The sequence below is a fragment of the Ictidomys tridecemlineatus genome, chromosome 13 (assembly GCF_052094955.1).
Source record: "Ictidomys tridecemlineatus isolate mIctTri1 chromosome 13, mIctTri1.hap1, whole genome shotgun sequence".
Taxonomy (NCBI): domain Eukaryota; kingdom Metazoa; phylum Chordata; class Mammalia; order Rodentia; family Sciuridae; genus Ictidomys; species Ictidomys tridecemlineatus.
In genome coordinates, this window is record NC_135489.1 from 29,049,396 (window position 1) to 29,111,426 (window position 62,031).

The 62,031-nt window shown below is 35.0% G+C and overlaps 1 protein-coding gene across 1 annotated transcript; it reads left to right on the plus strand.

Annotated features, from left to right (window-relative positions):
• Positions 1 to 33,265: 33,265 nt before the first annotated feature.
• Positions 33,266 to 43,584, plus strand: Syt4 (synaptotagmin 4). Its single transcript, XM_005325559.4, has 4 exons — positions 33,266 to 33,590; positions 36,539 to 37,353; positions 39,115 to 39,235; positions 40,776 to 43,584. Exons 1-4 carry the CDS (start codon positions 33,557 to 33,559, stop codon positions 41,081 to 41,083), a joined length of 1,278 nt encoding a protein of 425 aa, XP_005325616.2. The 5' UTR covers positions 33,266 to 33,556; the 3' UTR covers positions 41,084 to 43,584.
• The last annotated feature ends 18,447 nt before the right edge of the window (positions 43,585 to 62,031 follow it).

The window sequence follows — 62,031 nt, forward strand, 5'->3', positions numbered from 1 at the left end:
TGCATCAAAGCTGGTTATAGTAGCTCTCAGCTTCTCATCTCCCAGTATAGGATGGGATAGGCTGGGGGGTATTGATTGGTCTAAACTCATATTGGGGCTAGGGAAGAGTTCTAAATTGGAGTTTCCAGTAGCTAAAATTTAGTCTTGATTGACCCTTGGAATTTTTTTGGTGGGTACATGAGATTTGCTTGCACTCCCCATTGCTGAGGTGATGCTGATCTGTGTTGGACATCGGGGTCTCAGGGGCCTCTCAGAATTTCCACATTTCAGGTGAGGGGGCTAAGCCTTTGCACGCTCTGCATATTCCACCCCATGGTTGTGAATTACCCAGGATCAGACCTGGAATATAGAAGTGCCTGTCTGATGCATTCCCAAACGTTCATGTGGAATACCAGCAGCAAAGGGAGCTTTCTCAACTTGGTATCCCAGCCTGTATCACCCTGGGTAGAGTCTGGATTCCACAATCAGTGACTGCTGGGTCAGGCTGGCAACTTCCATCATGAATTCCCAGTCTTCAGACTCTGCTCACTACTATGTATCTGCTGAAAAATGGTTCCTGCCTTTGTTGTGCTGATTCTTATTGGACTCTCTGATCCTGGCAGATTGATTTCAATTACTCTTCAATCAACAACTTCCCCACCATCTATCTCTAGGCTATTAGTTAAGGTCAATTTCTCTCTTTTATTCCACAGCTTCCCCCAAGAAAATTTTATCTGCTGTATCTTCCTCTACTCTGCTGTGCTCCACCTTCCCTCCACAGTGACCTCAAGCTTCTCCAACATAGTGTCTCTTATATTAGGATCTAAGGTTATGACTTTTTATGTCTCTGATTATTTTGCTGTACAATGTTGAATTTCCATGAATTCCTTAGTCACTCACCTTGATGATTTTTAAATTTTGAGCTGAGGAACTACTGGGGAAGGGAATCTTTCCTCCAATCCACCCTTTTCCACTCACCTTAATTTTCCTGTGACATGCAATTTAATATATCTCCAGGTTCTGGGGATTAGAACAAGGTTATCTTTGGTTTCTGTTATCCTGCCTGCCACCGTACACAACCATCAAAACAAATAAACTAAAGGGGCAGAATCATATGAAGAAAACTTAGCAATGAAATATTACCTGGAAACAGCTATCCTCTAAAGATTATACACATCTTGATTTATTTTTTAAAGTTACAGGTAGTGTACAAATATACATTAAAACAATGCAGTATTATATTGAAATGGGAGTTTGTGTTACTATAGGTGTATTATTGAAGGTGATGGGGGGGCGAATGGGGACTGGGATGAGGTAGATGCAATTTCAGAACATGCAACTTGGCATATTAGGTACACACTATTTTGTAGGGAAATAATGCATCATATTCTGTAATGTATATTTTAACTGTGGGTTTTAAATCTGATAATTTTTGATATGGAAAATTTTACACATCTTACCAAAAAATCAAATCAACATTGCAGTTTTTTACACTAAAATATATATTTTAACTTTACATAGGAAATTCTACATATATAAACAATTATTAGAAGAAATGGAAAAGTGCGGAGTACTCACATCACATTTTGGTGTATTTTTTCATTTATATGTCTACCACATATAGTGAGATTAATGCAATTTCAGCCTGAGTGACGTTATAGATTAGATTATTATTGACCTTTATCTTTAATTTAGTGCTTTCACTTTGAGCAATCATGCACCAGGGAGTATCTCCGAACTGTGGTTGAGAGACAGGGTTGTATGGAACCATGTGCTAACTCTCTTTGGAACATCATGATGTTCCATCTATACTAATTAAAATTTCAGAAGCTGAGTAGGAAATTATTCATATGTAGGGGAAGAAGGACCTGTTTTTCACTGAGTGGATGTATAAATGCAATTTACTGGTCACTTGAGAGACTTGGGCATCCCAAATTATTTTATAGTGCCTTGCTCTTGTATCATGTGGCAGGCCTTGCTGTGTCTTCTCTGAGCCATTATATTATTAAGACTCTCTTGTGATCTTCTAGGATAGGTTGAAAGAGCATCATTAGCATCATTGTACATATGAGGATGCTGAGATACAGTAAAATTAAATACCTCATCTGAGTTCAAACCACATTATCATTTGATGTTAGAAGCCATACCAAATTCAAGTCCTCTGAATTTTAGCTGTATAAATTTTAAAAGTAAAGCTGCTTATTGAAACAATGGTTATATAATCACTAAAATACGACTGATGTTTATCATTCAGATGGAGTTTAAACTGGTTGATCCTCATTGGTGAGTAATTTCCTCAAGAATGATTCAGGTACATCAACTTGTCACAGATTGAAAATCATGTCCCTATGTGCATCAAGCCAGTTTAAAAGAGAAGACTGAGATAGAATTTTCTAGGCCAAGTCCAGAATTGGTATATATTTCTTTTACTGGCTTTTTATTGCTTCAACTCAGTCTCATGGCAAGAAAACCTGGGGATATCATCTAGTTGTGTTCCAGGAAGAAGAAACAGTTCATGGGTTTGGTGAACAGGTGATCAGATTCAACCACACTAAACAAGCTCTCTCCACTGTGCCCATTTACTACATAGAGTTATTTATATCTACTTCCTCCTCCAAAGTCAGGAAACCCTGAAGATCTAGAAATTTACTCTCCATAAGAGGTGAAATAGCCACGTTCAGTGTATATTAGTAATGTGCTTTCAACATAGATTTAAGTGGCAGTTTCTAATAAGGGAATAAAGTGCTTTTATGTCAGCCTTGCTGCATTAAACTGAATGCCTATGTTCTAAATGCAGAAACACTAAGTCCAAATCAGTGGTATCAGGAAGTCAGATCCCTGGGAGATGTCTGACTGGACCATAAGGGCAGAGGCCTATGAATGTAATTAGTGACCTTATAAAAAAGCCCAAAGTGTATTTCCCTCCCTTTCTACAATACGAGAATCCTTTGAGAATATAGGAATTTATGAGGAAGAGGACCCTCCCAAATACAAAATCTGCCTGTGCCTTAGACTTGGATTTCTAGCTTTATTGCAATACATAATCTTCTTTTTTTTCTTTTTCTCATTATGTTGTTTTTGAGCCATGCAGTAGAGTCCATATTTCTTATAGTGATCTGAATGGGTAAGAAACTGGCATCTCAAAGCCCTCTGGATAAAGACCTAGACAGCACATACCAACTTTCAAGTGCTGTAAATTTAAAAGTTGGTGAATGTGAAATGTCTTCAAGGGACTTTTTCATAATACTATGTGCATTTAACAACCATGTCCATTTTTATTAAACATTTTTATTGAATATATTTTTACATACCAGGTACTGAGTTTCAGTACTGAACTGCTTAAAATACCTTTTTTCCCTGAGTGAAGCAGATAGATTCAACTCTTGTTATTTATGGTAGTGATTGTCCTTTAAATTTGCCATTATTCAATCAACCATTGAAACACCAATCCTAGGGGAAATGCAGAGTTAGGCTCCTACACACCTCTCTGTTCACAAAATTTTTATCAATCACTCAATATATGGACTTGTTTTACACACACTTCTGTTGAAAGATACCATATTTACTAGGTATATAATAGGTACATTTAATATATAAGATTAATATATAATGAGTTTAATATGAACTCTTGACCAACAGCACAAAAGATAATGGTGAATGAAGTTTATCCAACACATATTTACTCCATAAGTCATATTACAGCCTAGGAATACTAGATAGTACTTCAATACTATGATTGGGTCAATTTTATATGATAAGAAAAAAATGCATAAAACATGGTATGCAATGTAAAGAACTACTATGTGTACAAGAGCTGAAATGAGAAAGCAGATTGCCACCTCCTTTGATCTCAGCAGGGGTGGGTGCAGGTTGGGGGTGGCAGAGGGGTGTACACACTGAGGATTCTTAAGTTTCTCCTTCTCTGTGTATGACCACAGATGCACACAAAATTACCACGTATTGATTTTTGAATTGCAAACAAATTTTAGGAAGTAAGAGAATTAAATCCTTGAATAATGAGGATCAAGTGTATTGTCATTATGCCCATATTCTAAGTGCAGAAACCAAAGCTTAGAGAGGTCAAGTCACTTTCCAGAGTTATACAATTGGTAAGGGACCTGCTTGGCTCCAGAAGCCAAGCTTTTAATCAGAATGCTATTTACCTCATGATTCCCCTGGGTGTGTTCAGAGACCAATGACCTCTATAGGTGATCCTATCATGGATTTGTAAACACAGTGTCACTAGGCTAAATGGCTTTTAAAATTCGTTTATATCTTGACATTCAATGATTTGAAGAGTATTTTGTTAATTTGCAAATTTTCTAAAGAATTTCGAAACAAAAATTTTAACAATGTTCTAATGGGATAGCATGCTTTTCTATAAGCTCTCAACATTTTAAAATAAATTTCATTATATGACCTATTCATTTTGGAATAGTTCTTTATTTTCCACTATAATGCAAACACATGAACTTTGAACAATTTAGTATTCCTCTTTTACAAAAATCCATGTTAAGAATCTCTCTTGCTGTTATCATTCACTGAGAGATACTTGGCAGACAATGGTTTGCTTTTCATTCATATCACATATCTCTAGCGACCCTCTGGAGCCATGCACAATGACATGATCAGGAATTACAAATACCGAGTTGACTATTTTCAAGAACTCAATTTAACCTAAGACCTCAAATACAGGTTTGGGAATTCTTTAATAGATATAACTTTTTAAAATATATTTTCTAAGTTTAATTGCACATATGAAATAATAATACTTCTAATTGAATAAACCACCCTGTTCTTTCCATTAACCTGTCTATGAACCCCTTTCCTGAGGCAATCATAACTTCAAAAGGACCTTTTTGAGTCAAGAGAGGAAAGGGATGAGAATCAGAGAGGAAATTTGATGCAATCCCTCAAACAGATATTCACTGTACCTTAAAACACAAATTCTTCAAACCTCCACTCCTACATGGTTATAGACAGTAGGAATTTGTGCCAATTATTTTAATAAAGGGGATTCTTTCATGTGATGTAAGATTACTCAAAAGGACTTGTATGATGATAAAATGTATCCTATTCTTTGACTTCTGTTTGGAACATCATAATTATAGTTTCTGTGTAGCAGCAAGGGCCTGACTACATTTATGATTTTTCTATGATAAAACGTATCATCTTTTCAGATTCTCTGCCAGAATCTTTTTTAGGGGGTAGTACATGGGTGACCTTTTGAGCAAGTTTGCCCCACTGCAATTATGTCATTGTTCTTGACTTTTCTTAAGCCATACTTGAATGAATGAATATTTCATGAACAGCTGTAGCTACAATTATCTATAGTTCAAGGATGATATACAAAGAAAATAGTAGAGAAATATGTGATGATTTCAACTTCTTCTTGGAAACTGAATTCAATTAACGGACTAAATGAAGAATCCATGCAATTTTCTGTGTAAAATCAGAGGTCTAAGCAAATGCTCTGTAACTGGCAGAGGTCACATAGAGGAATCTGTCTTTCAACTTCAGTCCCTGAGGGCACAGCAGACACTGGCCTTTGTACCTAACCCACTCATCACTCTAGTGCAGTGTTCTTTACATCTCAGCTGTTCCTGCTTCTTCCTGGTCCATCTCTTTTTTTTTCCATATAGATGCCTCTATAGGGTCTAGCTGAGTTCCTGAGCCTTTCAGAACAGCAGCAGAAGCTTAGTGCCATCATCCACCCTGGTAGGTAAACCATGATGCTCATCTGAGCAGGACTAAGATCTGGCTTCTGAGATCATATATTGCTATCATCTTTGTGGTATTTTTACCTCTGGTTATTGGTGATGAGTGCTGCTTTCTCACGTGTTGAAGTCTGAACATTAGAGAAGCTCGCCGAGGCAAGCATATAAAGCAGGGTTTATTTTTAAAAAAGGGTAATATAGACTTCTCCCAGGAGGAAGAATGGGGCCATAGCTGGTATCCTAGTATCCCCAGAAGCTAGGTGTTCTGCCCTTTTTATTTGTCCTATGCTTTCTTTGTTCTCCTACCTTCTTCCCCTTGGTGGGAGGGCCCAAAGGTGGGAAACAGGTGGGCTGAAGGGGGAAGGGCAGGATAGAGTAGGCAAGGACACACTAAAAACCTTATAGCTCCCTATAGGGAAGGGTAATTCCTAGGACAGGTTACCTTGGCAACAGATTGGAGCAGGGCAGGTTCTTGATAAGGGTGGGGGAAGGGCTCTGAAGGAATTAACATTTCATTCCTCAGGGGACAGTCTCCCACTTGTCAGACTCACTCAAAATTGTCCTGACTCAATCTGACTATCTGTACTGAATGCTTGTCTAATTCTGGCTTCAGTATCATATATATATACGATCAAACACTTTCTTTAAGTAAAAACTTTCATGGAAGTTTACAACTTGCTATACAAAATAGATAAAATGAATAAAAGCTGATTTGGAATGCACAGATTACCCTTGCTAAGCAACCTCCTTGCACATGATGTTGAGACATTTTTGTGGCTTTCTAGTATGGGGTTTAGATGCACTGGCTCAGCTCAGAGTCCCAAGCTTATACATTTATTTCCTTCCACTCTAGAAATGCTCAGCATTTCCCCTGATGTCTCAGGCTGCCAGCAGACTGGGTTATTATGCAGATCACTAACAACTTGGATGAAGTTTCTGGGTTTTCCACATGCCTCTCTTTCCATGAGGTTAGGGTCTCATCATGAAAGGACAAATCATGAAGAATTATAATACAACTTGAAGTTTCCTGTCCCCATCCCTCTTTTTCTCTTGAGATCTTGCAGTGGCCATCTGTGGTTTTGCTTTCACTGATATGACTCCTCTAGTTTGGATTCTACCAATGGACCTATCAACTTCACCTGGATAGAATTAACCAATAATGTGAATACAGTGATGCAAACTAGATATAGTCAGTGATTTGAGATTGCAGAGAGACTGCTCCTAATCTCTCGTGTTCCAACTTAGTTTCACTTTGATTTGAATACAGTGCTCTTTGTATCTGGCCCAGATATTCCAGCATTTTCTTAGGACCCTTGCTCATAAAGGCTATTAGCACTTTGTTACTGACTGTTGAATTGGGTTCCTGGGTAGCAGAACACTCCTGGGTTGCACTGTGTTCAGTGAGATGAGATAGCAAACATGGATTTCATCCAGTGTTTGTTTAAGTGGGGACCTTTGCTGAAGTATAAAATCCAGTCTAAAGAGCTCTGTATGAGGCTCCTTGATGGTGGAAAGAATGGCCCAGGAGATTCCAGCCCAGCCCCACAACACAAGGACTGAGGGGACTCAGACCTCTGTACACATAGAACTCAGCTCTGTCTGATGAGTGTCACAATGCACACCAGCCGACCCAGAGGGTCAGAGGAGGCAGAAAGAAGAGTCAGCTGTGGGGCATTGGTGATATATTTCCATACTGGACTAAAGCAGTCTGCTGAGGAATCAGTAAGTATACTTTAGGCCCTGGTGATGACAGTGGTAGATTTTTTTAAGAGTAGTCATGGTAGTTATTTCTGCTTTCACTTCAGAAACTTTCCTAAAGCTGGAAATGGTTGTGCAGAGCTGGTAATCCCAACTATTCAGGAGGTTGAGTCAGGAGGTTTACAAACTGAGAAGGACGATCTAGCAAATTTAATGAAGTCTCAAAATAAAAAAGTGTTAAGGATGTAGCTCAGTGATAAAGCACATACATGCCTGGCATATATGAGGCGCTGTGTTTAATTGTTCACTCTCCAGTACCATGAATAAATAAATAAACTCATAAATACAAAAACAATATAAAGAAAGAAAAAGAAAACAAAATCTGTCTTAATTAAATAGAAGAATGCAATCTATCTCACCTATACATCAATCCACCCCCCCATACACAAACACAGTGTACCTGTTGTTCTCTGAATAAAAAATTTACCTAATTATTGGCACTTGCTATGACTTTTTATTGAACTATCTTTTGTTTTAAATGTTGAATGTTCATGAGATACATTTAGGGTGAGGAGTTTTACTGAAAAATTTCCTGGGGTCTGATTATGATTCAGAAACCCACTTCACCATCATGTAGTTCTGATCACTGTGCCTTAGGTAAAAAAGTAGTGACTATTGATACCGTGAGGATTTAAGAGAGAAAAATGTCAGTATTGGGGGGGTACAAAGAAAATCAATTTTTCCATCTGGGGGACTCAATCAATGATGCATTGTTAGTACCAAGAGTGGAAAGACGATAGCTACAGAACCATTCTACCACCAGATGGTGTTTCTCTGTTTCTGTATACTAATTGCTATCAATAATTAAACACAGGTCTCTGATTCATATGCACAGAGGAAGTGATTCTTAAACATTTTAGAATCATTATAGTACATTTTATAGGTTCAGCTAAACACAGCACTCTGGCTGATTATGATTAAACATACTGATGCTAAATTACATATTGATCCCATAAATATCAATGCATACAGAGAAGCAATGAGAAGAATGCTTATAACTAGAAGGGATATTTTAATTTTAGAAAACAATAAGAATAGTTTTTAATATAACGTCATACAGAGGTTTGAGTTAGCCTTGTTGAATTTTATCACATAGGACATAAGTTTTATTTTTTTCTTTCATAATACTAAACATTAATTTTAGACTGTTTTATGTTTATGAAGTACATAGGCAGCAAGAGTACATTGAAATATCTTGAAAACAAACAAACAAACAAACAACAACATCAACAAAAAGATTTGGGTCTTGCTGAGTTGCCATGGCAGGCCTCAAACTTGTAATCCTCCTGCCTCAGCCTCTCAAGTCTCTGGGATTATAGATAGACATGCCCCATTGTGCTTGGCTATTTTCTCAGAACACTGGAGATAGTAATGTAAAGCTGTTTCTATCCTTGAATGTCTTTACATAAAAGAGACAGAAGAAGTCTGGTGTGGTGGCACAAGCCTATAATCAAGGCCCTGAGCAACTTAGCAACACCCTGCTAAATTGGGGACATGGCTCAATGGTTAAGGGTCCCTGGGCTCACTCCCTGGTATAAACGTGTGGCAGGAGATGAAGGCTGGAGATACAGTTCAGTTGTAGGCCACTTACCCAATGAGGTCTTGGATTTGATCCCCAACACTGCAAAATAAAGTGGGAGAGAAGGATGAACTGCACTGCATTCATCAGATACAAAATCTGTAAACGTTATTTTGAAATGGGTATAGCATCATTGTTTTTCTTGAAAGGATTATGGTTTGAGCTGGCCACTAGCATGCCAGGTGACCTTGTACTAAAATTCTTAACTGGATGAAGTATTCATGTCCTCACCTAGATTTAAAGAAAATGATTCAAAGTTGTCTGAGGTCTGTAACAGCTCAAAAATTTTTTGATTGCATGATTCTCTTACATTATTAAAATCCACAGCTATGTGGGAGGGAGGAAGCTGCGTTAATACAAGTGGGAAATGCGATTGCTCATAGAGTCCAGAAGCCACTCTTGATGATTCATTTATTTCCAGTCACTGCAGTCCATTGACTGATTTGGATACTTTACACATCCTTCCCATCATCCTCAATCACAGAAAATGGTGTGACCTGCATAAAGAACTGTCTCTCAATGATGAGTCATGTTTTTAATTGTTCCTGACAAATAATGAAAACATTTATATCAGAAGAAGGAGGACATTGCTTTTTTCATACAAATAGATAAATTAATGTTTCTTATTGCTAAATTGTTAACTCTTTTGCCTGGTATTACTAAATTGATTGGAAATCTTTGGGAAATTACAGTGTGTTAGCGACATAAAGAACACATAATCCTTTCCTAGAGCTTTTGCCTTTGTGGGGTTCCAGACATTCTGCAGATTTTAAATGTCACATTTGATTCATTCTCCTTTCTTTCCTATCACATCAGTTTGCTACTACAGTGCCTGTGCCAGATTAGAGATGAGTCCAAGAGCAGGCGAACACAGCACACGGTTTCAGTGAGGTCAGAGGATTAAGAAAATTAATGCAGTTGTAATCACAATGCGACTTACTCAGTTTTATCAGGTTTTTGCAGTGTGGCCTCAGGAGATTTATCAATTCCTTCATCCTTTGTGAAACTCATTTTTTAGGGATAAGGTAGGTCAGCAACAAAAGGGCAAACCTTTACTACTGTACATGCTGGGCTTTATTATTCTCATCTATGAAATGGAATTATTAATATTTTCATTCAAATATTAAACACCATGAAGAGTAAGTCTTGCCAATTAATGCCATTAGATCAATTTCCAGTTGAAGCCCACTAAGAACATTGTATTTTATCCCATTTCATCTTTAATTAGCTTCATTGTGTCCACTGTCCCAAGTGGACTTTCAAACTCTTCTTAATACTCTTGGCAATAAAAATGCTTCTATGTTTTGGAATTTTTTTTCCAACCTATATGAAATGGTGGTTATCATATTTAGGTCAACGAAAACATCACAGATAAGTATATTAGGTTTCAACATAAATAGGAGATTATTTTAGATTACTTGCTTAGTGAATTAAGAAAAACAATGGCTGTGTAAGATCTTTAATATGTTGATTTGCAATGCATTTTATGGGTTATAAAAAAGTACAATTCATCACAAAACTTTTTAAAAATTACAAAAGCAGGAGTAAGTGAGGACCATAATTGGTCTATATGTATAGGAGAGGTCAAGGATAGAATGCAAGTGCTATTCATACTAAGTTTAGTGATGCAAAAAAAATAAGCACATGTGGAATATACAGTATAGTGTTATTTTTATAACACCATGCAGGAAAGTGAAATTCCAATGAATGCTGACACAAAGTAAATAAGAAAAAAACATCACAACAACAGAAGAAGCTGTAAAAATGATACAAAGATTGGATGATTGTAGGTGAATCTACAGAGACTTGAGCAAAGAAAATGCAGTTCATGGCATGTGCAGAGATACAAAGAGATACATTACACATGTAAGTTCCTGCGAAGGAAGACAAGGAAACATATTCATAAGATCACAAAGGATACTGGAAATGTAGAAATAGCCAAAATGCAAGATGGCATAGGGCAAGCATGCTGTGAGACAAATAGGCATGTGCAGATGTGCTTTGGAAAGAAAGAATTCTCATCAACTATCTTTCCAAGTTCAGAATGCAGTTTTTAGTGGATGAGAATATCATTAGCTTTTGAATCTCCAAGTAAGAACACTCTCATATATATGAGGAATTAGCACCAAATGTGACAGATAAGGAACTTATGACTAGAAAATACTTGGATATCACTCCTGAAACATGCTCAGAAGGCACAGGCATTGTGAGTTTGAAAGGACATGGGTATTGCCTTGCTGAAATGTGTCCTGTAATCATTTAATAATCTGTTTCGGAAAGGTTTCAATGCCATGTCATCCCTGTAGTAAAGGGAGTCATTCCAAGAGATACTTCACTTTGTTGTACATCATACTTCAAACCCAGTGACATTTACTTAGTCAGGCCAAAGTATTTTTCTATTGCACATAGAAAAGCACATAGAAAATTACAGAATTACATTGCCCATTTCAAGCAGCACAAGAGTTTTTTTCTCATTCTGGATACAAATTCCTAATTTATGTCTGGGAATGTATCAGGTATCTGTTCTAAGGTTTTAATATTGATTTCAGTGTTACTGATGTTATTTCAAAAGCAACAAGGAAAAATTAACTTCATGCTTGAATTCTTAAAGAAATCCTTGTTTTCAAGGTTCATCTGATTTTTTCTAGCTGCTGCTTGACATTAAAAAAAGTGTCTATGATTATGGAAGTCATTGAAAGACAAATTCTATGAATTTTCTAGGCAGGGTCATTCTTTATCCAAACAATTGCAATATAAAAATTTAAAAGGTCAGAATACAGACTGTGGCAATAGCTTAGTGGAAGAACACTTTCTTAGTGTTCTTGGGTTCAATTCCTAATACTGTATAAATAAATCAGACCACAAAATCAGGAAAAGCAATTACAGAATTATTGTCCTCTATTCTCTATCTTCCTTCATTCTCTAAGTACCTGAAACAATTTTAATCCAGAATGCAGTAATCAAAACTATTTACTGGATGAAATATGAGTTTATTAAAAGACAAGCATCATCATTCACACTTTTTATATATTACCCCATATCTCCTAAAACATATTTATTTTGTTCTCTGTGTTACATTGGCACACATTGATTCCTTTTGTTAACCCCACAAAGAAGAAAAGAGTTCTTCCAATTTGACAATTCTAGAAATGACCTTAAGTTTTAGGTTCAAACAGGGTGAAAAATTTGGTGATGACTGAATCAAACTTAATATACCCTAAAGTGCTGCTAATAATAATCTGAAGACTAGTTGACATTATTGATGAAGAATTGGATTTGGAAGAATATTAGAAGCAGTACTAAAATAAAACTAATTTTTATGAAAGAAATAGTGGAATTTAGAACTACTTTAAACATATCCATATTTTATTATTATAATTATTAGTAAGTATTAATTATTTAGAATATAGGTTTCAGTGTGGCATTTTCACATATACATGTAATGTACCTTTATCATATCCACTACCTTATAACTATTTTTACCCCTGCTCCCAGTTCTTCTTGTTCCCTGACATTATTATTTTTATTTACATGTCATCTTATTTTTCCCCAGATTGCATAGAGAAAACATGTTATATTTTTCTTTCCAAATCGGATTATTTTGCTTAACAAAATGATTTTGCATTCTATTCATTTTCCTGTGAATGATATTTTGTTCTTATGTGTAATTGAATAATACTCTGTTTACATGTTACTTTTACCTTTTCAAACCATCAAAGATTTTCAGATCAATAGGTTAGAATGAATAATTCTATGTATGTCCATTTAGAGCCTTATCACATGTAATTGTGCTTTTTGTTATTTATAAGTTTTTCTTTTTCAATAGTATATAATCTCTTTCAACGCAGACTCAACTGCTTTAATTTATCCTGTTAGCTTCACTTATTTACAATAGTGGAGAGTAAAGAGATAATCATTAAATGCTTATTGAATTAGCAGCTCCAACAAGTACAAACCAATTAAGTTCTTGTTCAAGCTATACTATAAACTCTTCTCAAGTTATTTCCAATACTTCAGCCACTACTTTCTTGTACAATCTACTAAAATCTAACTTCCTTACTCACTACACTTGCTTAAATCTTTCTTTTTCAGGGAAACTTCTGTTTATTCAGAATCTTTATTTTTAATATGATGCAAAGTACTTGTAAGTTTAACTTTTATTCTTCTTATAAAATCAAAACACTGATGAAAATTTATAGATGTGATTAATGTATTAAAATGGATCTTTGCCCTACCTTACTACAAGAGAACTTAGAAATTGTTGCCTGACATTAGTGCATGTCTCTCTGGACAATAATTTTCAATTTATGTATAAATTAGACAACACATAAGACATTTTCAAACAATTCCAGAGAATAACAAAAAATAAACTTCACAGATCTAACAAGTGAGTTTAGAACGTTCATATGATATAAGATTAATATGGAAAACTTAAGTGTATGTTTCTATACACATGAATGAAGAAGATTTAGAAACCAAAATTTAAAAACACAATATCATTTATAAGAGCTCCACAATATAAAGTGCTTTGGCCCTAATTAAAAAAAAATGTATAGGAACTATATGCTAAATATTACCAAGTGAATAGAATAAACCAAAGAAGATTTAAGTAAATGGAGATACTTGCCAAGTTCAATATTTAGAAGACTTTTATATGGCCCAAAAATCCTCCATTGGATGAATGATTTTAAAAAAACAACATATATTACAATATTACTCAGAAATTAAAGGATAAAATTATAAATGCATTCAACATCTTGGGTAGTTCTCAAAAGATGCTAGGCTCAGTTAAGAAAGGTTATCATAAAAGATACAGAATGACAAATTTTATGACATTTTCACAAATGTCACAAAAAAAATCACAAAACTATAGTGATGAAGAACAAACATATCAATGGTTTACAGGGATTATGTATAGTTTATATGGGGAGGAGTTAACTTTAAAGGAGAGAAAAAGGGATGTTTATTAGGGTAATGAGCTGTATTATGGTTATAGTAGAGGCTACATGAACACATACATATGTTAGAATTCATATAACCAAACATGAATAGAAAAGATAAATCATTTTACCACATGATATTTAAAAATATTATTTATAAAAATATTCACAAAATGAATTTCAGGATAGAAAAGGCAATAAACAAAAGGAAGGGAGTAGAAAAATGAGGTAACCAACCAAAAAATAAAATACCAGTCAGATATTTGTTGGCACAATACTAAATTCTATGTTTTTATGGTTTAAATATGAAGTGTCTCCCCAAACCTCATGTGTATAAGAAAATGCATGAATGTTCAGAGGTTAAAAATTATACTACAAGTGCTGTTACCTGCTCAGTTCATCCTAATTTAAATTGACTGAGTAGTAACTTTCAGGAGGTGGAGCATGGCTGGAATAGGTGAGTCACTGGGGACATAGACTGAATGAATTCTTCCCTGTGGCTCCTTAACCACTTCTCTGCTTTCTGACTCTCATGAGTGCAGCAGTGCTCCTCCACCATGCCTTCCTGCCACGATGTTCTGCCTCACCTTGAGCCCACAATAATGGAGTTGGGGGCCTGAGGTTGTAGATCAGTGGTAGAGCGCTTGCCCAGCACATGTGAGGCACTGGGTTCGATCCTCAGCACCACATAAAAATAAGTAAATGAATAAATAAATAAAGGCATTGTGTACATCTACAACAAAAAAAAAAAAAGAAAGAAAGAAAGAAAGAAAAAGAAAAAGAAAGAAAAAACATGAAAAAAATATATGAAATCAGCCAGCAGCCAGCCAGAAACTGAACCACTGAAACTATGAGGACAAATAAACTTTTCCTCTTTTGAGTTACTTTGTCAGGTGTTTTGGTGATAGTGATGAAAGACTTACTAGCAAAGAAATTGCTACCAGGGGTCAGGATATTCCTGTGACTACTCTGATTATATGGTTCAGAAACCTTTTGAACTGGTTTGCAGAAAATCTTGAAAAGTTTGAACAGGCAGTCTGGCTATGCTTTAGAATTCTGTAAGCAGAGATTAATGGGCAGTTCTGGTATAAACTCAGAACATCAGAATGGTAGGAGGACAGTGAAGACTGTGCTCATGCAGTCTCAAAGGGGAGGACTCTACTAGAAATAGGACTAGAGGCCATTTGTGTTACAATCTGGCAAAGATCTTGTCTAAATTTTGCCCACGTCATGAGAACTTCCATGAAGCTGAATTTATTTATTTTTTGCTTTTGCTTTTAAATACTTTATTAAATATTTGAGTTTAAGAAATATCTTGATATAAAGATGTGATTTAATTAATTAATTAATTAATTTCAATTAGGCACATATGACAGCAAAATTCATTTTGTTCATTGTACACAATTGCAGCACAACTATTTATTTCTCTGGTTGTACAGGAAGTAGCATCACACCCTATGTGCATCCTTACATGTACCTAGTGTAATGATGTTCATCTCATTTTACCATCTTTCCTGCACCGTCCCCACCCTCCCTCTCCTTTGCCCAATCAAAGCTCCTCCATTTGTTCCCATAGCTTCCCATTCCCCTTTTTGGATCAGCATCCACTTATCAGAGAGAACATTTGGCCTTTGGTTTTGGGGGATTGGCTAATTTCACCTACCATGATATTCTCCAACTCCATCCATTTACCTACAAATACCATGATTTTATTCTCTTTTAATGCTGAGTAATAATACCACAGTTTATTTATCAATTCATCTATTGAAGGGTGTTTAGGTTGCTTCCATAGTTAAGCTATTGTGAAATGCTATGAACATTGATGTGGCTGCATTAGTATAGTAACACATAATACTGCTTTCCAGATTGGTTGCACCAATTTGCAGTCCCACCTGCAATGTATGAATGTGCCTATCACCACCACCCCCACATCCTTGCCAACATCTATTGTTGTCTGTATTCTTGATAACCGCCATTCTGACTGACATGAGATGAAATCTTAGAGTACTTTTGATTTGTATTTTTTCTAATTCTAGAGATATTGAACATTTTTTTCATATATTTGTTGATTGAATATATATCTTCTTCTGAGAATTGTCTGTTCAGCTCCTTAGCCCATTTATTGCTTGGGTTGTTTTGGTTTTTTGGTGTTAAGTTTTTTGAGTTTTTTATATATCCTGGGGATTTATATGTGATATATGTGTGGCAAAAATTTGCTCCCAATATGTAGGCTCTCTGTTCACGTCATTGATTGTTTCTTTTTCTGAGAAGAAACTTTAGTTTGAGTCCATCCCATTTAATAATTTTTTATTGTATTTCTTGTGCTTTAGGAGTCTTGTTAAGGAAGTTGGGGCCTAATACGAAATGATGAAGGTTTGGGCCTACTCTTTCCTTTATTAGGTGCTGGTTCTTTGGACTAATTTCTAGGAAATTAATCCACTTTGAGTTGAGTTTTATGCATGCTGACAGATAGGGGTTCATTTTTATTTTGCTGCATATGGATTTCCAGTTCTCTCAGCACAATTTGTTGAAGAGGCTATCTTTTCTCCACTGTATGTTTTTGGCACCTTTGTATAGTATGAAATAACTGTATTTAAGTGAGTTTGTCTCTGTGTCTTCCATTCTGTACCATTGGTCTACCTGCCTATTTTGGTGCCAATACCATGCCATTTTTGTTACTATAGCTTTATAATATAGTATAATGTCTGGTATTGTGATGTCTCCTGCTTCAGTTTTCTTGCTAAGGATTGCTTTGTCTATTCTGGGTCTCTTAATTTTTCAAATGAATTTCATGATCACCTTTTCTATTTCTATAAGGAATGAATTTGGGATTTTAATTGGAAATGCACTGAATCTCTATAGTGCTTTGGCTAGTATGGCCATTTTGAATATAGTAATTTTGCATATCCAAGAGCATGGGAGATCTTTCCATCTTCTAAGGTCTTCTTCAATTTCTTTCTTTAGTATCCTGTAATTTTCATTGTAGAGGTCTTTTACCTCTTTTTTTAATTCCCAAGTTTTTTGTTTTTGTTTTGAGCCTATTGTGAATGGGGTAGTTTTCCTAATTTCTCTTTCAGAGGATTAATCACTGATATATAGAAATGCATTTGATTGATGGGCATTGATTTCATATCCTGTTACTTTGCTTAATTCATTAATTAATTCTAGAAGTTTTCTTGTGGAATTTTTTGAATACTCTAAGTATAGAATCATGTCGTCAGCAGAGAGTGATAGTTTTTAGTTGAGTTCTTTTCCTATTTTTATCCTTTTAATTTCTTTCATCTGTCTAATTGTTCTGGCTAGAATTTCAAGGACTATGTTGAATAGAAGTGGTAAAAGAGGACATCCTTATCTTGTTCCAGTTTTTAGAGGGAATGCTTCCATTTTTCTTGCCATTTAGAATGATGTTGGCCTTGGGTTTAGCATAGATAGCTTTTATAATGTATGTATGTAATGTATAATGTATGTATTATAATGTATAATGTAATGTATAGTATATTCCTGCTATTCCTAGTTTTTCTAGTGTTTTGAACATGAAAGTGTGCTGCATTTTGTCATATGCTTTTTCTGCACCAATTATAATTATATAGTTCTTCTTTTTAAGTCTATTGATGTAATGAATTACATTTATTGAATTCTGTATGTTGAACCAATCTTGCTAGTTGAATAAATCCCACTTGACCATGGTGCACTATTTTTTAAATATATTTTTGTATGTAATTTGTCAGAATTTTATTAATAGTTTTTGCATAAATGTTCATCAGGGATATTTGTCTGAAATTTTCTTTCCTGGGTGGGTATCTGCCTAGTTTTGGTATCAGGATGATGCTAGCTTCCTAGAATGAGTTTGCAAGAGTTCCTTCCTTTTCTATTTCATGGAATATTTCGAGGAGTATTGGTATTAACTCTTCCTCATAGGTCTTGTAGAACTCAGCTGTGAATCCATCTGGTTCTGGGATTTTCTTGGTTGGTAGGCTTTTAAAAGACGGCATTTTCTATTTCCTTGTTTACAATTGATCTGTTTAAATTGTGTATGTCCTCTTGACTCAGTTTGGGTTGATCACATACCTCTAGAAATTTTTCAGTGTCTTTCCCAGGTTTTCTATTTTATTGGAGTATAAACTTTAAAAATAGTTTCTAATTGGCTTCTCTATTTCAATAGTGTCCGTTGTTATAGTTCCTTTTTTATTGCAATTTTTAGTAATTTGAGTTTTCTCCCTCCTTTTTATTAGAGTGGCTAAGTGTTTGTCAGTTTTATTTATTCTTTCAAAGAACTAGCTTTTTGTTTTGTCAATTTTTTGAACTGTTTCTTTAGTTTCAATTTCATTGGTTTTTACCCTGATTTTAATTATTTCCTGTCTTCTACTACTATTGGTGTTGGTTTGTTTTACTTTTTCTAGGGTTTTGAACTATAATGTCAGGTCATTTATTTGTTGACTTTTTTTTTTCTTTTAATGAATGAACTCCATGAGATGAATTTTCCTCTTAGCACTGTCTTTATAGTGTCCCAGAGATTTTGATAAGTTGTATAGGAGTTCTTACTTACCTCTAAAAATTATTTTTATCTCCTCCTGTATGTATCCTCTTATACATGCATCATTCGATAGCATATTATTTAGTCTCCAGGTGTTGGGATAGCTTTTCTTTTAAATTTTATCATTGATTTTTAATTTCATTTCATTATGGTCAGATAGATTACAGGGTAGTATCTCTATTTTCTGTATTTGCTAAGACTTGCTTTGTGGCATAACATATGGTCAATTTTAGAGAAGGATTCATGTGCAAAGAAAGTATATTCGCCCGTTGATGTATGGAATTTTCTATATATGTCTGTTAAGTCCAAATTATTCATTGTGTTATTGAGTTATATAGTTTCTTTGCTTAGTTTTACTTTGGAAGATCTATCCAGTGGTGAGAGAGGTGTATTAAACTCACCCAGTATTATTGTGTTGTGGTTTGTTTGGCTCTGGTATTTTAAAAAGTTTTTTTTTTTTTGATATACATAGATGTCCCATTGTTTGGGGCATAGATATTTATGATTGTTATGTCTTGTTCATGTATGTATCCCTTAAGCAGTATGAATTGTTTTTTATCCCTTTTCACTAGCTTTGGTTTGAAGTCCACTTTATCTGATATGAGGATGGAAAAGGGATTTGTTTATGAGGTCTATGTGAGTGGTACTTTCACCTTAAGTCTGTGGATGTCTTCTCCTGTGAGATGAATCTCTTGAAGGCAACATATTGTTAGGTCATTTTTTTAAAAAATACAATCTGTCAGTCTATGTCTTTTAATTGATGAGTTTAGGCCATTTATATTCAGGGTTATTATTGAAATATGATTTATAATTCTGGACCTTTTGGCTTACTTTTGGTTTTTAACTTGGTTTCTTCTTTGATTATCCTTTCCTTTAGTATAGTTCTTCCATTTGCTGATTTTCATTGTTGTTTTTCATTTTCTTCTTCTGGAATATTTTGCTGATGATGCTCTGTAGTGCAGGAATCCTCACTGTGAATTCTTTAAACATTTATTTATCAAGAAAAATTTTTATTTCATCATCAAATCTGAAGCTTAATTTTGCTGAATATAAAATTCTTGGTTAGCATCTATTTTCTTTCAGATCTTGGTTATATGTTTTTCCAGGATCTCCTGGTGAAGCCAGATTTAAAATTAGGTAGTCAGTATAGTTAGGTAAATCGGGTCTAATATCGAGTAAGATCCAAAATGGAGGCTATGCTGAGAATGATTCCGGGAAACGCAGGACAACTCATGGAATGTTAATGAAGTCCCGAAAAGGCCCTAGGCCAAAGTCTATCCCAAAGGAATGTTAATGAAACCCAGAAAACAGCTCCCAGCTGATTTGAAGATAGCCCATCACAAAGAAGTGTTAATGAAGTCCTTCCTGCTCAGACTACTTCTTTGGCCCACCTGTGTCCCACCCCTCGGGCCTTCCATCCTACATTCCATCACCAAAACTATAAAAAGGGGAGGCAACCGCACTTCCATGGATTCCACCTCTTGGGTCTCCTTCTTCCTCCGGGAGAAGTCTTTTCTGCTGTCCTTTAATAAACTTCTAATTTCTACTCTGACCTTGCCTCAGCGTGCTTTTCTGGTGTTATTCTTCAACATTGGGGAAGCAAGGACTCTTCACCGGTCAATAGCGGTAACACTGGCTTTGAAGGTCTGGGTTGAAAAATCTGCTGAGATACGTAGTGGTCTCTGTGAGGTCAGGCAACAGGCAGTAACCAAAGGAGGCAGATTTTAAAAGGCTGATGAATGAGGCTTAGTTAAGACTCACTCTCAGGTGGAACTCTATGAGACTGACAGAGTAGACAGAAGGGTCTGAGGAGAAACCACATGGGAGCTTGACCGGATTGGAATTTTATGGAGCTTATGGCAGGAAGGGAAGGGCTTGAGACAGGAAAAGGTGTTTTTAGAGTCCCTTGTCACACTGGAGTTGGTAGGGGAAGCTGGCTGAATCCCAGGATTGGCCAGATGACCCTGCTGATTGACAGGCATTTCTGTTGGTGCCTGTCTGGTGATTTGTTCCTAAGTTACCGCCACCAACCTGAGTCTCCCCCTGGAATATGTGATCTGATTCCTCTCTCTTGTGGCCTTTAAGTGTCTATCCTTGTTCTGTATGCGAGGCATTTTTATTATAATGTTCCTTGGTGTAGATCTGTTATAATTTTGTACATTTTGTTGTCCTATAAGCCTTTTGTATTTGATTTTCCAATTCATTCTTCATGTTTGGAAAATTTTCTGATATTATCTTGTTGAAGAGATTGTGCATTTCTTTGGTTTGAAACTCTGTGCTTTCCTCTATCCCAATAACTCTTATATTTGGTCTTTTAATGTTATCCCATAATTCTTGGATGTGCTCTTCATGGTTTCTCACCATCTTCACTGTGTGGTCAACTTCATACTTTGTCTTCATTATCTTATTTGGTTTATTGTTCTCTTCATTTCAAGGATTTCTGCCTTTGTCTTTCTTGAAGTAATCTTTTACTACTTATTTTTTTTTGTTGGTGTGATCAATGGTTGTCTGTATTTGCTCTCTTATCTTTTTGTTGGAGTGATCAATTTTTTGCCTGTATTTGCTCATTTAGATCATTCTTTAATTCACAGATCATTTTAATTATGTACATTATGAACTCCTTCTCTGACATTTAATCAACTGTCCTGTACATCTGTTCTGTTATTGTAGTATCTAGGTATGTTTAGAGCAATTTCCTCCCTTGTTTTTTTCATGTTGTCTATGTGTCTTCCTTTCTTGCAGTGTGGATCTGAGGTATTACAGTTTCTACTCTATAATTTTGTAGTATCTGTGAAGATTATCTGCACTTCATCTTGGTATTGGGTTTCCAGAATTGTTAGAGTCTGTAAACAAGTCAGGATGACGCCTGGCAAATGTTAGAGTCTGTAAACAAGTCTGGATGGCGCCTGGCATTTTGCCAGAGGGAGTGGTTTATGAAGTAATGCCAGCGAGCCATTAAGTGTGAAGATTCCTTATTGGTTGACTGATGTATCTAGTTTATGCTAATTAAGATAAGCTGTGTGGAATGTATAAATACCTCTGTTCTCCTACAATAAAGGGCTTCCACTCCTGCTCTATCAATCTACACAAGTTGTTCGTCACTCCCCCCCTCCCCGTTATTTTGCTGCAGCCGGACTGAGGCACAGAACCTGCTGGTGTCTTGCAATGGATGCTACTGATACCACTAGTTACCAGAGATGAGTTCTGTTCCCTTACATGTTGAATTATAACATTAGAGAAGCATGCTGTGGCAAGCATATGAAGCAGGGTTTATTTAAAAAGGGTTAATGTAGACTTCTCCCAGGAGGGAGAAGGGGGATATAGCTGGTCTCCTGGAAGCAAGACGTTCTGCATTTTTTTTTATATGTCCTAGTCTTCTTTTGTTCTCCTGCTCTTTTCCCCTTATCTCCCTTCCCTCTGCTTACCTAACTAAGTCCAGGAAATACTCCTTGGGATGGCCAAAAGGCAGGAAACAGGTGAGCTGAAGGGGGAAGGCCAGAATGGAGCAGCCTAGGTGGCATTAATTAACAACTTTTCAACTCAATGTAGGGAGGGGCCATTCCTGGGACAGGTTACCTTAGCAACAGGTTGCAGCAGGGGCAAGTTGTCTTGATAAAGTGGAGGAGGAGCTCAGAAGGAAGTTCAATCCCTCAGGGGGCAGTCTTCAACTTCCTGGACTCATTCAAATTTGTCTCCTTTATCTGACCAGACTCAATTTACCTATCTATGTTGACTGCCTGTCATTCTGGCTTCACTACTGCAAGTAAAGGTGATGGCGGCAATAGCACAGGTAACTGAAGGTAGCAATAGAGATTTCTGAAGGTGGATGCAACCTCTTTCAGAAATGGGGCTGAAAGAGTAGGCCTTACACTGGTTTTGGGGTGCCTCTTCAGAGATGCAGCTGGGAATGGACCTTGGGCCTACCCTGGGTCTGGGCTCCCACATGGGTCAGCAGGTGCGGTCCTGGGCCTGAATCTGAATTTAAATGTGATGGCCTAATTATTCTGGTGGAGGAAATTTCAAGGCACATACATTTGTATGGATATTGCTTGCAGCTTTTAGCCAGGTTTACTGGGAGCAGAAAGCAGAGCAGAATAATTTTAAAAACTTGCAATTATGCCCTAAAAGTGAATGTTAAACTGGGGATAAGGAAGTTGTAGTTATTGAAGAGATTGCATCACTTAGAGATGCTAATTACAGAGATAACAGGAAAGATGCCTTCAGGGCTTCTCAGGCATTGACAAGACCACACTCATTGCAGGCTTAAGGGTATAGAATTAAAAATTTATTTGAGAAGAGACCATGGGGGTATGCTGCTTGCATGGGAGTGGGGGTGGGGTCTAGGAACTTGCTTTTCTGTGCTCAGCCACCCAGACACCCAGAAGCTGTAGCAGCTATCCTCCCAGGAGGTGCCCAACTACTGCTTTAACTCATGTCAGACCTTTGCATGATTCACATGGTATTGGTTCTGCAAGAATGCAGGATGTCGAAGTTAGGGGATCATGGAGGATTCCACCAAGATTTAAAAGGAAAGGCTGGGTAGCCAGACAGAGAGCAGCAGACTCAGAGTCCTGTAGGTAACTCCTGAGAGGGTAATACATGAAGCTGTGAAAGTAAAGACAAGGCTATAATGGAAACCCCTGGAAATAAGAAATGCCAATAATGTGGACTGTCTGTCAAAGATATACTGCCTGAGGAGAAAATCAGGCCAAGAACAGCCATGAGTACTGAAAACTACAAGGCCAAAGGGTTGTGGTGCCCAAGCCTTTTGAGCTCACATCTCCCATCTAAGTGCCCCAGTAGCTCAACATGAAGCTTCATGACTTATTTGCCTAGTTGGGTTTTATCTTATTTTGATCTCTTCCCTTCTTTCTATGCCCTATTCCTCCCTTTTGAAATGGGAGTATTTACTCTGTGTGTATATGTAATTTGCTTTTGATTTTCATGGTGCTTATAGCCAACACTTTGCCTTGAGTCTCAGATGAGACTTTGAACTTGATCATTTGGGCAAGGCAGGAACTATCAAGACTCTGGGGATTCTTGGAGATGGACTAAATGCATTTTATCTCATGAGATGGAGAGGAGATTTGGGGGACCTGAGGCAGAATGTTATGCTTCAGATATAAGGTGTCACCATAAAAGTTCATGTGTAAGACAATTCACAAGTGTCCAGAGGTGAAGTAATTAGATTATAAAAGCTATAACATAAATAATTCATCCAAACTTGAATGGACTAACTGGATGGTCACTGTAGGCAAGTGGAGTGTATCCAGAGGGCCACTGAGGGCTTACTCTGGAAGGGTTGATCTTCCCTTTGGAACTCTTTCTTCTGCTTCCAGACCACTATAAATAGAGAGGCACTCATCCAACCTGCCCTTCTGCCATGATTCTGCTTCATCTTGACCCTAGAACAATGGAGTGAGTGAATCATAGACTGAATCTCTGAAGCAGGGAAACTAAATAAATGTTTCCTCCTCTGAATTATCCTTTTCAGATATTTTGGTTATGATGACAAAAACCTAACACACACACACACACAATTTTTGTATTCAAAAGACATTCTTTTTTTTTTAATCTTCGTTGCCTCTCTCTAAAGCTTCCTCTCTCCATTCCTTCTTTCTCTCTTGTCTTTCCCTTCTTTTTTTATCTTTTTTCTCCCTCTTCCTTCCTAGCTCCCTCTCTTTTCCTTCCTTCTCTCCTATCTGAGATCTCTGTCTCACTTTCCTTCTTCTGTAATCTTGTTATCTTGCTACTACTTCCAATGCTTTACCATTTCCTCCTCCTCCTTTATCTCTCTCTCTCTCTCTCTCTCTCTCTCTCTCTCTCTCTCTCTCTCTCACTCACTTTCTTTAGGCCCATAGTATATATCCTGGATATTGGCAACAGTTAAGTCACATGACAACTCAAAATGTCTTACAAGTAGACATCATTGGCTATATTGACAGTCATGGCGGCACATCAAATGGGCTAAGTGTGATTGAATGACAAAAAGTAATAAGTAGGTTATAGTTCAATTAGAAAAAACACTAAGAAGAAAATCAGGCCAAGACACAGGACATGAGTAATGCACACTACAAGGCCAAAGGTTTGGGGGTGTGGTTCAGTGGTAGATCATTTTCCTATTGTGCACAAGGCACTGGGTTAAATCTTCAGCACAACATAAAAACGAAATAAATGTATTGTGTCCACCTACAACTAAAAAGAAAACAAAAACTGATTTTTTATTTAAATTTTTTTATTAAAAAATTGATTTCAGTAAAGGATGAAAGAAATTAGGAAAATGTACAAAACAGATTAAATAAACTTCAGTAATATGTAACAAATATTATGCACTATCACCTAAAATTATAACATTTTAATAGTTGCAATTTGATTCACTAATCTCTCATAACTTTTCCTCTCTCTTGACTCTGAAGGCCTTCTTGGGCATAAAATAATTTTATAAAATAAACTTTTCATTTTCTTCTTTTTTTTTTCCTACTTGACACTATTAAATTAATAGAGATAATCTGAAAAGAGACAAAACAGTATAATCATTAAATGATTTTAGAGGCTCAGGTAGGGCGACAGTTGATTTTCATTCTTCCTTAACCTCCTGGTGTATGAATAAAAGCATTTGACTGAATTTATAGATGTAAGCCTTCAAAATGCACATCTCCTCTGGAGAAGGCACAACAGAATTTTATTCCAGGGTGTAGTATAAACAACTGTTACAAGATTTTCAATTGAGGGTAGGCATGGGTTTGTAAAGGAACAGATTAAAAAGTTAAGCAGGTAACACCAATTTTATAAAGAAGTGAGTGATATAGTTTAAAAAATTCATGTAAAGTGAAGGTGAGTAAATCAAAGGCATATTTCAGGGATTATTTTGGAGGGAGAATAAGGGCATCCTCATTGCTACGTGTGGACTTTTGGCATAGGAAGTAGTACCAAATGCAGAGTGGGTTCAACAATTTGAAGATTGGGGCTATTAGCTCTGGGGTAGATAACTAATGTTCAGCATTAACTCACTGAAAGTAAAATCAGGGGTCATTGAAATTTTATACCTTCTCATCTATACCACAAAAATCTGAGACTTCATAATGATTCCAGTTTCCTCAACTTTTCTCCTAACTGTGTTATATACATAATCAAACTCTTCACATGCCATGAAACTTCTTGGATTTTCAGGTGAAATATATATTACTTTTTATCTTATTACATTTTACTTGGTAATGTTGAGACCATGGGAAAAAAGATCTCAAAATGCATATTCATCTTATGTGGAAATACAAAAATTTCTCATTTTACTATAGCGTTTCTTTATGTAATCTTTATGCTGTGCTGATTCTTACTTCTTTCTATCCTCCCACTAGCCATCTATTTTTATAACATTGATACCTGGATAAGATACAGCTCAGAGGGAAAATGTTAAAAAGGGAAGTGCAGACCATTAATTCTGAAATAGGATTCAAAATCTATGAACAGCTGAAAGTAATCATTGTTCAGAAAATATCTTTCTGAAGAAAAAAGCTAACCTATGCACAATTCATCTTCAATTTATTTATTTTTTTTCTTTTATACAACCCTTTGCCACTCATATTCTTCTTCCTTATAGTCACCTATCTTAATATATGTTTGCATGTCTTTAAAAGTATATTAAATCTTCTAAAATTTTCAGCAATTATACATACAAAGTGGTGAAATTTGTTTGACATAACATACATAAAGGAATCTGCATAAGTTATAACTGAATGACTCAATAAATCATAAATAAACCTCTTTAGTAACTGCTGCTCTAATAAAGATATAGAATATTGACACCTCAGAAAACTATTAGGTGCTCTACCTCAGTTACTGCTCTCAAGTATAATTGCCTTATGACTTCTATCAACATTGACTAATTGTTCTTGTTTTTTGACATTTGAACCAGCAGATTCAATGTGGATTTTGCTTGGTCTTATTTCCTCTATTTAATTATGTTTCTGAAATATTATTGCATATAACAGTATTTTATTCTTTTCCATTTCCATATACTATTCTACTATATACACCTACTTAGCCAATCTAGTATTCATAGAAAAACTAAATTACATCCAATTTGGCAACAGTAAATTATAATATTGTGAACATTTCTGTACATTATATAGAGTCTTCAATTTAGAACTTTAGCAAAGAGTGGAACTGCAGGGCCATCAAATATGTCTATTTTCTGCTTTAATAGAAACTGGAAAATATTTTTTTTCACAATATCCATACTAATATAAACATTCAAAAGCCAGTGAATAAGACCTCTTGTTGATCAATTGTTATTAAACCTGGTTTCCCAACTGTACCCAAAGTCTTGCAGTGGAAGTGAGTTCTCATCCCTTGCAATGGTTTTAATTTGCTATTCTCCAACGCTACTAACACTGAGCTCCTTTTGAATGATAATTCACCACTGAGATGTTATTTTCTCTTCGTGAAGTGGCTCCGTCAGGCCTTTTGCCCCATTTTTAACGTTGATATTAATGTTTTTTAGGCATTGTTTTTCCTTAAGCTTAAGTCAAATTTGTTAATTTGCTGAGATATTCTCTATCTGTACTGATTTTTGCTTGATTCTTCTATGAGTTGTGTGAAAAATAGGATAACATTTCTTATTGAGGTAAATATATCCATTTCTCATATACATAATTAACTTTGGTTTAATATATTGTGAAGCTATGTTAGTGAACACACTGTTTTTAAGATTTTGGTTTTAGTCATTAAACTATGACGTTCCATGTGGGTTTCCTTTAATTCTACTAGGAGTTAGGGCTTTTTGAATACACGAGTTGTTATTTTTTGTTGACTTGGAAAGTCATTTACTCTTCAAATATTGCTTTTACCTTGCTGTCTTTCCCTCACCATTTATCATATACCACACATCTCATAAGCTCTTTTTCAAATTATCCCTACTTTTCCAGTTCTGTCCTTTGGTCTTCATACTATCTATTCATCCTTATCCTTATCCTTCTTTCTCCTCCTCCTCCTCCTTCTTCTTCACTGACCCTCTCAACTATTTTATTTAATCATCTGTTTATCACATCCATCTCTATTTCTTGACTTCATATAACTGCATAATGGGGTCTTCTAACTTCTAAATCTTTAATCAGTAACTCCATCTTATAACCTCTATTACCAAAATATTAGGGTCAGTTATCAATATCATTGATTTATGATCTTGGTTCAATTTTGGGTATTTTGTGACCCAATACTGGACATTGTGTAAAAAAATCTAAGGCAGCTTGGTTGGTATTCTGTTCTTTGGATTGAGTTCAAATATCTTCCAGCACCCTGCCTTTGGGCTGGGGGATACATCACATTTATCTATTCAGGGACTAAGCTAAAGGAAGCCTAGTTGTGTTCCTATGAGTATCATTCTACTGCTGATCTTCTTTTTCTCCTTGATGTAGTTCTTCATTTGCTCCAACTAGTGTCTATGGTGATTGCTAAGAATCCTTCCATTGATGACTAATAAGTCATAACTTTTGTATCCTCAGCTCCATGAGTCAGCTGAAACCATCATTTTGCTTTTTTTTTTTTTTTTTTTTTTTGTGTGTGTGTGTGTCTCTCTCTCTCTCTTCCAAGCTTCTAAACTTGCTTGCAAAATTGAACTTAGCATTTCTTGGATGTAAAGTGACCCAGGACAAGAACTATTTCTTCATATCTTCTTCCTTTCCAGTATCCCAGTCCCCCTCCCTGCTGAGGTATTCCCTAACTCTAGTACTTCCTTCTCTAGTCCTGTGAGATAGCTTAAAAATCTGTGTTTTTGCTTCTCAACTTTGTTTTTGGCTCGATTTCTCAGTTTCTTTTCACCTTTAAGAATAATAAATTTCTCTGAGAAGAAAAACAACAAAAATGTTAACTCATCTCTCTGTTCTTTGTCTTGTATCTTCGTGCAGGAAGCTTTAGTTGCCTCATCAATTTATAAATGCAGTAAAACAAACTTTCAAATACAGATTTATGTGACTTTTCCAATTATTCTTGGAAGCCTTCTACAAATTAATCCATTAAAATCTCAAGAAAAACCTGCATATGATCTTTACTGTTAAGAGTTATATAGTGGTATTTTTTGGTGAATGTGTTTATTTTGCACAAATGATATTTTCCTGTAATTCTAATTCTACTTAAGAAAACATGTCACATATATACAATGGATATGTGACAACAGATGAAAGTATCATTTGCAAAAACATGGGGGGAGCTGGACGTGATGATTTTTTTAAGTGAAATAAGCTAGTCATAGAAAAACAAATACCAAATTCAGTATAACTGCTTCACTCCAGATAAATGGTCCAAAGCTGAAATTAAGGTGATCTTCAAGTGGCTAGAAGAATAATATCTCTATTCAGGTATTATATATTTTTAGAATTTCTCTTAATTACTTATTACAGTTTTACTTTATGAATTTGATTTTAAGTTATTTGACACATAAGTCTTAGAAACTGTTGGCCATTTTATTTTTAGTGCATACATTTACAATACAAAATTACATATTTAATTCCTTTTGATATTTTCTTCTTTACTTTCTAACTTTAATTTTTTTCATTTCTATTTTTTAGGATCCATTAAATTTTGAGTCATTTTCATTTAAGCACTTTTGCTGTGAGTAAACATATATTTAAACTATTTTTCAACCCAATATATACCTCATTACTTTGGAGTTTATAAAACTTTTATGGTACCTTAGATGATTAAATTTTTAGTTACTTTATCTGTTTGAGTATTTTTTCTGTATTCCATTTATCATAATTTTAACTTTATTCCTATTTTGTTATGGCAATTTTATTTTATGATATATATTATCCTGTGATTTATTGTACTGTCATCCTTGTTAATATTACAAATATTCACATTTTGAAAATAAATATTAACAAATAATAAAAGATTTGTTTAATCTTCAGTACCTAAGATGGAAAATTTTATATATTTTTACTATTTCTCCACTTGCCATCATACATAAAATATATCTTTATTTTATTGTTTATGGAAGGTAAACAAAAGTATCATTTAGGAACATATTGAATGAGGGATGCAAGTATGTTATGAGGCACAGCAAGAAACATCTTTGGGGTAAACTGAAAGAGGGTAGTCTCATAGAATGGTCCTAGACTAGTTTGTTGCTGAGATGCCAATATTTAAGAATTAGAAAAGTTGACTTAAAGGCTCCATCTGCAAAATGGGCCAGAGCCCTGTGGAATATTGAGGGTTTCATATTAGTGACGGTTTGGGCTTATCTTTTTGGGGTAATTATGGGTATAAAGATAAAGAATATGTCAAGCTGGTAAAAGATTTTAGTAGAGATATTGCTATAAGAATTTCAATCAGAAGAAATGTGTTTGTATAAGTCAAAAACTTCCACAGCATAAATGAAACTTCAACTGATTCTTTTTTTTTTAAGAGAGAGAGAGAGAGAGAGAGAGAGAGAGAGAGAGAAATTTTTAATATTTATTTTTCAGTTTTTGGTGGACACAACATCTTTTATTTTATTTTTATGTGGTGCTGAGGATCGAACCCAGCGCCCCGCACAGGCCAGGCAAGCGCGTTACCACTTGAGCCACATCCCCAGCCCTCAACTGATTCTTAAAGGAAAGAGAAGTTGTAATAGATAAATGCAATGGAAGAATGCAAGTTGTGCACAAGAACATTATGTGTCCACAGTCATGAAGACAGAGTCAATATGAACAGACTGAACTTTATAAACCCGGTGGTTGTCAACTAGCATTGACCAGTCTTTCTAGAAAATACCACGCCAAAGACATAGTTGCAATTGTTATCTACCTTTTTTTTTTTCTTTTTTCTGAATCTGGAAGAAAACTGTCAATTTTTCCTCTGGTCAGGAAGGGCCAAGAAGGATCATTTATATAATTTTGATCAATATAAATTCCTCTCTTCCATCCTTTAGCAAAAATTTGGAAGAAGTACACATTTGATAAGTATGCATTGAAAGAAAGATGACAGGAAAGTAAAGGTTTCATTCAGCATGCCTTAAAAGCACATAACACATGCTGAATATGTTGAAGAAAACAAATGTAGAAATGGTGGATAGTAAAGGAATTTCTGTTATGCCATCTGGAAAAGCATGTGTCATACAGGATTTCAACTTGAATATGCTTGTAATATAAATCTAATCCACCAGCATTGGAGTCAATGTTCTCAATAGTATAATATGGAACATTGAAACAATTATCCATTTTCCATTATCAGATACTTCTATCTACTCTACCCACATGCCAGTAAAATGCTTTTGTAGTTCTTATCTGAGCATTATTAAAGATCACTGAAGATCTCTAAAACATTTTCAAAACCTTTTGAAAATTCTTTTGTTTAATGGAAAGTTTTAAATGCACACACCAAATAATGTTTTTAAAGAAGTTAATGCTGAAAATATAGCTGTTACATAAATAATGAACTATATAAGATAAACTTTATGAATCAATCTACATACCAAATCAAACAACATAAACTAAATGAATAAAATAAAAATGTATGTGATGAGTGATCAATAGTCTTTAAATTCAACTGTATTTATTAAAATTAAATTGAATTCTAGAGTTTTGTGAATTGTTTCTCAAAATTTATGCATGTATTTGCAATTAGAGAAAAAGTAGGTAAAAATGGAACCACTTTAGCAATGAAAGAATCATCCTGAAGTAAACACTGCCGCCTTTACAGAGCAGTCTGTGGTTCCCAGGGCAGGAACTTGTGTGAAGCTGTGTGTTTTGGGTGGTGAAAAAGCAGTTACCTAGCAACAACCCCTCCTCCCAAGTCTGCTTCCAGTCAGATTGAACACGTCAGTGAATTGATTATGGGTTTGCTAGATGGAAAAAGAACAATGCCATAATGTGGTAGGGTATGATTCTCAATCATAAGAAACTTTCAGGTTTTTCTCTCTGAGGGGCACACTCCTCACCTGGTACTGCTAGAAGCTTGTCTAAAGAAATAGGATAACAACTAATGTGCTTATCATCAAAAGAAAATGAGAAAATTTCAGATACTTTAATTAATAACATTATTTTCAGTTTGCTTATAAAGCAAGCAATGAAATAGTTACTACAAAAGCATTGGCTCTGGGCAAGAGGTAATCTTATCACAATGTGTCCTCAGAAATGAAACAGCATAGGATAGGTTTAGGTTCTGAAGAAATAGTTTAAACAATCTAAACAGGTTTTCTACAGCATTTAACCATCTGAAGGTATAATCAATGACATACTAATTTATATATAACATACACATAATATACTTATGTTTACAACAAATGAGCTGAACCATATGTTAGCAATAACTTAGCTAGAAAACATACACTTTAATAAAGCTCACACTAGATATTTGGTTTGCCTGTGATGTGTATCACAAATAAATGCCAACCTCTCTTTCATCTAATGGATGTTTATTCCCAGGGAGCGTTCTTCCAGGTTGATGCATAACTGAGAAAATAGGTAATCTGAATGAAATGGAATGATAAGGACTATCACAAGCCCTACTGAAGTAAAAATTAAATACAGCAAATTAGTGTGTGTTTTCATAGCATGAAGATGTAAGGTTTAAAAAAAAAATCTGTTAGAAGAATGCTAAAATGCCAAGTGTGTGGGAGCAAGTTAGAAAGGGAAAGAAAAGAGACTTTGGTTTATAAAATTTTCCATGATGCAAAGGACTGAAGCCAATATCTCCCCAGACACAGTGCTGACGCTCAGGGCCGCTGCTTGCCAACGTGCAGGAAACTGTCATTTGTACAGTAGCTTTCTGAGACTTCCCCGGCATCCCCTCCTTTCTCATCCCAGCACACACTGAATGTCATTTGTTCACTGAGTTCCAGAGCAAAGTAATTCTTTGTAAGAAAATAAGTGACAGTTGGACTCACAGCTCAAGTTAGCTCCTTTAGAAAATTGCTAAACTTTAGTTTTTAAAAGGCACATTTTTCAGATACAAATTAATCACTATGTCACACCATATTGTTTTCTAATTCTTTCTTCCCAAGAATATCATCAGTTCAGAAAAAAAACATCTCATTTCCTGTGAAAATAACAATAATAAATATTATTTCAGATTTTTGTTAAATTTTTATAATTATTTTGCACAGACCTTTTAGAAGTCAGGGCTTTTAACCATAAACGTCATCTCAGAAGCAATCTTATTATATGCAAAAGTCATATCTGAGAGTGAGTCTGAATACAGAATGGATTATGCCCATCTGTTCCTAAGTATTTTAGCTGGTCAAATGTCGGAGAGTTAAGGGAAGATCAGAAGGAGTAACAGCATCAGCAAAATGTTTGGACTAATAATTCCATTAGAATATAAGAAATGGTAGTGGGAAAACAGTTATTTTATTTCAAATGGATCAATCTGTAGTGAATTTTACCCCAACTGTAGAGAGTATCATGAATTTGTGTCAGAGAAATTTGGGAAGCAAGAAAAGACATCCTCATATTTTACGATGGGTGGTTTGATGCAGAATGTTCTCTCTTCTTACTCTTTCATTTAATTGCCTCTGTGCATCAGATTATTCTGATAACTCAGAGATACATTTCTATTCGTCCAAGTGATCAGAAGATCTTTACATTCGGAACTGACAAGAATCAGTTTCAGGACGTCTCTCAGTGTTGCCTGTGAGCCCCCGCAGAATAGCAAAGCTAATATCTAGTCGTCCAACAGTTAAAATAATTGATGAGTGTGCGCTGAATCCTCCAGAGAGGAGGGAGGAAGCAAAGAAGGAGGGCGAGGAGGAGAGGCTGGAAGGGAGGAGGGGATGGGGGGCAGGTGCTGATTTCAGCCCTGTAGCGTCAGGATTGCGTCAATTCGGGTTTCAGCCACGTCTGGAGTCTCAGAGACGAGCTTTTCAGAAGAGCCAAAACAGGAACAGGGGTGGCAAATCATTGTGCGAGGGCGAGTGGACCTCCCTCTTCGCCTCCTCCCTGCTCCAGGCGCGGGTCCCCTGGGCTCTGCGCCGCTGTTCTCAGCACTCGGGAAAGCCGGCTCTTCAGATCCAGGCAAGTCCATCTAGCCAGGGAGTTTTCCGTTCAGCACCTCGGACAGAGCACGCAGCAAAAAAATGGCTCCGATCGCTACCAGCCGGGAAGAATTTGGTAAGCAAGTTACTCAACTTATTCCTTGAATACTCCAGGGTGGGCAATGTCTCCCACCCGCCAATGGATGGTGAATGGAGATTTTTAGGTAGTGAATTGGAAAGGAAAATGAAGACAGCAAACGGTTAACCGTGGCTTATTTCTATGATTTCTCCCCACCTTTTTTTTTGGATATCTGTCTCCTTAAAATTGCCTTCAGTTAGGGCGATTCTACCTTCCAGAAGTTCCTGAATGTTCAGGTAGCTCTAAAAACTATAGCATGCATTGGTGGGAAGGAAAAAAAAAGGAGTCTGTTGTTCGTATGCTCTTTTCATTTATCTTGTAGGCGATTTTTATTTGCAGGCAAATCTGTATTTTATTAGGAGGAGCCAAATATGCCTTGGTTACATAAGAGTTTGATCTGGTATAAAACAATTTGCAGATTGAGGGCCTGACATGTACATTTTATTACAGAATGTTCCCTAATTTTCTCAGCTATCTGTTCTTCTATCCTTGGGATATGTTATTAGTGCAAGACAGAATCCTATGACAGTAGGGTTACAGGGTCTTTCAAAACCAACTGGCTCAGCCTATTCCATTTTACTGGCGAGATAACTAAAGCCAGAGAGATGTGGGAAGTGTTTCCAGTTGCACACTTAGCTAAAAGCTGCTAGAAACTTGAATTGGGGCTCCGGTTTGGGATTTTAAATTTCTTTTTTTCCTGTACCGAATTTTTGGCCCCATAGATCTTCTTCTCTATTTCAGTCAATTTAATTAGATCTATTTCTTAGAATAAACAGTAGTGTTTTTATATCTAATTATATTCCAAAAGCAAGAGACCAGAATTTTACTTACTTTACAAGTTTTTTCTTTTCTTTCTTTCTTTCTTTCTTTCTTTCTTTTTTTAATCAGGGAATTTTGTAGAAGTTTGAGGGAGTGATATCTATATATAAGTGGTGATTGTTATTAAACTGAGTGAAATGATCACAATCAGTGCTCTCAAAAGCTTTAGATTTTATCAAAAGAGAATGCACTGAGTCCCTGATATCTTGAATATTTTTCATTTGGTGTATTAAATAGACAATTTTTTATACTAAGTACATAAATAATTTTTCAGTCTCTCATTTAGCTGATTGAGGAGTGTGTGTGTGTGTGTGTGTGTGTGTGTGTGTGTGTGTGTATTGTGATATGTATACACAAGTTTTGACCTGAAAAATCAGAAAATTTCTAATCTTGAGGCATTTTCAGGAACTGTGGAAGTGAAACATGTTCTAGCATGGGCTATCAGTCTACTTAGAATCATTTTCAGTTGCTTTTATTGTTCACCTGACATTGGCTGAAGAATTGCCTCAGTTCATGACTTTGCTTTTACTCCCTGGTGTTAAAGAGTATTAATGTCCAAGAGTGGGGGGCTTTTTTTTTTCCCCATAAAGACTTGAATAGAAGGGAAAACTCAAAAGCGGATACTAAGTTAAGCTGATTATCTTTAGCTCTTGCCTCTTTCTCCCCAGATTTCTGTTTTTTTTCCCTTCTTCTCTTATTTGGGGAATCCAGAGATTTATTGGAGCTTTACATAATTCAATTTCTTAACACAATCAAGCTACAGAAATTTCTATTGCTCCTGTTTTATTTGCTTTTTAAATTTTAGATACTTATTTATCTCATCTTCCCCAATCTTTTATTCTTTGAGTTTGGTTTTGCAATTATAAAGTAGGTAGGCAGAATATTTTTGGGGGTGGGGAAGGTGAATAACAAAAGATTGGTCTTCTTGGGATTAAACAAGTCTTAACCCATTCCTGACTGAGACTTTTCAATCCATCATTCCCTATTTGAAGTAAAATATGGACTAGAAGTAAAGTGAATGTATAATATGCTACATTAGTTATATTCACTTTGATTGTATGAAACATTGACTCAATTAGTATACTTTGTCCAGATGTAGCAGTACTGCTTTTACTTAAACAACATTCCTAATGATTTGAGAAATATGCTTACATATGAAATATGATAAGCTTCATGCACAATCCATATCACCTAAGGACAGTGATTTAATGAGCCCTCATTCAAGGAAATAATGCCAATTTCAATTTGATTACCACTTTCATGTGAAAATATCATAGGAAAAATATTTTTTTATGAATAAAATTGAACTCTAAATTAGCAATACTCACTCTTTTCATTACATGTTAAGGAAAGATGATTCATTTAAAACTTTGGTTTTAATCCTATTTAAATTAATTTGTACTTTGGATAATTTAGTGTTTGCATACAAGTGGGTTGCAGCATTACAGATTTTATAAAATAAGGCCTTATTCCTTTTCTTTTTTTGTTCTTTTTTTCCCATTAATAAATGATCATCCTCTTGATTACTGTTCCATAATTAAGGTGAAAATTTTTAGTGAGTTTATGGCAATGGCAGATAATATTTCACCATTTAAAAAAATTGTGTGAACCACCGAGACCCTAATATTTTCTACTTAAATTTTGGAAAAAGAAGTATAAAATAAAATGCAAAATATCTTAGCATTTGAAGAATGTCCATCTAGTGTTCCATAGTCAATAAGAATTGATGCTTTTGGAAAGTTTCAAAATGTCAATGAAAAGATAATGAAATCAGTACTGACCCATCGTGGTGGAGTTGACTCATATTATCTGAGAAAACAAAGATAAGGCAATGCTATTAAGCACAGAGCCCCCATATCTGGCCCAGGCCCAGATTCATCTTCTCATTTTAAAAGCTACTGAAGTGAAGGAGTCTTTAGCACACTGTTTTTTCCCTGTGTGTCACACAGGGAATGTGTTTATATCTGAAGTTTATGTGAACTGGGTATAACTTATACCCAGAACAGCTGGAAAGGAATACAATCTGTCCAACCTGCAGCAATCTCCAGCTCTGCTATGCTTTCCCAATAGGCTTCTATTTCCATTCTGCTCCTTTAATATATGTTATTGGTCACTTGGTTTTTCAGATGAAATCCCCACAGTGGTGGGGATCTTCAGTGCATTCGGACTCGTCTTCACTGTCTCTCTCTTTGCATGGATCTGCTGTCAGAGAAAATCATCCAAGTCTAGCAAGACTCCTCCATACAAGTTTGTTCATGTGCTTAAAGGAGTCGATATTTATCCTGAAAACCTAAATAGCAAAAAGAAGTTTGGAGGAGATGACAAGAATGATGTCAAGAATAAGCCAGCTGTGCCAAAGAATTCATTGCATCTTGATCTTGAGAAGAGAGATCTTAATGGCAATTTCCCCAAAACAAACCTCAAAGTGGGCAGCCCTTCTGATCCAGAGAATGTGACCCCGAAGCTCTTACTAGAAGGAGAAAAAGAGGCAGTTTCCCCCGATAGCTTAAAATCCAGCACATCCCTCACTTCAGAAGAGAAGCAAGAGAAGCTGGGAACCCTCTTCTTCTCCCTAGAGTACAACTTTGAGAAGAAGGCATTCGTGGTGAACATCAAGGAGGCCCGGGGCTTGCCAGCCATGGATGAGCAGTCTATGACCTCTGACCCGTACATCAAAATGACCATCCTCCCCGAGAAGAAGCATAAAGTGAAAACCAGAGTGCTGAGGAAGACCTTGGATCCAGCTTTTGATGAGACCTTCACATTCTATGGCATTCCCTACACCCAAATCCAAGAGCTGGCCTTGCACTTCACAATCTTGAGTTTTGACAGGTTTTCAAGAGATGATATCATTGGAGAAGTCCTTATTCCTCTCTCAGGAATTGAATTATCTGATGGAAAAATGTTAATGAACAGAGAGATCATCAAAAGAAATGTTAGGGTAATACAATTTGAGTTCTTATTTATAAACAACCTTTAATGTAGGTTTTTAAGGAATCTTCATTAAAATGATGTTTATACATATCATCCTTACCATGTTTAGTTATTGTTCATTATAGTCAAATAGATAACAAGAGAACAGAGCAAATGTGAGAAAATTTAACCCACATCTGAAATACTCAAAATAGTTTAATGGTATAAATAAATAGTTTTCCTTTATGAGTACTTAAATATCATCTATATACATTTTTGTTGATTCCTATTTTAAGTACTGTGACAAATATTGTTACTTTAAAACTCATATGGCTACTTCTTAGTCCTAACTAAGTTAACAAAGTTGTTTCAAGGCCAGCATAATTGAATTTGAAACTGAAATTGAAATTGAAAATCTAATCAATTCTATCTAAGGATTTGGAATTCATATTGACTTTTTATGGAATTGCTTTTCAAGGAGGAGACATCAAATCATACTGAATAATAAATGCCCATCTCTATGTTGTATAATAGGAAAAGAGTTACTCTGTCTCTGTAGTTATACTACTTTGGGAGTTCTGGGATTAGGAAATGATATTCTTCAGTTAAACACAGTTTATCTTATTTCCACCTTAAATACAGAAATCAACACTGATTCTAATAGTGGTATTTCAGGATAGCATGTTTATGATGTTAGGATTTCAAAAATTTAGTAAATGTACTAATTTAACTAATTTCAGTTCTTTAAAAAAATTAATATTTTAGTGCCCAAACAACTTCAGAATTTATTCTGACCACCTCCGCCTCCTTTTCTTTTATTTGTTGAAATTAATGCAAATAAAGGTTCAGAGATTATATAAATTTATTTGAGACAGCCACCTGTTCATTGGCACAGTGGAGTTAACAATCTGTCTCCATTTCTCTTAGAGTGTTTATTCATTCAGCTGTCCTGTGTCAGGTTTTGTTTAAATACATTGCTGTTTTAAAATGCTGCCCCAGCCATCATTTGGCTGTAACTAAGTCCCAAATCATCATTTTGCTACTTTTAGTTCAAATTTGGAGTTTGAGTTCTTGGTCCTATTACATTATTTCTTTAAGTACAAATTAAATCTAAGAAGTATACAAAGAAGGACTCTATGGCACTGTCCAAAAACATTGTATTAAAAATCCTGAGTCGCTTCAAGACTTAAATTCAATTTATTTCTTAGATTAAACAGAGAGTTAAAGGTAAGGAAGAGGCAAAGACTTTTAACACCATCACCACTCTGAGACAGGAGAATGATGGGAGTCGTAATAATGCACTTGATCTGAATTCAAATTCTGACAATATCAGTGCTAATGAATTTGAAATCAAATCAAACTTGTGCCAGTAGATCCTACATACACCCATTCAAAAGATTAGGTAATCATAGTAACTTTAATTACTTAAAACAGTGTAGGTATCAATAAAACAAAAACAAAAACAAAAAATACATATCTTTCTGTTAAGTATAATGTAAATATCCTTTTAAAACATTTGTAAAGAAATGGGCGTGGCCAACTCTGTTAGCTTACTGTAGTACCTAAAAAGACCACAAGATGGCAAGCAATGGTTTTTAGGCCATGGTGGCACTGCACAAAAGTTTTTAGTTACTCCTAGATTCCTTAGCACATGATAATAAAAATAAATATCAACATTACATTTAAATAACGATGCTATTATATTGCCATAAAATTTTGATTAAAAAAACAAACATTAAAACTAACAAAATTATGTTAAAATATTTATGCTGCCCTTCTCTTTGTTTAGAAGTCTTCAGGACGGGGTGAGCTACTGATCTCCCTCTGCTATCAGTCTACCACAAATACTCTCACTGTGGTTGTTTTAAAAGCTCGACACCTTCCTAAATCTGACGTTTCTGGACTTTCAGGTAAGAATGTGTCTGAAATATTTAGGTTCAGTCTAAAAGTGGGTATACATTGAATAAAATAGCTACCAACTAACACTAGCCTCTGATTTTGATTTACTTTTATTCATAATCATAAGTTATAGGATTGTTTCACTTTTTCTCATTTTTTGAAATACTGTGACCTAATGCTACTGGCAATAAGGAGAAGCATACATAGAGCTAACACCAGGCCAGTACCTGCTAAACAACTAGTTGAATGGTGTTGAAATAAAAAACCACTGATAAGTGGAACAGTGAGGGACCATTACCAAAAGCACATAATTAGAAATATTATTAGGGTTCAGGAGAAGTGTTTTTAATTTCAGTATTTTTAATAAGCCCATTTAACCTATACTTTTATTATTTGATTACTTTTTAAATGTATTAAGAATTAGCTTTTAGTTTTATAACTAATTTCACAAAACAAAACAAAACCCCAAACTCTTTTGCATAGCAGGATGAAAAAGAACATGAACTATTGATTAAAAAAATCTAAGTTCAAATCTTGATCCTTCAATTTCTTAAGCTGGTATTCTTGAGCATATTTCTTAAACCTTGTATAAATTGGAGATAATAATACCTTGATAAGCATTGTAAAACACAGAAATGTATAGTCTACTAAGAAACATCTAGACAGCCACGGTGGCACAAGCCTGTAATCCCAGTGGCTCAGGATGCTGTGGCAGGAGGATTGTGAGTTCAAAGTAGCCTCAGGAATAGTGAGGCTCTAAGCAACTCAGTGAGACCTTGTCTCTAAATACAAAATAGGGCTGGGAATGTGGTTCGGTGGTTGAGTGGCCGTATCCTAGGTTTCACCAAAAATAAGTAAGTAAAATAGAATCATCTAATTTTAATATTATCATTGTTGCTGTTATTATTATTTGATGCTGTAAGTTAAAATGTGGTCCTAAAATTTCAGATCAGGGAGCTAAAGTTAAATCAGGTACAACAATAAAAATGTTAAAAATGATTAAATATGTAGTCAAGTAACATGATCCTAAAATTCACACACTAAGGATGGCAGGGCAAAAGTCACTAAGGGGCAACAGAAAGAAAATCCAGCAAGTGATTCAAGAACCACAGAAAAGTTAAAGCCAGTAATATTCCACATTTCAAATACCCATTCAACAGAAAGTTAACCCAAATTCAGATGTAGATGTCCCAATTCATACAGGTTTCTAAAGTTGGATGTTGTGTAATATTTTTTTCCTTCTATCTCATTTTCCAGAATGAGTTATTAGCAATCAGAATGTCCCTAATAGAACATTCTTCTTTCTGCCCTTTTATGTTATCCCCTTTTTTTCTGCCATTGCAATTCCTTTTCTAATTTCCAGTCTAGAATTGCTTTTTCATTTTCAGTTTTGTTAATAAGAGTAAAGTCACACTTCATTCACACTTTGTTTGTTCTTACTCATTTCATTGTAAAGACCTTGGTATGCTGGGGTCTTGGAAAGCTCCATTACTTTGCAGTCAGTTCTGCATCTGAGCTATGCTCTGTAATACCTGTTGTGTACCTTCGCAGATCCCTATGTCAAAGTGAACCTGTACCACGCCAAAAAGAGAATCTCCAAAAAGAAGACTCATGTGAAGAAATGCACCCCCAACGCAGTATTCAATGAACTGTTTGTCTTTGATATTCCTTGTGAGGGTCTTGAAGAAATAAGTGTTGAATTTCTGGTTTTGGATTCCGAAAGGGGGTCCCGAAATGAGGTGATTGGGCGGTTGGTCCTTGGTGCAACGGCTGAAGGAACCGGTGGGGAACACTGGAAGGAGATCTGTGACTTCCCCAGGAGACAAATTGCGAAGTGGCACATGCTCTGTGATGGTTAGCGTCCTAGCCATGAGTTGGAACTTAAGGGTTTTTACTAGGCAAGGAGAAATTTTTTTTTCTTATATGTGATTGTAAGCTTGTGACACAACAAGCCACCTTTTGTTGGTAAGAAATGGATTGAATTAGTAGACCAGAAAGTAACTGTAAATGTACATCATGATAATTTCCCCCTTTAGTAGCAAAGTTGGATAAATTTTCATAAGATATTTGATTTCCCCTGCAGGTTGTCAGTGACATAAATAGGGATGGTCAATCCTGTTGTGAACACTGCACTACAATCTGAGTCATGGTTTGGATCTAGAGGGTGATGATTCATTACAATGTCACTGAAAGTCCAGGTGAATTTTTAAAGTTTTAAAACTGAAAATCATGCCTTCGCTTATGAAAATTCATCCGTTTTTCTTCAAGTTGGGGAAATCAAATTTTATTTAAATCCAAAGATATTAAAGAAATGTTTTCTAGTTTGTTTCTATTAATTATGTCAAATGCAAATGGTTGTCCTGCATATCAAAGTATCTGGTCATTTCTCTTTGGTTTGTAAGTATTTGATACAATTTTATCATAAGAGAAATAACAGGTTCATTTCCAAAGGACAATGAACAACCTGAGAAGTTATTTTATCAAAGGGCTGAGTTGAGAACACTGTGGCTGAAATATGATTTTTTTTCTCTTCTTTAAGGTTACATGTGAGTCAAAATGTAAAATAGAACCTCACATAAGAACCACAGCCTTGAATTATTCACTGCCTGTCACAAGCCTCAGTGTGACCTAAGAAACCCCTGTTTACCTTTGTGAAATCGTCAAATTAGCTAGTGGATAAAGAGATAAGCTTCAGGTAGAGATTCAACTAGAAACATGGTTTTCTTGTAGGAGATATGTACAGTGTACAAATGTACTCTCAAGGCCATCCTTTGTATCCAAGTGGGCATGGTCCCCTGAGTGTTGGCTTAATTCATTCTCCCCCAGAAAGGATTAAGCTATTTGAAAAGGGAAGGAAATGAAGGGAAGGAAACAAAGGGGAGAATAGAAGGAAGGATGAGGATTGGATGGAAGGAAAGAAGGAAGAAAAACGAACTGTGAAGTTTTATACATTGCCAGATTAAAACTAACAAATCAAGTAACAAGTCAAAAAAAAAAATAGAGTAAGCCTGACATAATTTACATGTTCACAAAATATACTTAGGCTGTCAAATTAGCAAAACAAAGTGTGCTTTTCACTATGTTTTCTAGGCTACTAGGTCTTGAGCTGTTGTCTGTAAAGCAGTTTAGAGACTTGTGTCTTGTACCATTTTCCAGTGCCAGGGTTCTGAAATGCACTCAAAACCTGTTAGAGGAAAGCAGAGCCCTGTGATTATCTGGAAAGAATTCACTGGAGGGTAATGTCACAATATTTGAGTTTTTAGAGACATATGAGTGAAACTCGGGTACGGCTGAATTATTAAATATGCAAGTTAGAAATAAAGTCTACTGGAAAATTTACACTTGGAGTCAGGTTTTGTGTCAGTACTTTAACAGTTTTTGAGAATGTGTTTGATATTCCAGTGTTTGTAAATTCTATGAACATGCATTTTCCTAACAACTTCTACATGCTTTTTATGACAATGCCTAATGTAAAAAAAAAATGTATTACATTCTGTATGTGCAAAGATCGAAAATCAACCACTTTTTGTGCTTTAAGATGACTTTGAGACAAAAATGAACATTCCCCAGCCATGGTCTTCATTCCATACGAAGTCATTCCGCAGCATCTTGGTCTCCTCAGCTTTTCTGTGAAAGCAACATGAACTTCAGACAGTGTGGAGCTTGGGGAAGCCAAATGGCCTTTTTAATGTGTGTATGTTCGGTATCATGGGCCATGGAATATGAGGTATTTCAGAGCTCTGAAAAGCTGTGAGGAGTCAATTTCCAGTATCCTACACAGCAGCCAATAGTAATACCAGCCTTCAGTATGATTATTGGAAGAGGGCTTTTTTCTTTTTCTTTTTTTTTTAAGTGGAACAACAATGAATGAACAATTGAAATTACAATGGATGTTTTGTAAATAGTTTTTAGTTTTTAAAATTTAAAGTGTTTTAGAGTGTGAAAAGTTGAGTGAAACTATTTACAACGGGTAAGAAAAGAAAGAAGAAAAGCAAGAAAGGAATCCAAACAGGCAGGGAGATATGTGATCTCATCATTTTTGAAAATTGTACTGTTTTATAATGTATTACAATATCAATGTGAATATCTTGAATTCTGTTACCAATCCTGCACTGTATTAAACATGTAAATTAATCGTTTGTCTGATTAGTCAAACTAACCACCCTCATGGGGAGGTATCCATGTTTGAAGAACTGTGTAACTCAGTAACTGACTTGTTCTGATGTTGTAGCTCAATAGAAGTGATTTGGAAGGAAGCATGGTTCACAAGATGGTGTCTGTTCTTTTGTGCCAGCTCTGTATGATGTTTGTAAGACCATGTTTGTAAGACATGAATAAACTGCTGCTTTTGCCCAACCCATTTCAACTCAGACTTTCTGCCAATTAAGTGAGCCTTTTCTTACTGTTATATGAGCTTTCAAGCTTCTTTAATAGGTCACCTATGATACTTTAGGGAAATTTAGGGGCCAAGCAACAAATCTTCCATATACTTTTATTTTGCTTAATGCTTATTACAATCGTCTGGAGCAAATATAATCATACCTAAAATAAACAAATGCACGATTTGATGCCTCATGCCTGGCAATTTGGGAGGCTGCGGCAGGTGTATCACAGGTTTGAGGCCAGCCTCAGCATCTTAGATAGGTCCTGTCTCTAAGTAAAAAAAAAAAATAATAATAATTAAAAGGTGAGGGTGTTGGGAATGTAATGCAGTAGTAGAGCATTCCTGAGTTCAGTCCCCAGAAATGCAATGAGTGGATGAATAAAAAAATAAGAAATGACTTGTACATGAACTTAAACAATAGTTTTTTTTAAAAAAGTAAAACATGGGAATCAACTCCAATGTTCATCAACAAATGAATGTATGAATAAATGTGGAAAATGTATGCAATGCAACATTACTCAGCGGTGAATGAAACTTTAATATACACAGAAACATTTTCAAATTGGGCAGTAATTATGCTGAATGAAGAAGTCTGGGCATCCTTCATCTCTTGAAAATGTACAATATATAATATAATTCTTTTTTTAAAGAGAGAGAGAAGTTTTTAATATTTATTTTTTAGTTTTTGGTGGACACAACATCTTTATTTTATTTTTATGTGGTGCTGAGGATCAAACCCAGTGCCCTGCATATGCCAAGCGAGCATACTACTGCTTGAGCCACATCCCCAGCCCTATAATATAATTCTATTTATAGAAATTATACAAAATACAAACTAATCTGTAGTGATGAAAAACAGATCAGTGTTTGGGGATGAAGGAGGCAGCATGGGAAGGTATGAGTGAAAGATTGAAATAGGTTAGGAAAATGCATTTGGGATAACAGATGCACTAATTTCCTTGATTGTGGTGGTAGTGTTATAGGTGTATATCTATCAAACGCAACACTTTCATGTATGCAATTTATTATACACAAATTATACCTCCATAAAGTTGTTAAGGGGAAAAACATACAGAATAAGCCAATTATAATCAAATCACAAAAGAAATACCAGTACCAACATTACCACTAGAATTGTGACTTCTGAAGATCAAATTACATAATATCCTTTAGATCAGGTCTCTGTTCCTAAAATACATCTTCCTAGAAATGTGTGTTTATATTACTGCTTCATAAAAGCTACTAAGAGAGTAACTTTGTCATGACGCCATCAAGTCATTTTTTATTTAAATACAACTTCTGTTAGGTTTTTATTTCTATTTTTAAGAAATTTGTTTAAATCTCATTTTGTTTTGCAGTTTGTGAAATGTATACACTGTTCCAAAGTTACATTTACGAATAAAATATGTTAATAGAATCCTATCTTTTAATACATTCTCACCTTTTCTCTCCTCTTCCATAACTAATAATGTTTGAAAGATTTAAGCTAGTCCTTCCACAAGTTAATAAAAGTGTATATCTATGTTCACAAATCTTTCTTTACTATATGAGCAAAAGCATGAAACATAGTTTGAATTCTCTTTTTCACTTATCAAGCTTTCTTGGGGATGGTTCCCTGCCTGCAAATAGATATGGTCGCCAGTCCTGCTTTAAAGCTGTATAATATTACCTTACAGGATCAATTTCAAATGTATTGTGCTTTAAATTTAAATGTAGTAATGATTGGAAATGTGTTTGCTTTCATAAAATAAGGCCCTTCGAAAGACAAAGTGTGGTTTTCATTGATATTTACATTTCCACAGTATCTAGGCCAGGGCTCTGTGTATAGAAAGCTCAATGAATATTAATTCAACAGAAAACAGTTTCAGCCATGATAAATACCATATTTGAAGCAAATTTATGAGTAGTATTTTTTTAAAGTAGCCATAGGTAGTGGCACACATTTGTAATCCCAAAGGTATGGGATGCTAAAGAAGGAGGATTGTGACTTCAAAGCCAGTTTGAGCAACTTAGTGAGACATGAAGCAATTTAGGGAGAACTTGTCTCTAAAGAAGATATAGAAAAGGCTAGGGATGTGACTCAATGGTTAAATGCCCCTGGGTTCAATCCCCTATACAAAACAAAACAACAACAAACAACAACAAACCTCACATGATTCTGGGAAAGAAGACAGGAAAACACTGAAAGTGCCCCTGCTACATCAATAGGCCATTTGCCCAATGGAGAATCCACAAAGACACATGATCCTTGTATAAGAAACAGGCCTCAGTTTCATCCCCAAATCATTCCCCTAACGCAGGTTGCAGATGATACAGATGCAGCTAATGCTGTTGTTGCTGCTATGTTACCACCAGCGTACTACTACCACCTTATAATGAGATGACTTATTTAAGCTTATATTTTGCTTACTGGGGAATCTTTCTGTGACATTCATTGATGCACACCCCTACCCCAAGATCTGCTTTTGGTGGTAGCTGACAGAAATATTTGCTGGATTAAAATGTAAAACTCAATAATAGAATGCATATTCTAATTTATATCTTCTCATTTCATAGCACCACACACAATGTAGACAACAGTCCTTTAAATTTACTGATAATGAAGATTAATCTCAGTATACCATCTGACTTTAAAACACCCAGTGGCAAAGATGGGAGGGAACCTGGAGCTGCCGGAGTTCAAAATCACTGCTTTGTGGACAGCACCAGACAAACCCGCTTCTAAGAAAGCACAGTATCATGTTTTACTTCTTTCATCCCATTTCTTATGAAAATGTCACATATAGAGCAAATATTGAACATACTGAAAAATAATGGTTGAAATAATTTGGTAGATTGTTGTTGTCTTTTTTTTTTTTTTTTTAACACAGATCAGTTACAAGCAAGTGGTAGAAGCAGGAGCTAAATGTGCATGGAGTCTCCACTACAAGTTTTTAACAACTGTTATCAGTTTCCTTGAGCAACCATATTTGAGAATCTAGCCAGACAACAACTCAATGCCATCTTGCATATCTTGAATATCAGTGCCAATCCAGAGGTAATAACTGTGCAAGATTAAATCATAGCAGAAAAGGAATGGGCAAGACTATCTGTAAAATGGGAAGCTATTTCCAGCCTAATAGGAACACTCATTTTCTAGTGAGTAAAATTACACAGATCTTGAATTTTTTGTTGGTGAAATGTGAAGTGATAAAAACACTTCTTAATCAGCCTCTCTCTAATTTAGAATAATATTTTAATATTCTCTGTACCTTAATGGATAAAAGCATGATCTCCTTATTCAGACTCCCATCCTGTTAATCTTGGCTTCATTCTTTATTACCTGTGTGAGGTATATCTCATTATTAAAAATTTCTGTGTCTCTGTTTCTTCTTCTCTTAGAAAGGGCTGGTAATGATTCCATACTTGCAAAATATCCCAAATACACAGAAGGAGAGAAGGGAATATCATTAGTTCAGCGTAGAGACGGGTTTTCAGAAAATGTGTATTGAATTTCTTTGGATCTAAATGGGCAAAAAAGAAAATCTAGTAAATTAAACTGTGAGGCTTTGAAAATGGGTATTGACATCTGTTAGTAGTTCAACTGAATCTAGAAGCTTACAGCTGTATTTTACATCATAGGACATGTTCATTTTAATATTTAATCTTCACAAAAAATCCATGCAGAAGGTTGGAAAAACATTCTTTTTATGCTATTTGAGATTTAGGTGATTTATCAGAAGTTAGCATCTGCATTTTGTAAGTGGAAGCAAGTGGGGGATGGGATAAAAGTCTAGCCCTAGAGGGAACAAGCATTTGAGAAGAGTGTAGGTTTAAGGTAGGACAGAGCCAAAGCACCTGGAGAAGAGAAAAATCATATTGAATTAGGAAAACTGATGACCTGACATGAATGATGGGGAGTCTAGCTGGAGTTTAGGGTGCAAGTAGATAATATAACTTGTATGAAAAATGATCTATTTGGAGTAATTGAAGCATGAAATATTTGTTTATTCATCCACATTATTGTTATGATGATGTCTCTGCCTTTATTCATGCATATTAATATATAAATGCAGGATCCTAGAGGTTTTGTATAAAATAAACATCAAACATGTTATTAGCTACAAAGGCAAAATTTTCAAAAGTTTTAAAAAGAATCACACTAAGGCAAAGTTTGCTGAAATATTTGTCAATACACGGGTCACTACTTATGAGTAATGTAGCACAATAATCTCATTCAAACAGTTATAATGAAAACACAGGAAGATAGAAGATGACAAAGTGACAATATAAAAAAATAAGCTCACCCTCTAAGGAATGTAAAAAAATATAGTTAAGATGTGCAGTTTCCCAAAATAAATGCCATAGTCTGAGTGGCTTAACCAAGAAACAATTATTATTTTTACAATTCTGAAGGCTAGAGCTCTGAGAGCAAAGTGTCACCAGGATTGATTTCTTCTGTGACTCTTCCCCTTTGCTTGCAGATGATCAACTTTTCATGGTGTCTTCATATGGTCTTTCTACTTAATCTCTTTTAATACAGACACTAGTCACATTGGATTGAGCCCATTTACATGACCACATGTTAACCTTAATTACCTTTTAAAAAATCCTGTCTCCAACTATATTCTCATTCTAAAGTACTAGGGGTCAGGACTTTAATAGAGGGAATTTTGTGGGATGCAAATCAGTACATGATCAATAGGAGAACATAAGAAATGTTATTTCCTCAATTGCATACAGAAATGCTAGTTTATATTCTATATAAAATTTAGATTTCTACTTTATGAAGTTGTTGAATTCTTGACATCAGTGTTTTCTTATTCTGTTTCTTTCTACTCTTGCTATATGTGGACAACAGACAATATTTACATTTCCCCAAAATCAAACCACAGAAACAATCATGCTTACCCAGAGAAAAATATAGAAAGAGAATGAGCATTACAATCTTACTCCAAAGACATAATTTTGGGGAATAGATACATATATATGTGTATACATACACACACACACACACACACAAGTAAATATACACATGTATATTGTGAGATAAGTCTTAGTTTTGATTTTCATTTCTCTAATTGCTAGAGATGTTGAACATTTTTTCATATATCTGTTAATTGATTGTATATCATCTTCTGAGAAGTGTCTGTTAGTTTCTTGGCCCATTTATTGATTGGGTTATTTGGTTTTTTTGATGATTATCTTTTTGAGTTCTTTATATATCCTAGAGATTAGTGCTCTGACTGATGTGTGTGTGGTAAAAATTTGCTCCCAAAATATAGGCTTTCTATTCACCTCACTGATTGTTTCTTTTCCTGAGAAGATTTTTAGTTTGAATCCATTGCATTTATTGATTCTTGATTTTACTTCTTGCACTATAGGATTCTTATTAAGGAAGTCAGGTTCTAATACAACATGATGAGGATTTGGGACTACTTTTCCTTCTAATAGGTGCAGTGTCTCTGTTTAAATTCTTAGGTCCTTGATCTACTTTGAGTAGAGTTTTGTGCATGGTGAAAGATCAGAATGGTAGCTATTAAGAATACAAACAGCAATAAGTGTTAGCAAGGATGTGGGAAAAAGGCACATTCATACATTGCTGGTGGGACTTCAAATAGGTGTAGACAATATGGAAAGCAGTAGGGGGATTCCTTGTAAATCTGGGAATGGAACCACCATTTGACCCAGCTATCCCTCTTCTCAGACTATACCCAAAGGACTTAAGAACAGCATACTACAGGGACACAGCCACATCAAAGCAGAGCAATTCACAATAGCTAAACTGTAGAGCCAAACTAAATGCCCTTCAGTAGATGAACTGATAAAGAAAATGTGGTATATATACATAATGGAATATTACTCAGCAATAGAAGTGAATAAAATCATTGCATTTGCAGGTAAATGGATAGAGTTAGGAAATATAATGCTAAGTGAAGTTAGTCAATCCCCAAAAACCAAATTCCATATGTCTTCTATTATTTAAGGATGCTGATTCATAATGGGGTTGGGAGGGAATATGGGAAGATTAAATGAACTCTGGACAGGCCAAAGGGGTGGAAGGGGAAGAGAGGGTCATGGGGGTAGAAAATATGGTGGAATGAGATAGACATCATTACCCTAAGGACATGTCTGAAGACATGAATGGTGTGACTAGATTTTGTGTTCAACCAAAGATGGAAAATTGTGTTGTATATGTGTAATATGAAATGTAATGCATTCTTCTGTCATAAATAGCAAATCAGAATAAAAAACAAATAAATAAATAAAATGTATATACACATGAACATTTATAGATACACACACATACATATATATAGACATGCAAACATATAACTATGTTAATGAAATGCTCCATAATAATATTTTAGTAAATGAAAACTAGTCTTTTCAAGAATCATAGATATGAAAATATTTTTTTCATAATTTTAACCTGTTAACTGTTATATGAACATGAACATTACAAAAATAATATGAAGAGACAGGATGAATCAATGGCACTTTGGTTATCAAGGCCCTACTCTGAACTCTGCTGTGAGCATAGGCAAGTCAATATCACTCTAGTATTTTAAGGTTCTATGATTCTGTATGACTCAATGCACATTAGTTCTATTTTGATATCATGTGGTAATGAGCTAAGTGTGGTTAATTCAATTCTACATTTATCATGAAGGACAGTATGTACAAGAAACATTCAAACCAAGAACTATATTTGGTTAATGTGGTCCTCTTTTTCGCTTTCCCATATTTGCCCTTCCTCAACTTTTTCAAACTCACCTTCACAGAATCATGCCAGATGTAAAATAAAAGAATCAGGTGGCTGGTCACCCAACTGACTTTGGACCTCTGCTGCTGCTGTGTTCTCTGAGCGGCTTCTTCCAGACTGATGGAGACCTATCATTCTTGAAAGGTGAAAGATTGATTTCCAAGTAACATTGTATGACATGGTAAAAATTTACAAATTCTCTTCCATTCATTAAAGGCTCATCTGGAACAGCTTCATATTTTATTGTGCATCCTTTAATATGTGATATTTCCTTTCCAAATGTCCAAAGTATGCTGCAGCTTTACTGAAGATATTTATAAGGCAAAATCCATTGAATGTAGTTAAGAACTGAGGTGAATACATGCAATTCCATTGGGTTGGTTTGGACAGGAAGACTTGTGAATGGAAGCCGGACAAACAAAATGATCAAAGAGTCTTAAAAGTACAAGGAGATGAAAGTTGGGCACTTGATATTTTAGATCACTAGGTTCACAAATCCCATTCTTGAATCTTCTGTGTCATTACCCTTCAGATGGTGTCATATGAGTTTTAAAAGCAAATATACAAATAAACAACAAATCAAAATGAAAACTAAACTATACTAGATCAGTATGGTTATAAACACCTTTTCAGCGATGTTTATTAAGGGATTATGAAGTATTTTGACCTATTTTAAATTTAATATATCTTTAAAAATTGTCATATTTTAACTATTTGGAAAAATTACTTTAGAAACCATTTTACAAATGAGTATACTAAAGTTTTTTAGGTGCCTTTTTGACCCTGTCTGGTCTCTTCTTTCACATGCTGCTGTGTACTAAACCTTTGCAAGGACTATCTTCTCTCCTGAACAATGACCCCACCGTGATTTCAGAAAATTGTTCTTTCATTTCCTCTAGATATTAACCCAGGATTGCTCTGTCAGGTTGACAGCCTTTGAACTCCACCTCCTGCCCTAGGCACTTTCACTCCCGTGCCATAGCTGCTATTCTCTCTGGAGAAAATTTACATGATGTGTTTATTTTATGTCTTCAACCACTAAAGTACAGATTGCATCAGAGCAATCAACTCAGGTTTTTATTTTCAGGTCCTAGAACAATGTTTAATACATTCTGAGTACTTTATGTTTCTTAAATTGATGTATGAACGAGCTTTCTGAAATTGTGCTAGAGATTGATGGGCTATGCCTCTTTATTCTACATCCCTTCATTTCTGTGGCATAGAATGAAAAGTAAAAGATCTAGACTATAGGATTCCCTAGAACTTCATAGAAAATTATTTGGCTGTTGTGCTGTCTAATAAAGACTAGGAAGAACAAGTCACCTCATTATTTTCTCATTATGTTGTCATGATTCCAACCTCCTTCTAGGATGACTTTCATAAATATATGCAATAATTTAGTAGCTGGGCATTTTCAAGGCCTGTATCCTTAGTCCGTCACCATCCGAAAGGACTACCAAAGTGATGTAATACGTAACCAAAAAATTTGTACTCATTAACATTAGCTTTCATCCAATTTCTTATTTTCAGAAGGTTCAATGAGAGAGAAAATAGCTGAAAGAAAATTGTACAGCGAAGCTTTTCTCTTGACTGCAAAACATAAAATACTCTAAGAAAGTGTGTTTGACCTTTGCAAGGTGACGGGCATCTCCTTTAAATCGACAACTCCCCCTTCACCATGAACATGAAAAGGCTAAATCTGTCATGGGTATGCTAGAAGCAAAATGGGTCACCACGAAATTCCACCAGAACACAAGACTGCTCCTTTCTACTCTGTTGTGATTTGGCATAACTTCTAAGAGATGAAAATGTCGCCAATAACATGATAGGTTTCATTTAGGTTTACACATCAATAGAAGGTTTCAGGTCTGTGAGCTTACGGGTTGCTAAATGTAAAAAAAAAAAAAAATTCTCTCCTACTATCAGAGATGACCATTCCCCACATTATTATTAGAATGTTTAGAAGTTTCCAAGGTTGGCAACAGGCATTCAGGATATCTCACAAAACCTCAGATTTTAATGAGAATATGAATGATAGAATTTTAGAACTTATAGAGATCTTGGAGATCTAGTCTAACATCCTCATTGTATAGATAACAAAATTTTGATGCAGATGCTGATAAAAAATTGTCATAGTAGTGGCAACTGACATATAGATCAGAACACTATATGCCACTTCAAAGAACTGGGTGGCTGCATGGGCAATGTACAGATAGTTTTCTGACCCTTCACATTTCAAATCATCTGAACATCTTATTTGTTGTTCTTTCCATTTTCACAAATAAAAGAGTTATGGCTTGGTGGTTCATTCAGTTTGATCTAGAGTCAGAAATTCAGAAGTGGATGCCTTAATGAAAATCTGAAATCAAATCCCTGGCTAGATGAAGAGCAGCACAAGTGTGATTGACACTTTGTAAAAGTGAGGGTAGAAAATAGAGCTCTAGAAATAATGCTGAAAGACTAGGAAGGAAAAGGGAGCATCTGCTTTCACGTACTAGTCATAAAAATTCATGGCTCTGGACCTATGTTTTCTTATATCTCAGAGCTATTATTTTTCTGGTGATACTAATCAGACAGGATGTGTAGTATACTTGTAGTCATAATCAGTAGTCGCCAGAATTCTATCTCAGGTGCTTCTAATTCTACCAGCCTCAATTGATCTCTCATCCACCCATTCTCAGCACCACACAACATTCTATCTCCAACACATCCCCAAAAGCAACACCCATCTGCACAAAAGAATGTTTCAATGTTCTAGCCCTTTCTTCCATATAGGCTTGAAACACCAGTTGGGAGTGGGCATGACTGTGTAGTGTTTTCCAGAGCTCAAATTTCCTACTGCAACTCTCTTTTTCACAGAACTGGGAAAATTTCTCTATCTTTTGAATTTATGTCAAATCTTGTGAGTCCTAGAAATTCTCCCTCTTGGCAAACAATTTTTTTTTCTCCAAAGCGCCTTTCAGTTTGCACTGTGCCATTTACACACAGGAGTTACATGTGCCATGGCTCATAGGTGTTAAATGAGTTGTGGTATTAACAATCTTCATGTGCCTACCTGTCTCCTGCATGGCTCATACATTACCTTAGGATTAAGCTCCTATTTCTAATTGTTTGTCCTTTAGAGGGACTTTCTCCCAGATGATCCTATGGTCGTATGTGGGGAAAATAAAAAGGCAGAACTTTTAAAAGACCTCTACATGATTTCCAATATCCTGAATCTCTAGGGAGACTAGAGCCTGGCTTTGTTCTCGATAGACTATTGTTGCTGATAGCAATGGAAGAATGGATCAGATGATCTGGAATTTCCTCCCAGAATGAAAACATTGGCTCAGGTTTAAATATTGGCCAGAAGAACCACTGTAGCATCATAAGTCATCAAAATTTCTATCTGTGAGAAGCTAAACCAAAACTCTGACATTTTTAAATTGTTCTGTTGCCCAGATATAAATGGTTTGGTCTTTCAAAAATTCAGGAATGTTTTGAATACTAATTTGTGTAGTACCAGAATAGTTTAGAGGCAAGTGCTGTACTGCAAGAGCAATAGGAATTTATTTTAAATCAGGAAAAGTATAAGGTCCGTGAATGCTTGTAGAATTTGTTACTGAAAGGAATAAAAGATCAATAAAACATGGTACCTAACCTCAAGGCTTTCCCCTGCCACCACTGCACGCAAAAACATAATGTATAAGACTATAAGACGTTAGACACAGACAAATGTATTATATGCCATAATGGTGATATAAAGTAAGCTAGTATTATAGAAATGAAGACAGCAATTCTAGCAATAAATTGACTTTCATTGCAAATGTGACTTCAAGATGACCTTAAATGTTTGGATGTTAAAAGGCATTTATACAAGGACAAATATTACTAAAGGAAAATAGAGGATGTGGCTTGTCAAAAATGATTAGGCAATCCATTATGATTGACACACAAATTCTTCAAGAGATAGAGTTATAAATGTATGCTTTGGCTACACTATTGAAAACTATGAATGAATGTTCTGAAGAGGCATTTAAATATTGAAAGTTGAAAGTTGTTTGTTGTTGTTTTTCTATCCCTTTAGGTTCTGATCTATTGTTAAAAACTGAAGAAAGAAGATATGGAGTTTAAAATACCAGGTGGTTTATTTTATGTATGTATGTACATGTATAGGTAAAGTTATTCTTTGGGTTTCCATGGGGAATTGGTTCCAGTATCCTCCTTGGATACCAAACTGTGTAAATGCTCAAGCCCCTTATATAAATCACCATGGTATTTGCATGTAATGTATGCCTATCTTTATATAAAATTCATGATCTCTATAATTCTTATAATACCTAATAATTTTAAGTTACATGTAAATAATCTTTGAACTGTAATGTTTAGGATATCACAGCTTAGAAAAGGTTAATTTATTGCTCAGCATAGATGCAAACATGGTGGACATAATAATATTTTCAATACTCAATTGCTTGAATTTACAGATGAGGGAACCTGCAGACACAGAGAATCTACTTGTATGTATATATGCATGTATGCTTTCCCTCAATAGGACACAATGTCAGAAGATTGCTGAAAAATTATCTATTTAAATATGCATCTCTCATGCGAAGCATGTGAAAAGCAAAGTTGAAACTGAAAAATTAACTTTCAGGCTTAGTTATAAATTTAGAGTGGTACAGTGGCACTACATCCTGATGAATGTCTGCTGTTAAATCACAGAATTCTCATCCTTCCATTCTCCCCTTTATGAGGTATATGTCTTAGTTCTTTAATTCCTGTGTATGTGAAGTATATTGATTCTTAGGGCTAAAACAGACATGAATTTTATGTAATTCAGCATCTCTTAAAATTTCTTATGAAAGTGATTTTTTTAATCTCACATAATTTATTTTAATGATCTAATAAGAAATAAAAATATATAAATTTTCAAATGTAGAATTATAATTATCACCATGATTAGCAGTTATACCAATAATAATACTGAGTCCATCTCAAAAAGAAGAGAATCCTGCCATTTACAACAATGTGGTGAAGCTGGAGAACATCATGTTAACTAAATAAGATACAGAAGGACAAATAGTATCTCATTTCAAGTATATGAAGTACCTATAATAGTCCCACTCATAGACACAGAGGATACAATGATTGTTTCCAGGGCCTTTTGGAGAAGGAAATGGATATTTGTTCAATGAATGTAAAATATAAGTTATGCTATATGAGTTTATTCTAGAGATGGACAATACAATATAATTCCTCCACCTAACAATAAGGTATTGTACACTGAAAAGTTTCTTAAAATGTTAAATCATGTTAAATGTTCTCACCACATTAAAAAAATTTAAAAAAAGGAAAATCATAAGCAAAAACAAATGAACACAAGGAAACTTTGAGAGGTGTTGGACATGGCTATTACTTTATTATAGCGATGGTTTTATGAGGGTTCACACAGGTACAAACTAAATTGTGCACATAAGTATGTGCAATAGACATCAAAGTAGATAATGAGAAAGACAAAAGAGAATTATTGGATGAACTGCTTGAGAAGGTACTGAATCTCCAGACATTGAATCTCAGTGCTATAACATTCTTTCCCTCCCCTGTGAAAACAGACTTTGTTAATGGCTTATTATGACATAATAAACTTATTATGTTTTTTGGTGGGGTGAAAACAGGCATTAATTTATTAATTGGGTAATCTAAACTATTCAATTTTATTGGCCAGTTTGCACTATATTCCTAAGGTTCTTGCATAAATGGTGGTCCCCAACTCCATTTTAAACCACAAATTAATAACTATACATTTGTGTAAGACAGTAATGAAAGGAAAACTGGAAATTCTGGAATCATGAGTAGAAAACACAATCATCAACAGAACTCAGGGCATATCCTGACAAGAACACCGATTTTCAGATCAATTATATTGCTACCCAAATTTTACATATTTCACTCAAATATATTCAAGAAAAAAGTATATATTGCATACTTCTATTAGAATTCAAAAAACCTAGAAAAAATGAATTAGTCAAACTTTTGTGGTAGGGGAAGAAATTGACATTTAGTTATTTCTAGCCATATATCTGGTTATATTTGTTAAGATGATGCTGCTTCTAATGACTTACAAGCAAAATTTTCATATATTAGTAACTGACATCACACTTTGAGTCAATAAATAGCATCATAGATTTCTGAAACTTAAATTTGTTGTTCTGTCTTTTGAGAGGTTCATCTTGCTATTTTGGTGACTCCCTTACTACATGAAAGCATTTTTCATCATAAGTTATTTTTCTTTTCCATTAATTCAAGTTCTTAACAATTTCAGAAAGTGATAACCAATTACTTAACTAAATTCTTACCCACCAAAAGGCATCATGGCATGGATTGGCTTTACCAATATGGCAGCTCCTATGTCGTGTTTATTTTTTTTCCTATTTGAACAGAAATTTTTGAGCTTTTAACTAATTTTTAACTTCTGAAGTCATGTTAGCTTTACACACATTTTCCTAAAACCTTGAACATTAAAACTCAGCCACAGATCCATGTCTATTCCATTCTGTATTTACTTCCTTAATGCTACCAATGACTTAGCACCAATCCTGGGAAATAAATAATGTGGGTTTAAAGTCATGGGTACTCAACCATGGTTACAGAATCATAAAAACATTAGCATAAAAAGTGAGCCAGGTGAATTAAATGATTAACTCATTTCCTCTCACTTTATATATTTAGAGACCCATACAAAAACAGTTCCCATCCACAAATGTTTAGATGGCTTAATATAATTTTGGTTCTATTTATCTCTTGGAATTGATCCAAATAAGATATAGGATACTGCAAGCTGAGGACTTCCACCAGCTTTCTCATCTAAGAATAGTCAGAGAAGCCCTGAAAATATTTTAAGAGGCTGAATTCTGTCTTACTTAGAAGTTTCATGATAGTAGAACATTTTAATAAGTAATTTTTTTTGAGGTTGAGTTCCTGACCTATGAGGGTTCATCAATATCTGTAATGTCAAACAACAAAACAAAACAAAACAAAATACTACAATCCTGGTAGGCCTAGCACACAGACATAGATCTGGTTTCTATGGAGACCTCAATGAAAATGCTCTAGCTTTGTGTTAAATTTTCATTCATTGATTGATTGATTATTTCTTTTGCAGTCAAATTTAGTCATAGAATCTGTGTAATTTAAAGCCATTAGTTACATTTCTGTGTAAAAAGGAATTATTTTAATGTTACACTAAATGTTTGGAGATGCTTTTGAAACTAAAAACGTCTAATTTCAGGTTATTTTCAGGGGCAGCTAGTTGACTAGTACATTTACTACCTCTCCATGAGAAGTCTGGACCTCCAGTATTCATGAGGATATCAGGGTGTATGTGTGTGTGTGTGTGTGTGTGTGTGTGTGTAGTAACAGAATTAATAAATATCTGTTAAATACATAGGTCTAATGTACTAGGTGACAGGAGAAGTACAGAATTAGAAAGTTTATAGAGTTAGTCCTTTGGACATGTATCCACTAATCACTGGTGAGCATGTTTTACACTTGTATGTTAGAGTAAAAACAAGCCTTAAAATGAGAAGAAATTGATTTGGAAGCTTAGATTTGGATTTTCTAATTGTGGGATTTTCCATAAAGCATTTAAATTCTCTGAGTTTCAGTTTCTCATTTGTAAGATAGAATAGTAATATTCTATCTTTCCTTTCTATTGGAAAATCAATGAGATGATATGTTAAATTGAGTTTTCAAGCAATTGTTGAGATTAAGGAAAATAATTCTGTAAAATGAGCAGTTGTCATTGCAATTTCAATTTGCACTCAAATGGATCCCACAGGTCATGACATTTTCTCATGCATGACAAATTCAACTTGATTCTGTTCAATTCACATCTACTTGTTGAGCACTAACTAAGTGTACTGGGGAATCTTTAATGTACTGTTTTTACTTGAATCAGAGGGGAAAATAAGATACAAAAAATTACCTAGAATATAGTGTATGAGTTTAAAAGACATGAGTAATGCAATATGTCAGTGTAGGCATATTAAGAAGTGAGCCATTATTTCCAGCTAGGAAGATCCAAAGAACAGAACCATAGTAAACCAAGGGTATCCTTGGAATGCTGGAGGAATTTGAAGGAGTGAATGTAGAAGTGGAATCCTAACCAGAATCATCAAAAGCAAATGTGTTCTAGAAGAGAGAGCCTATAGAATTGGAGAAAATCTTTATCACATACACCTCAGATACAGCATTAATCTCCAGGATATATAAATAACTCAAAAACTTAACACAAACAAAATAAATTAATCAATAAATGGGCTAAAGAAATGAATAGATACTTTACAGAAGAAGAAATACAATTGCTTAGCAAATATATGAAAAAAATGTTCATTATCTGTAGCAATTAGAGAAATGCAAATCAAAACTACTCTAAGACTTCATCTCATTCCAGTCAGAATGGCAATTATCAAAAATACAAACAATAATAAATGTTGGCAAAGATGTGGAGGGAAAAGGTAGATTCATACATTGCTGGTGGGACTGCAAATTGGTGTAACCACTATGGAAAGCATTATGGAGATTCCTCAGAAAACTTGAAATGGAACTACCACTTGACCCAGCTATCCCACTTCTCACTTTATACCCAAAGGACTTAAAATTTGCATACTACAATGATGCAACCACATCAATGTTTATAGCAGCTCAATTCACAATAACCAAACTATGCAACCAACCTAGATGTCCTTCAACAGATAAATAGATAAAGAAAATGTGGTATATATACAAAATGGAATATTGCTCATCCTTGCACAAGAATGGAATTATAGCATTTGGAGGTAAATGGATAGATCTGGAGAATAACATGTTTTGTGAAATAAGCCAGTCTCCCCAAACCAAAGGCCAAATGTTTTCTCTGATATGTGGATGCTAATTCACAATAAAGTGGTGGGAGCTAGCAAAAATAGAGGTACTTTAGGTTAGAGAGAGGAGAATGAAGGGAGGGAGGGAATATGGGTGTGGGAAGAATGGTAAAATGAATTGGGCATTATTACCTTATGTGCATATATGATTTTATAAACGGTGTGATTATACATCATGTATAAATAGAAGAGTGAGTATTTGTACTCCATTTATGTATTATGTGTCAAAATGCATTCTACTGTCATGTATACTTATTTAGAATTTTAAAAAAATTATTAGATTGAATTGAAGGTCTGAAAATGGGGGAACTAAGAAATATTCTGAGAAGGCTAGGTTAAAAGTAGATCTTTGAGTGTGTTGAATGCCAGAATGAGAACTATGAACATCTTTTTGTAACCAATGGAAATATTTAAGAGCCAGAAACTTAGGTTATCAAATTTTTCATGAAAGATAGATTAAAAATTAAAATTAAAAATAAGTAATAGGATGAGATTGTGGGATTATTATTTTTTCTCTCTCTCTTTTTCTCTCTCCCTCTCATTATGGTGAAAATTCAAAATGATGAACACTTATATGATTTGAGAATAAGATTGCATGTAAAATGCTTAGCTTTGTGTCTATAACAATATATTGGTTTTCATTGTTTGTGGGCATTTATCTCTTAATTTTGGCACACAATTAGTGTTTGTTATATTTGCGTCTATATTCTGCCTGGTAGGCTCTACTGTTGACTTTCTTCCCTTATAAACTGAACACATCCCTTCAATATCAGGTCTAGACTGCATTCTATACAGCCACAAATGGCTCTTGCAGGTCCCTGTGCAAAAGCAAGGAAACCTGTTTTATATATTGCAAACTTTGAAATGATAAATTCACTCAGTTCTTGAATTCATAGAAGTGGGGTAGAATCTATTCTTAATTTCTAATCTGATGCACACAAATAAATATGTGGTATGTTCATATGTTGTATGGTTAGGTAATTTATTGTGTGTTACTCTTGTATCTTTGACTCTCTCTCATACTTCTGTGTGTATGTTTTGTAATTTACACGTATTTTTATTGTGAGCCTGAAATACATACTCAAGAAAGATGTGCAGATGGATGACTTGGTGGAGTTGTAGTAATCCCCTTGGGTAACAACACCTATTCTCATTCTCTAGGACTTGAAAAGGAGTAAACTTGTACACATAGAAGAAAACTGATTAAACATAAACAGACGTTTAACTTCAAGTGTTCAATTTTATAAGCAAAACTAGAAAATGGGGACAGATCAGACAAACCCCACCTATTGCCTGCAGTCTCAGTACTACATGAAACAGAGCTTCAGATGCGAGAAACAAAATCTGGACTTTTGAATGTATGTTTAATAACTGCACTTCTTGCTTTTTGGTGATATAGGCATAGAGCATTTCTTCTCAGGGGCAAAAAAAAATTAGTTATTCTTTTTCAAATTTTGGAGGGAGACCACAGGAAAAGTAAAATTAATCAGCTGCTACAATTGCTCTCATAAATGAAACACCTAAAGAGAAATTCATTTGAGTTTATGAGTGGGTTTTCCAGCTCCATGACATGGATAATTAAGCAGGTTTTAAAGAATATTTTAGATGTTACTAAGTATAAGAAAAAAAAAGAATATTAATACTGGAGCCAATTAAATCTGAATTACCCCAATAATTCATACAAAAACAGAAGTATACAAAGTTAGCATTAATGAAAATATTGGGACTCTGAGCTATTAAGTGATTCATTCACCATCGCTATTTAAAATATTACCAAAATATAAAAACCAAATATATTTAAATTAATGAAGTGATATCTTCTTTCTTCTTCATTTTGTGTTCATTTGATGTGACACCATCATTTCAGGTTTAAATAATCTTAAACCATTTTGAGCTGGTAAATGAATTGAAAAGAAAACCAATTGCACATGTACAGATTAAGGAAGCAAAAATGTATTTTTTCTCATGATTTTCTGTGCAAAAGCAAAGAACCTGCTTTATATATTGCAAACTTTGAAACGATAAATTCACTCAGTTCTTGAATTCATAGCAGTGGGGTAGATATTCAAGTAAATTGGTGTACTAGTAGAAATTCCATAATAAGGATAGCAGCACATTTTCCTTTTTTTTCCAATTTACTTCAAAGCCTAAATTAATTTAGAATTTATTCATTTTCTGAGGAATTTCTGATCATGTTGAGCAAATTTAATACTTGAATTTAATTATAATATTTAAGCACCAAAAGTATCAAAGAAAGGTAAAATTTGACCAGGTCAGTATGGCCTATTTATAGATCAATCTTCTGTTACCAAAGATGTTTGCACACTTTCCTCAAAAAGTGACAATGAAAGTCAGATATAGAAGAGCAGATTAGTGACTGTTGTATTCTGCTACTTTTCCTATCCCCTACTATCCCCCCTCCCCTCCCCTCTCCTCCCCTCTTCCCTCTCTACCTCCTCTGCTGTTGTTCAATTCTCTCCTTTTTTTCCCTCCCCCTTGCCCCTCATAACCTCTTATAATTTTGTGTATCATTGAAGGTCTCCTACCATTTCCATATACTTTCCCTTCTCTCTCTCCCTTTCTCTCCCCCCATTCGTCTTTTAGTCTTTTTCCCCCTGTTAGTCTTTTCCTCATGCTCTTCCTTCCTGTTCTGTTCTTAGTTGCTCTCTTTACATCAAATGTATGAAAGATGATATATCATGAGCTCTGTAATGTTTTGAACAATCAATAAAAAAAAGAAGAGCAGAAACAGTTGAATTGAAATTTAAGAAAACT

Excerpts from the sequence above, each read along its gene's own strand:
- Syt4 (XM_005325559.4), top strand. The coding sequence starts at position 33,557 with ATGGCTCCGATCGCTACCAGCCGGGAAGAATTTG. Across the intron at positions 33,591-36,538 it reads TACCAGCCGGGAAGAATTTG|ATGAAATCCCCACAGTGGTG; the intron begins GTAAGCAAGTTA and ends TTGGTTTTTCAG. Across the intron at positions 39,236-40,775 it reads TGACGTTTCTGGACTTTCAG|ATCCCTATGTCAAAGTGAAC; the intron begins GTAAGAATGTGT and ends GTACCTTCGCAG.